This window comes from Malurus melanocephalus, unplaced genomic scaffold (assembly GCF_030028575.1).
Source record: "Malurus melanocephalus ecotype Western Australia unplaced genomic scaffold, MMel_1.1 scaffold_67, whole genome shotgun sequence".
Taxonomy (NCBI): Eukaryota; Metazoa; Chordata; class Aves; order Passeriformes; family Maluridae; genus Malurus; species Malurus melanocephalus.
Genome location: NW_026623299.1, coordinates 2,077,210 through 2,149,298, shown reverse-complemented (window position 1 = coordinate 2,149,298; position 72,089 = coordinate 2,077,210). Strand labels below are relative to the sequence as shown.

General features: G+C 38.8%; 3 protein-coding genes across 3 annotated transcripts in view; all 3 read left to right on the top strand.

Annotated features, from left to right (window-relative positions):
* The first annotated feature begins 19,903 nt into the window (after positions 1 to 19,903).
* On the top strand, positions 19,904 to 53,153 carry DARS1 (aspartyl-tRNA synthetase 1). The gene is made up of 16 exons (XM_057366567.1): positions 19,904 to 20,065; positions 21,042 to 21,099; positions 25,442 to 25,534; positions 30,453 to 30,555; positions 38,305 to 38,407; positions 39,666 to 39,746; positions 40,215 to 40,274; positions 44,926 to 45,037; positions 46,781 to 46,915; positions 48,049 to 48,196; positions 48,783 to 48,929; positions 49,949 to 49,991; positions 50,567 to 50,647; positions 51,106 to 51,217; positions 51,602 to 51,673; positions 52,492 to 53,153. The coding sequence occupies exons 1-16, from the start codon at positions 19,994 to 19,996 to the stop codon at positions 52,581 to 52,583; spliced, it is 1,512 nt and encodes a 503-aa protein (XP_057222550.1). The 5' UTR covers positions 19,904 to 19,993; the 3' UTR covers positions 52,584 to 53,153.
* Positions 53,154 to 57,148: 3,995 nt separating this feature from the next.
* On the top strand, positions 57,149 to 69,324 carry MCM6 (minichromosome maintenance complex component 6). Its single transcript, XM_057366566.1, has 17 exons — positions 57,149 to 57,311; positions 58,186 to 58,332; positions 58,891 to 59,001; positions 59,492 to 59,741; positions 60,405 to 60,570; positions 60,650 to 60,795; positions 61,666 to 61,816; positions 62,220 to 62,361; positions 62,670 to 62,811; positions 62,949 to 63,056; positions 63,634 to 63,789; positions 64,840 to 64,968; positions 65,835 to 65,996; positions 67,054 to 67,189; positions 67,459 to 67,626; positions 68,500 to 68,639; positions 69,142 to 69,324. Exons 1-17 carry the CDS (start codon positions 57,196 to 57,198, stop codon positions 69,253 to 69,255), a joined length of 2,484 nt encoding a protein of 827 aa, XP_057222549.1. The 5' UTR covers positions 57,149 to 57,195; the 3' UTR covers positions 69,256 to 69,324.
* Positions 69,325 to 71,867: 2,543 nt separating this feature from the next.
* Positions 71,868 to 72,089, top strand: part of LCT (lactase) — a 16,537-nt gene continuing 16,315 nt past the window's right edge. The window contains exon 1 of the mRNA XM_057366520.1: positions 71,868 to 72,089. This exon is cut by the window's right edge and continues 445 nt beyond it. Within this exon, the coding sequence (XP_057222503.1) occupies positions 71,868 to 72,089 (222 nt within the window).

Below are 72,089 nucleotides of genomic sequence, written 5' to 3'. Positions count from 1 at the left end.
GAARTTATGACAAGTTCAGCCTTGCAGGATAAATGTTCAGCTATAGGCTATGGAGGCAGAGCCTTCAGGAGCAGTCTCTAGCAGTCACTGTGGCCACAGATTTGGACCGTATCTAATGGAATCTGATGACAATTCCATACAAGCTGTATCKAAGGATATGGATCTCAAGCATACCACTTCTCACTGGGATTGCATGGTATGTGGCACTGTTAYTGACTCTGCACTTCTGGTGTGTGTGACTTCCCTCCCAAATGCAGGGGAATCACTTTGTGAAGGACAGTGAAAGATAGATGGGAAAAAAAAGTTGTTTCATAAATATGTTTCTACTAGCAATGCAGTATGACATAAATTATCAAGGCTGTCTAGGTATAGTTAATACTTTTAAAAGACAAAAAAAATTCAGTAGTTGCTTTAGTTCAGGCCTAAATAAGACCTCACACCCTAGAAAGTCCAGCTGTTATTTCACTTAAGTCATTTGTCTACTAAATGACATTACTTTTTCATACAAGCCTTGACTCATTTTAGGTTCTCTTATTTGCTGTTTCCAACAGTTGTAAATTAACAGATATCCCATGTTAAGTRTGTGGTTACTTTTTATGCACTAGAAGATAAGCTGTGACTTCATCTTTTACTGGCCTTTGAATACAATATTTTTTACTTGAATGCTTGGAGATCTTTGCTAACAAAGTAAGTCTACTGTCAGTGGTAACATGTTAATTCAAGTATTTGTATTACCAGAATTCCCAGGCCCTAATAACCATTACTTCCTGCATTCATAATAAAATCAGTGTGAGAAGGCTATGTTCTCACACATCAAACAAAACTTCAGGACAGCCCAGTTAAATGATTTGCCAACATACTATTTGATACAGCACTAGCACTTTTCTGAGTCTTTCTCAGTTATGCACAGAGCTGTTCAGGACACACCAGGTTAAATGCAAATCAGCACTGTTAAACTGTTTGATTTAAATTATTTGTTCCATGTTTTGAGATAACTTTAGCAATCTTAGAATAAGAGGTTGAACAATACAAAGCTTTTTTTTTTAAACAGGTTGCCAAATCTTAACATGTTTCTTTACAACAACATATGGTATAGTCATTGTTTAAAGGCAGGTTCTCAGCAGTGCACATCTTTCACTACAGGGATTGAAACTAGGGACCCATCTGCTCAGATCTATTAAATTCTCAATACAGTTTCAAACATTTGCTGAACTGATGACACTTTCAAATATGACAGGATTTTTATAACATAGGTGAATAACAGGAACATGGCTTCACTTTAAACAAAAACATCTTAAATTGTTGTCAGAGAAAAGAAGAAAGGGAATAAACAGCTGCAGTACTGAWTCACGTTAAATACAATGCCAGGGCTGTGTGATACAGGCTCCAAGTTATAAAGCTTTCTTTTTTCCTTTAAACTAAGGAATGTGCAAATGGTAATCACACTGGCTCAATAGAAAAGCACTTTATAGCACAACCAAAAACGTGGAGGTGATCTCTTTTATTAGGGCAACTAAAAATATAAAGAAGCAGTCTTTGAGAAATTTTATTTTAATTTGTTTTATCAGAGCTTGTGAGCAGTAAAAAGGAAAATCAAAGGGTTGCCCTGTGTGGTTCCTCTCAGTGAAATAATCAGCTTTGAAGTCATTCTTTGGATAACACAAGACACTGGGTTAAGTCAGGGGCACCTCCTCAGGATTTACTCCCATTTGACACAGCACTGCCAAACATATGTAAATTTTATACCAAACTAAATGTGAAAACATTTATTATACTAAAAACCTCTATGAACACTATGATTGTTCCCTAAATAACCACACGGCTGAGAAAAAAGACAGAGGAAAACACAGGAGAGTAAAATCAAGGATAATCTAGGAGGGAAAATGTAWAATGAAAGAAAACCTGAACGACTGATTCATCAGTATTCTTACACTGGGCCCTCCCCAGCTGGAGTAATATATCACTGTTCACCAARTCATCAGTTATGACAACTTAGACAACAAAGGATCTGTACCTATAGACAGAATAAATGAAATCAGATTTGTTGTCAATCTGATAGCCATCATATTTTGATAGTTATTTATGTTCATTTAAAGAAGGACATCCCTATTAATGATAATTAAAATGCCCACTATAAATGAAAATCAGTTTATTTCTTGCCTTATATGTTTTTTGTGTTAATTCACTGATTTTATTCTCTAACATAAGGGGGGAAAAAAGTAAAAATAGAATAGATAGTAGAAAGAAACAGAAAAACAAAACCAAAAAAACATATACAGTAAAACGTGAAAAAAATACATATCTCCTCACAGCAGAAGTATCTTGAATACAGGATTACTAACACACATACAAATTCAGACTTTCCCACAGAATTTTTAAACTGAATATGTTCTACTTTGTCCTACAGCTTTCCATAGCATCTTGCAACAGCAACCTGCATATAGTGGAATAGCACATTGATAAAAGCTAAGGCCTTGCCTAAACTCATTCAGCCAAGTAAGAACTTAAAAAAATTACTTAAAAAATTACTTWAAAAAAATTCAAAACCCTAAACTCTATCCATATGGACATTTTTATTCCAGAATAAAAACAACCAATAGTGACAATAACAAGAAAAAGTCAGAAATTGTTTTAATGGAGTTAATAWTTTTTCTCCTGTACAGAATCATGGATTCATAGAATGGCTTGGTTTGGAAGGGACCTTAGAGCTCATCTCGTTTCAAGCCCCTGMCCTGGGCTGGGACAYCTTCCACTAGACCAGATCACCCAGGGCCCCATTCASTTGAATGGRGGCCTTGAACACTCCCAGGGATGGGGCACCCACAGCCTCATTGGCTGTGCCAGGTGCTCACCACCATCAMAGGGAAGAATTTCTTCTGAATATCTAATCTAAAATCTACCCTCTTCCAGTTTAAATCCATTCCTCCTTGACCTATCTTTCCAATACCTTGTAAGAAGTCCCTCTCCRGCTCTCTTGCAGCCCCTTTATGTACGGGAAGGGGGTCTAAGGTCTTCCCAAAACCTTTTCTTCCCCATCTTTTCCCTCCAGCGTGTCCACCACACCACAGAGGYTGGTGTCATCAGCAGAAATTGCTGAGGATACACTCAGTCCCACTGCCCATGTTGAACAGCACCAGTCCTGATGCCAACCCTGAGGAACAGCACTCATCACTGGTCTCCATTTGGACACTGAGCTGTTGAGTGCAACTCYTCAAGTGCAACCAGCCAGCCAATTCCTTATCCACCGAGATGTCCACCCATCAAATCCATCTCTCTCCAGTTTAGAGACAAGGATGCTTTGTGGGACARTGTCCAGTTGAGCTTTGCACAAGTTCAGTAGATGACATGACTTACTCTGCCTTTATCCACCAAGACTGCAACCCTGCTGTAGAAGGTCAGMAAATTTGTCAGGYATAATTTGCCTTTAACAAAAAAAAAAACCCAAAAAACAAACACAGCTCCTCCTACACCATTCAGATAGCTCAATGAACACCACATCTTTTTGTTCATTGTTCATTTGACAGCACAGAACATTTGCAAAAGGTGTGAGTTTTTGATGCTGGTACAGTCACATTACAGTTTCTTTATGATACTTCCATACAATCTCATTATTAGCAAACTGTAGTTTTGCTTGATGCATATTTATTACCAGGTGACTTTTTATCATCGAAGTATACTCACTGGATGATTGTATTAAATTAATTGAAAAATTCTGCTTCTTGATAGAAAATACGATAGGGAAAATATATTGAAGATTATTATTTACATTTTTTATAATATTTTGCCACTGGCATATGATATAGCAGCTCAAATATGTTGTGGCTTTCCAGCAAAGTAATCTCAGACAAAACAGCACAAAACTCCTCAAACTAATCTAGGTGAAAGTTAAATGATATGTAGAAATAATACCATGCCAAAATGAAGACAATCATAAGTGGAAGTCAATAAAGAAAAGCTCTAGGTGTCAAATCATATTTGTGGAATCTATGGAAACCTCATCAAAGTGAACAAGATCTGTATCAAAAGCAGTTTTTGTGATGATCCAAGTGAAATTGAGTAAATGCACTTGGAAATGTCTCAACGAGACTAAATAGCTCAATGTGTGGCTCAGTGTGTCAAAGAGCAATTGACAGCACAGGCTTCAAATCAGGTACTGCAGCTGCCAKTTCAGAGCTTCAGATGCAGAACAGGATGACCAGAGGATGTTTCTGAAAGGCAGAGAAATTCACAATGGAACATAGGCTCTCAGTTTTGAATGCTGTCTCTAGATATCAAAGAAAAAAATTACTGATGCATAAAAAATACAGCAGTAAGTATTGCAACAAATCTAGTGCAATAATTTTTCATGCATTTTGATATGGATGGGAGTATGAAGATGGGTCAGACCACTGAAGAAACATTTTGTACAATAAAGATCATATCACAGTACCAAAAAATTTAGGATACTTTTAGTCCTCAGCCACAGACCCTTCATCTTTCGTAACATTCTACTTGTTGAGTGAAGATTTTAATGAAAACAGTATTTCAGAACTTCCTTCCTTTGTGAGTATATGTCCTCACCTTAACCTTATTTTAACATTGTTTTTTGTGTGGGTGTTTATTGTATTGCAGAGTATGGCAAATCTGATAAGAGAAAAGCAATGACYGAGCCCAGCATTATTGTATCAGAACAGCTGAAATAATTACATATCCTGGAAAACCTGGGAACTCCTGATCCTACTTTCAGACACAGAATGGATACACAGTTTTTGATTAAAGAAAATATCTTGCAGTCCAACACAAAGCTAAACTTCAGTTGTATTCTCTGATGAACAATCAACATGGCTCATTTCCTGGGCTTTGGGAGAAAAACTGTTTCTTGCACAACCCAGTGAACTGAGAATAATAGGAATGATATGCTTGATGACAGCAGCAACATAGAATCTAAAAAAATATCTCAGAAGACTGCACTTTTGAATTAAAGTATAAATGTCATAGGGAGAGCACAGAGGATGTTTGATCCCAAAAGATTTCTTTCTTTCAGTACTCTATAAGCTACAGCTGTAGCTGTCACAACCACCCTTTACTTGGATAGTTAATTCTCCCCATTCTAACTTGTTTCTCAAAAGATWCCAACAGTTATTAAAAGACAACAAAATGCAGTAATTTATGTCCTAGTTTCCAAAAGAAAAAAAAAGTCTTTATCTAGATTTTATTTTATTTTATTGTAACTTTTCATGCCTTGTGATGCAAAAAAAAAAAGTGTAATTGACTGGTTTTGTTACTTTATAGACATTATTTCTTAGATATAATGTAAATATTATTCCCAGTTCTTGGCRTATCTTTTTGAAAAGAGAGTTTCTTCTGCTGTCACCATAAAACCAATTATTTAATTKAGAAATGATCCATGCTGATTCTTCTATCTCAGTCTGTTAGTACCACTCCTGAAGTTCAAAAATGGTTAGCTGCTGAAAAACAGTGGCMTTCACACAACAGGGACAGTATGACAATAAATCCATATTCTTGGAGAGTATATTCAATTCCTAACACTTCAACAGTCTCAGGTACAATAACACCTGTCCAATTACTTTGAATTTATTAAGCACATTCACACTACTAGCTGGATTMCCATGAATACCTAGAGGAAAACCAAAGATTGGACAACTGAGYGTGAGCACAGCTCCTGGTAGCATGCACCATAGAAATAGTTCACTCTGAAAAATTAATTTAAAATTGCAATACATAGTTWTATGTAGGCACTTACAGCCCTTCCAAAGTTCTTACAATGACCAATCATACTAACATAYATTTTCTTAAACATTTACATTTTAAAAAGTAATCCTACCACCAAGAGATTACTGTTTAAGAGATACSCTTTACAGGCAATCCTTTTCAAAATTATTCCTGATGTATTCTCCTGTGTTTCTGGTAACTGTCAAAAATTGGCTTCATATCAAATGGAATATTGGTCTGATTTAATACAGCATTTCCTGTTTGAATATTTAACTAATTCCATTATTTTCTCCAGGGCTTGAGTTTTCACTGGGAAAGCATATTGCAAGAGCTCCAGTGAAGGCTGGTTTGATGCTCATTTCCTGAGTCTGATCTTGACTTCTGAGAGAATCAACCATTTAGTTCAGAGAGCTGTGAAGTCTTCAAGTGGTCAAGATGTCTGTCTTCAGAACTATTTACTTCACAACCCTCAGAGCAGAATTTAGCTGGATTCATTTGAAAGCTTGTTCCRCAAAAGCAAGGACTGCAAATTTCCASAYTGTTACCAAAGGAAATTTCTGACAATGTTTCTGCATGTAAAAATGAATACTCTGTATGTATATATGAAAGGAGAAAGAGACTTGGACAGCAAACAATACATTTAGYTCTATTGAAAACAGCAAGGCTCCTTAGGACTCAGCTCATTAATTTTCCCAGAGAGATATGCAATTGAAATTCAGTGAGAGTTAAACACTTGACTCCCTTAGGATCTTTAAAATCCCAGATGAAGTGATATTTAACTAATTCCCACACTAACAGGAGCCAGTCACTCGGCAGAACGCTGCAATCCAATTGTAGGTCACCAGAATAGGTTCGGTGCCCAGCACAGCATTTAAAGACGACACTAGAGAGCTCCCATGTCCTGTCCCTGGACGCACCGCCCGAGGGAAGGGGTGAAGTTGGACGAGCCTCTCACTACCTGCAGCAAGGTCGTGAACGCGCATTCAGCTTCCCACAAGCTTTTGTTTCTCAGAAGCTTGGRTATTCTACATATTAGAAACAATATATGCTTTGGGTGTGGCCATCCTCACACGTCCTATAAAATCAACAAAATTAGATCCCTCTCTCTGACTTGTATGAGATAAAATTAGACTTGTATGGAAAGATTTACTCTTGAATAGCAAGAGCTTTTCTCCTCTTTGCCTGTCTCATTCTTGGTATCCTGGCTTTGCTGCCAGAAATTTCTAAACTGGTGAGCTCATTCACCCCCTCCTCCTTCCTCTCCTCCTTTCTCTCCCTGCCCTGCCCGTCGGAGGGTTTCAATGGGCTCCTGCAGTCACTCGGGCGGACAGCATTCCGTTGCCAGGCAACTCCCTGAAAAGAAGCACATGCTGCTGCGGCGCAGACAGAGCGTGCCCGTCTGCTCCAGTGATGCTGTGGCCTAATTTCTACCTCTCTTGTGCTGGAYACAAAAGGGAACATCTCCAGAGTTGAGGGTTAGGGAGTACTGAATTATCTGCACTTTTTTTTGTTTGTTTTTCCCCGCTCTCCTGATCGGGTGCATCCCCTTCCATCTGAGGGCCCCCAGAAGTCATGCATGTCTAATCTGCATGCATGCGTTTGGGACTGCTCCCTGGGCTTGCAGAATACTGACAACTTTCTGTTAGCTTTTGGCTGAGCTAATAGTAMTTATGGAGATCTGTTAAGCTTCCCTGTAGCTCTCCCACAAGGGCAGTTTTGCATGTAAATTCTCAAGACCATTCATCTTTTCCTACCTGACTTTTTATTGCCTGGTTGTTTGGGTTTTTTTTTTAAAGGCCTCTTTAGGGAATGCAAGTTTAGCCTTTCTTATTTTCCCTCCATTCACCATGCTTTCCTGGGAACAAAGAACAGCAAACTAAGAAAGTCCTTTGGTTTTTCCCCAGACTGAAGAAAGATCATGCTTTATCCATGGATTTAGTTTTGGACTGCCTAATCTTCTCAAAAGGCAGGCCCATAAGTATTCAGATTTTGTGGTTTGAACTCAGCCCTGCAATCACAATCCTCCACTGTCTAATACAGGCAGCATAAACATGAAGTGAAAAACAGTAGTCAGATAAGAAGCAAGTTTCCTTACATCTACTGCTAACTTCCTAAATTTCCTGTTAGCATGCTTTTCATAGCAAGGTTGTTAATGCTAGTTGCCTTTTATCAGTCATAGTACCAATTCAGCAGCTCACTCAACCTGCAAGCAAATCAGAACCTCAGAGAGAAGCTGCACTGTATTCAGCCTGACAGAGCCTAATATTGCTCTGGTGCTCTGGGTATTCCAGCAATCCTCCCCTCACTTCTGGATCAAGTCTGAAGTCCCAGTTCTAATTTACAAATCCCTAATTTGGTCAGTGCACATCTACTTTAAGGGCAGCCAAGAACCCTTATCCACTGATCCCTGGAGTCAGCACAATACTACAAATTTCTTCCAGCATAGCTACATCAACACAACTGTGACAAAGCATAACCTCCAGMTGCCCCTGCTGCACCATTAAACGCCTGGTTTACCCTCCTTTATGCCACCAGGGCAGCACATCTGCCAGTTTAGTTTGTGCCTTCAGAAGTGTCCTGGAATTAAACAGGCAAAACCTAGTGACATGTGAAAACATGTAAATCACAGATGCCCTGTAACAGGTAAGGCCAGGGTCACTGTCACTGAACACACTATAAGAAAGACCCTGCAAGACACAGACGTACAATCTGTAGAAGAAAGGTTCCAGCACAAATGTTCMATTTTTCCCAATGGCACAGTACTTAGGTGATAGCAGACACTTTTCATTCCAGTGTACTTAATGTGTATAGTGCTGTGGATAAGATCCTGCCTTTTTTTTTTTTCTTTTTCATATCTCCTACACAAAAAATCAGAACTGTTCAACTGTGTGGCAGCAACAGTAAATTCAAATGCACTGGCAAAGTCTCATCCTTTTGGAGTAGMAGAGTCCTTTATTCAGTCCCTGAGAGTGTCACGTACTAGGAAATCACCACATTATTTACAAAATGTTTTAAGACCTTCTGGAAAGAAAGGTGCTATACACAGGCACAACAATAGCCAGTACTTGCATGAGTCACACATAGAATTTTCAGTATTACACAACTCTTCAAACATCCCTCTTCCCCAAACACACTGTATAAGATGAAACATGTGTGACTTTTCTCCCTCAAAAACACAACAGCAGTAAAGAAACAATGAAGTGTCTTAAGAGTACATTAAAAATTCACACTTGCATTTGAAGTCAATTTGAAGGGGAAAATAAGGTGCCAGAACTACTTCTGGCTATGGCAAAGCTAATGAAAAAACAATAATAATAAAAAATAATTAGGTGGTGCCTTGCCAAACAGGTAAAGAACTAAAGAATAAAAGCACAAGCCAATTTGCCATACAKACACCAACTTCTTACTTATTGTCCAGAGGCAGTCCATGTGTTTTTCTATGTATTTTTAGATCCTGCATCAATTCAAGATGATACTACAGCTTGGCCCAAAGCCAGAAAATGGCAAGTGAAATAATGTTCCAGTACATGCACTGTGAACACACAGCTGGCTTCAAAGGGAAATGGACTAATCCTACTTCATTTCCCTTCTTCAGTATGTGTTTAAAGAGCTTTGGTGCGCTGAAGGAAATCGAACAGAATTCATTAGTTCCCTTCTGATTCAGCTCATTGCTGCTGGAAAGGGAAACAAGTCGGAATTGCAGGATCCTACCCAATTTCCTTTTGGAGCAGACTTTAAGCAAATTCTGCTCGCAGTTGTACACACACAGATCTTCACTAATGATGAATATATTCAAATGCAATACCATTCCAAGCTGCCTAAACATATGAAGACTATGAAGGGAAGAAGAAAAATTCAATAATCTATTGGACAAAATTTTGGCTGAGAACATTCCTGAAAAAGAAATGCAGAAAATTGGGAGAACTTCTAGCAAGAGACAAAGGAGTAAGGAGACATAGAAAAACTCAGCTGAGGCTAGGAAAAGATCACAGTGAAGGRAAAAAGAAAAATTTACAAACACATCATATACATGTTCTGCTATCCAATGAAAAATTACAGCAAACTAAAACACTGACTCTAAAGCAAATCCTAGGGARTATTTTGATCCTGTTTGGAGCTGGTTTTGGAAATGAAGATATGAAGATAAATAATTTGCTCTGGATAAAAGTTTTTCTTCCCACTCATCATCACAGCTCTCAATTTCTGTCTTCAGTGTTCACGTCATATTTTGTGAGCCTCACAACATTATAAGAAGCAATGGGATTTCAAATTATTCCAGACTATATCCTGTTCAGTTTAAGGCCACTGCTTTTGAGACAACATGCCAGAACCAACCCTCTTCCAAAGCAAACCTACAATTAACCACCTAGGCAGAAAGTGGCTTATAACGAACAAAGCAGAACAGAAGAAAGCTACAGGGTTCATGATGGGACCATGGCTTCACTCAAGTCAAATAAGCACAACATGTAAAAATCACTTTTTTGTAACTGCAGTGAAGACAAAGAAGTATTATTGCTGTAATGAACTGTCTCTTAGGCTTGAATTGTGATACTTTAAATAGTGAGCAGCCCTATGAATTTGGCTTCCCCACTAATTACAAATCCATTAGCTTGAAGCAGTATACTGCAAAGAAAATGGGTCCTAGAGTTGAAATCGGACAAAAAGCCTTTAAATTATCAACACTCTCTCTCAGATAGACGTCTCCAAACTCCTTAGGTTTTAGCAGGTTTTATTGTCAGAAATTCTAGGAGTGTTTGGGGAGCTCTATGTGACAAATTAAAAATTTGATTCCTTACTAGTTAGCTGCAGAAATCCAGTACAGACACAATTTATATCCTGCACTAATAGCTTCTCAGCACAGGAAAATGAAGGACAATTAGAGAGCAAGTAATGGCTCAGTGATTCTGTAGAACACTGTACCACCTACAGAGCCAGTTAAAATGAGATTATTTTCCTTTGTGATTCTATGTCAACCTCAGTTTACAGCTTTAACTTTTATCATTAGACCACAATTTAGGATGTTATTCAACCCACTCTAGAAATGACATTTATAATTTACAAAGGTTGACAGCTTCATATAGACCCACTGGGATAGACACAGTAATAACAGACAATCTGTTATCTTTGCATGTACAACTCATTTTCTTGCTCCAAAAACAAAGGTTGAATGTCCTATCCCTCTTCAGCTGTAGTGAATAGAAGTCTTACAGGAAGAATCACCACTTGTGGATATCATCATAAATAAATAAATACTTGAAAYAAAGGCATTTCACAGCTCAAACATTCAAAATCAAGACCAGTTTATTAGGCACTTTCCTCATTTTTGTTGCTTAATCTGTTCTTAAAGTACACGACAGTAGATCATACAAAGGCAATTTTAGCTCCATCAATTCAGCCAGTATAACTRACTATATTTTTTTAATCCTTTCTTGTTTGCCRCATTTATGTYTSTGTTGTTATTATTATTATTYTTRTTTRCTAAGCCAATTACACAAAAGGTTTWCTTTTGCATTGCCTTTGCAAAATCAGCATTCTCTGTCTTCCCACCTGCTCAGTTTTGCTGTCTCTCATAAAGAGCCATYTCCTTTAGTTCATGCTGTGCATACATATGACTTGAAGTCCATTTAGTATCACCTCATGGTTTAAATTTCCCTCCAAACTGAGTAAATTGTTCTGGATGAAACTATATTCTAAATGTAACAAAGTCCTTAACAGAGATGAGAATTTYGTTTTCACTGTCAGAAATATTTCAGCTTGCAAAACACATTACAACAAAACCTTCCCTTGATTCCTAGTGTAAAGAGCYATGGGTTCCTTTTGTGAAAATAAAATTGAAGGGCAGAATGAGAAATGTAGTTCAATAACTCGCTCAGCCATAGAGACAGAGTTGCTATTTACAAACTGGAGTTAGTGTATGCAAGGAGAATTGGGGTCTTGGAGACATAACAGGAAATGAAAACTTCCTTTGATTTATATTAGAAATGTCTCTTAGACTTCATAAGGGAGGCAGCAAAATACTGAGGGACACAGATTAAATCCATTGGCAAGAGGTAGAACACGGTGACAGAGGAGCACCTGCCCCTACTGGCATTCCATGACAGGTACCAAATGATCATGTTTGTCTGCAAGCAGGATTTAATAAACTGTGGAGACTGGCACAGGCTGTCCAGTGGAGGAATGGAAGGGAAAGGAAAGCAATCAGGGAGCCAGGAGATATCAAGTCTTCCCACAGTGCAAACACTCGTGCAGACCACCCCGGCCACTGCACATTGTGTGAGCAACTCATCCTTCTACTTATCCACAATTAGGAAGGAAGGAACAGAGATTGTGGATACCACATGGCCTTACAGTGACCTTGGTAATGGCTTCTCTGGAAATACRTGATGGTTACTTCAAGACATAGATATATCCCCTGCATTCATCAACCAYACATCCTAGTGCCAATAGCATTTTTTAGACATCAGAAACTAAGAAGAGCTAGATGATTCCATGATAAGAGATTTGCTATCTACAAAGTTATTMTTACTTAGAAGCTCAAACAAACTTGTCAGTATTATCCAATCCCTTGATTCTTCAAAYATAAAATATCACAAATCACTAACAACATTCCCTCTAAACAATAGTCTCCTAAGCATGAGGTTCAGAATTCTAACATTGCTAAAAAAAACATTTCTCAATTAATTGCCAAATGTGTTTGCTTTAGTAATTGTGCCCAAACCAAGAAAAATGAGTCTTTCAACAGAAAATCCAGTAATTAAACTCTAAATGAAAACATAATGTATTAAGATTTTSTTTTTCTCTTCAGCTTTGGATTAAGCAGGTGCCTATTTACCAGGGATTTAGGAAAACTCAAAATAGAAYACAACTTATTGTTATGCATTAAAAAAGTGAACTCTATGTGACAATATCCTCACTTGCTTCACTATACCATTCAAAATACTGAATTCAGTGATGTCTATCTACTGAAMAATATGGAGGAATCAATCCACCACAACTATGAGAAAATGCTGGGTTTGACACTAACCAGTCCAGCTGGCTTCTTTGCTTTCTGAACAGCCTTTGTAGCTTCCTTGAGTTGTTTTCTAAGGTCTTCCTTYGGCTTGTCATGTTTACAGCACTAGGAGAGGAAGAAACAAAGCAATTTTAAAGCTTGTTGAGRAGTAGTTCATGTGCTATTAACGGTGACCTTCCCATCCCAATTCTATTTGTTCTTCTTTCTCTCCAAGGTTGGTAAAATCTTTCAATTTAAAATCTGAGCACTTTTCAACAGTCAGGTCTCTGAGAAAAGCATTGAAAGCTAAGTCCTGAAATGTCCTGATCTTCTGTAAAGCCAGATTCAAAGAAAGCAACAAAGTCACTCCTTAGCAGGTTGAAATCTACTGACGTAATAGAGTACAACACAACTCTGAACAGCTTTAACACTGGGTACAGAAAGTGTTAATCACAGCAGTGCTGTGAGCACGGTGCCAGTCTYCAGTTGCAGAAAACCCAAGTGCACATTAGGATAATTCAAACATGCCTTTGCAAACAGCCATACCCTACAAGCTATTGCCCACTGAGTTTTGCTCAACAGACAAGAGGAGAACGGAAGGAGAGCAGTGAAGAGTGTGTGTAGTGTGCAGGTCATACTGGTGTCCCCAGCACAGTACTAAGCTGAAAGTCTGCATGCAGGCTGCATATCCTTTAATCACACTAATTGCTCAGAGCTAAAAATTGGGATCATATTCTTCTTACCGTCTCTATAAGAAAATAAAATTGCACATATTGCCAGAACTCAGGATTGCATCACATAAAAAAAACCCTGACATATCAGGTTTGCAAAGTGAGGTGCTCAAAATGAAGGCCCGGATCTTACAGAGAGGTGATGATCCCACTGTGTAAASCTGCTGCATGAAAATTAGAGGAACTTGAATTTCTAGGTATTTAGACCATTCTGAAAATGTCATTTTAATTCTATAGAAACTAAATAACTTCAATCCCAAAAGTCACATTTATCAATCTGTTCTGATCAAATTTTATATTTATCCTATTTCTTACTGACATTGGGAGCYATCCATAAAGGACCACCAGTAGAGACATTTGAATGATAAAAGCTTGTTTTGCATTTTTCCCCAAAATGAAAATGACCATCCTTCCATTGTCCATAATAATGAAAAATGTCTATAAACTGGAAACAAATAAAAGCAAAAAAAAAAAAAATCTCCCAAAATGAAATGTCAGCAACTAAGAGAAATGTAGAAGAAAGAGTATGACCTTTAAAATTATTCAGAGTATATAAGTTATATAATATATAATAGATAATCACAATTTGCTGAATATCTTGTCAAAATCCTCTATCAAATAGAATTTGATTTTTCATATGGTGGTTAATGCAAAGGCTGAAGTCATACCTAATCCAAATCACAGCACTCTAGTTAAAGAAGTTATCTCAGCTTACAGAGGAGAGGTTTGGGGTGTTTGCCTAGTAGGTCTGAGAGAGAAAAGGTTGAACTCTAATGACACAGTGTGCAGAATGAACCACATTACCTTCTAGCTAAGCACAACTTTTAGAAAGATTTAGCAGTTTATCATCACTCTATGGTAATGATGACTTCTCAGACACAAAGAATTATGGATTTYAACAATGATTCATGCCAAACCCAAGTCTTAAAAGAAATCAGCTCAAAGCAGGTGCACTGAGCTGTCAGACCTTGAAATTTGTTTTGAAACCAACCACCTGTTAGTGTAATTGTGTAGCTGTTTTTCCTGGCTTATGGGATTTCAGTTCAGCTGTTGTTCTCATGCTAATGCTTATTTCCTCTAGGAATCAGTCTGTCCATTTACACCAACCTACAAACTTCTGTGTGACTGTCTTCCCAGTCTCAGCCAATTAATATATGCAGAAATGTCTGATGGAGTATCCTCGATCAATAATACACTTTGTTTACAAATAGTTCACMATTGTCATAGGAAAATGTCTCAAAAATAGCATTTTACATCCTCTGTGACACATTTGATCATTTAGATGACTCGCCTCTGCTTCTTGTTTGTTTCAGACAGCACTGAAATGGGCAGTCTCAAAGATCAGATTTAGTGTTGGTTCTTGACTCACATYGACTAATAACAGAGCACTGTTCCTGCTGCTGAAACCAAGTCTGAGTCAGGATTCCCATCAAAACSTTCGCTTTGTAAAGGTTTGTAACTTAAACAGAAGTTGACTCTGGGTTAGAGGTTAGGAACAATATAGAACACTTAGCTGACCAAATGTAAAAGAAAAAAAATCTGCCTACATGTGAGATTAAAGTGTAAAAATTATCATCACAAGGACAATGGCTTAAGGTGGATTTGGTAAATGAGAAATGTCGTGTAAGAAAGAACAATGTCCTTGTGCTTAAGGTCCCAGCCAGAACTGSAGTCCCTTTATGCTCCACTTTGCTGTTTTCAGCACCCTTTGGATACCAGCCACCCCAGAAAAAGAACTGGACACTTGGGTGAGAACAATAGCAGAGCTGTTCATGAAAAATCTCTTGTGCCAGYCAGTCCCAATCATCTGGCAGCTCCACACTGCCCTCCAGGGAGGACCATCATCAAAGTYACTGTGTTTCCCTCAGTTTCCCTCYKTCAGAAGAGAATTCCTTGTGAGTAAATACATAAAGCGAGTGAGAGAAATATAGCTGACATAAACATGAAAATGTGTAAATTTCATGACACAAAAAACAGTAAAAAATAAATTTAAAAGATTAAATATTCCGTGTGTTCTTATTCATGCACAGATAACTGCTATCCAAATGTCTTTTTCAAGCATCATATAAAGGAAACAAAAAACAATTTATGSATAGTAGCTCATAAATATATGCAGCACTGTATGTCCAATGCACACAGATATTTCATCATGTAAGACATGACTACTAGGTTTATGCATGATATGAAATGCGAGCTGTTTGCWGCTATTTAAAATAATTTTGGGACACAGAAACTGTTGACAAGATATATCCTATTTAAATGTATTGCCCATCCCTGGCTGCARGGCATGTTGTCTTGTGTTTATCAGAAGGAATATTTTCAAAATGCTTTGAGAAACTCAATTGTTATCATTGTCTTAACTTAAAAAGACTACACCTTTGTATAGAGTTCTGTCAAAAGAAATCCTGCTGCTTATCATAAGCACGTACTTCCCCAAAGTTCCTGTTTTTTTAGAAGTTTTATTAATTGCAAATGTTGTTTACTAGAGGAAAACCGTGACTGAAGCTCTAAAACAAAGAGAATAGTTGCAACTTTAATCCTTTCAATAAGCCTTTGTTTCCCATTGACTAAAAACTTCCTAAAGGAAGTAGAGCTGCGAAAATCCAGGAAGGGATTAGATTTGCCAAATTCTGTTCCTACTTGGATTTAGATGCAAAGGCTTTGTTACTCATTGTACACATGTTTCAGCAAAAAAAAAGAATGATCGACTACAAAAATGTATTTTTGCCAAGGTTGAAATTATTAATAGAAGAGCTTTCCCTGTCACAGAAGGCACACTATGAACTTACATAACTTACAAAATAAATAATATATTAATATTTTAGCTGCGGCTGCATTTTTTTTTCAGTGGCCTGTTTTTTCTTTTTGTTATCTAAGGCAAACTTGGATACTGCCCTGACAATCATACAAGAACCTAGATAAGAAAACAAATATGGAAAGGAAAAAAATCAAAAGCAATCTCTTAATTAAATTAAGCATGCTYTGCAGCATCCAAAATAGGAGAAATCTTCAAAATCCATTTCCATGACAACAAGTAATTGCACAAGGAAAAGTGTGCTATTGTGGCAATAAAGCTGAATTCCCTGAAGACCCTTCAGAGACACTAACAATTTGTTTTGTATTTTTTTTCCACATGCTCTTTTTATCTCTGTACCACTTCATGCTCTCTAGGTTTTAACTTGCCAAACAAGTATAGACCAGGTAAATATGTTCTGACTTACTMCATAGGGCAGAGGTCCTTTTAATTTCTTCTCCTAAAATAATATAAAAGCAATTCCWATCTCCTTTCCACCAACACAGTACATATTGCAACTTTTGATTTCCTGACCAATAGTACACTGAAAGATTAAAGAACATTTGAGCCACCATTTTTGTAAGATGCTATGTAAGGGCAGGTTATGGAAAGTGCTGACTACTTTCAGATTCTTGTGGTCTCAGGGTTAATGTTCAGCGCATCTAAGTAAAATCAACTCARTATTGTAACAAATGTCCAATGTTTGGCCAAGCTGAGTTGGAAAGGCTACATTGTTTCAGCAGCCATCATCAAGTGATGTGGTTTCGCATCACACCCAGCTCCGTGCTGCTGGCTCCCAGCATCCTGACACAGGCTGGGCCTCAGCYTCAGCCTGAGCAGCAGCAAATACCTCCAGATTCCTAACGAGACAAATTTATGGCTCTGCTGTGGAACCGCCCATGTAACATTTGTAACTTGAAACATATATAATCTTAGAATAGCTTTGGCTTGGGATATTAAAGGTTCTAATGACAAAGTTTCAATGATATGTTGGACATGATTATTCACCCTGTCTTAAACCTTTCTCTATGATTTTCCTTCATATAATAGAGATATGTGGTGTATATCCCCAAAATCACTGAAAATTATTTTGACAATATCCAATTGTAACAGGAGAAAGAAGTGAAGCGAAGACAAGAGATTTGTGCATTCCACTTTTCACCACAACAGTTGACAACCCCCTCCCTCCCCTGAAAATGGAAAAGCCAATTTTAATTTAAACTACAAACTGTTGACCAGGCCTCAGCTTGGCTTTGCAATTCACTATATGCCTGAGGGATAAATTATTTAGCATTAGCACATGGTATGTCATGTCTTGTTACTTAAGTGGAGTATGGCCTCCATCCAGCTGCACCCCCGGGGCCCCCCGATTGGCTGGGGGTGATGTCATTTCCATGTGCTAATCCTGGGCCAGGCCCCGGGGGACAGCGCTGGCCGCTCCCCGCCAGCCCCWCCGCCTCCCACCCGGGCCCGGCTCCGGCTCTGCCCCCACTTATCCCTCCCAGGTTCACCCAGGTACTGCCCCCATCGCGCGGCTTTCAATAGCGGTGCAGTGAAACAGAAGGTGCGGCAGATGAGCTGCATCGCCTGCACGTGGTGTTTTTGTGTTCTTCACAAAGGTTTGTAATAAATACAGTCAGATGGAGATGGGAAATAGATTTTTGCTGCAGGCCCAAGCTAAGTGGAGAATTTTGAGGGGTTTATTTAACCAAATACTAAACTATTCTTAATTAATTATTCTATTTTCAGTGCATTACAGATTTTTGCTTAAAAAAAAAAAAAAAAACATTTCTGCACTGCAAGACAAAGGGATCCTGGACAAATGACCTTGAATTCTGCAAAATGCTTCTTCTGGAAGTTTGGTAATGGAATAATTAGCCACAGTGGCCTTTAATGGCCATATTTTGTTTTCAGTTAACACCCTTATTATATTAAAAGGGTTTTTTTCTTCAGAACCACCTTCAGATTATTTGCCCCAGAGGAAAYACTCATGCTATTCACCACCCGAAGGCTCCCAGCATAGAAATAAGGGCTACAGGGCTGGTTTCTTTTGATTGAATTTCACAGCAAAGTCGGTGMAATGTCAAGTATTACAGAGCACTTYGTCGTGCAGATGGTACCGTCTGCTTTGCGGTGAGGAACAAGATTTGCATCTGTCTGTTAGTTCAGGTTCAGGATGAGCAGTGGTTCTACATGTCAGGTAACAAGAGACACAACTGACACATCTCTGTGAGAAATCCACGTGCTTTGTTACTGTTACATTAGCATTTAAGCAYAGTACACAATACCCCACCGTCAGAACTTCGTTTCTTGTGGTGAGGAATGAAAACTGACAGTGATTTGCCTTCTCTGTCACTGAATCTTAATTCTTTGCAACAGTGCATGAGACGAAAGGATTTTGTGAAAGCTGTGCGGTCTCAGGGTGAAGTGCTAATTCTCTGAGACAGAGGCAGAAGGGGAACTTTGCAAGGGGATTCCCACGAGAAGATGTCAAACCAGTGCAGTACAAAGTGCTGCAAAATAAACAACTGTAGGACAGGAAATGAAGAACTCTAATCGATACCGCACGAGGGATTAGTTAGTCAAATGTGAAAATTCAAAACTAGAATTTAAATCAGGACCGCTCTTTCTTGCCCTGCACAAAATAAACAATCTATGAATCTATAGATTCACCAGCTGCATCCAGCTTTGATTTCTGTCATTTCAAAGCTGGCACCTGCAGTCAGCCCTGGCTCAGAACCGTAGCATTGCTTCAGGCACCCAGCTGGAGGGAAACACCTGCATTTGCACTATTGCTCATCCTCCCAAAACTACCAGACCTACTTGTAGCTAACTAAAAAACAGCTAATTATAAACAGGGCGATGGGACAAGGGCTCAGAATTGCTACCAGGGAAACTGCACTGGGAAACCACGTTTGCCGAGATAGAAAAATGCATTTCAATTTGGCTTCACACTTATTAGCTGGCCACCTCACAGTCCAACACGTTTATTTATATGCATATAAGTGTCCTCAAGGCGGATGCCGAGAGGATGGTGCCAGACTCTTTTCAGCGGTGCTCAGCAGCAGGATGAGGAGCACTGGCYACAAACTGAAAGAAAATAAAGCTTCATCTCAACACAAGAACTTTACGTTGAGGGTGGCAGAGCACTGGAACCGCTGACCAGGGAGGTTGTGGAGTCTCTTGTCTCTGGAGACATTCTAAACCCACGCGGACACGTTCCTGTGTCACCTGCTCCTGGTGACCCTGCCTTGGAGGGAGGGTTGGACTGAGTGATCTCCAGAACTCCCTTTCAACCCTAATAATTCTGTGATTCTGTGATGTTACCTCGGGCCACAATGTGACGGACTGTAGAGCAGAGCGAGCGAGGACCAAACCCACCCTGCCTCAGCCCTGGCCAACCCAGCTCTGCTCAGCTCCACAGCATTCGCCTCAGCAGGGGTGGAGGCGCCGAGACTCGCCAGGACGGTGACAGCTTCCCCAAACAACGGCTTCTGAAAGGAGAATAGAGCGGACGAAATGCAGCCAGCCCCGCTGGCAGGGCGGGAAGGCGGCACCGCCCTCAGCCCGCCCTGAGGGCACTGCTGCGTGAGGGGGCAGCGCGTGCCGAGGCAGCTCTCGCGATACGCTCGGCCGGCAGCGGGCGGGGCCGGGGGAGGTGCTGCGCTCTCGCGAGAGTTGAGCGCGCGGAAGCGGCGCGGCGTGCGTGGTGCTGTGCCGTGAGGGGCTCTGAGGGGCCGTGAGGGCCGTGCCGGCTGCCGCAGGATGCCGAGCGCCGCCGGCCGCGGGCAGGGCCAGGACCGCCGCCCGGAGAACGAGGACTCTTCGGCGGCTGATGTGGGTCTTCGCTGGGAACGCGGCGGGCGCGCTGGCGTGGCTCCCCAGGGTGGGGGGGCTGGGCCCAGGCGGGGTTTGGCCGCACAGCTCGGCCTGTCTCCCCACCCCCCCTTCGCCGGGCCCAGCCTGGGATTCCCTGAAGCTCTCTGCTCCCCCAGAAACACCTGAGCTGCCCCTCCACAACAGCAGGAGGCTTCTGCAGGGGCTCCTGCTTGCCTGGCAGGTGCTTCTGCCTTGTACGTGAAGAATCATTAGTGCTGAAAAATTGTAGGCCAGTGTTTCTTGAAGGAGAAAAAAAAGACTAACAACTTGCAGCAGTTCATTTTGTTATAATGTAATTTTTGCTTATTGTTGCATCAGCAATAAGGAATTCCATGTATTGGTTTCCCCAAAGTTATAAATATGCCACGATTCATCAAAAGCAGACAAGCAAGACCCTCCCCAATAAAGTATTTAGTAGGAACTTCGGTTCATATATTGAATAGAATAAAATAAATAAACYAAGGGGTTTTTATTTGGAAATGCATGAGCTTATTTGAGAAGTGAGAATTGTGATACTTTTGGTGAAAATGCTGCCTTCCTCTGTGCCTTACCTGGCAGATTTTGTTAACAGTCAACCCCCATTGTGCTGTAACAATTACATGAGGTCCACTGGATTTCTCAGTGTGCCTGATTATGGGAAGGAAATATTTAATCTGCCTTCTTAAGTAGGACTTAATTCAGGAGTAGCCTATTTGTAGAGATAATCACGCAAACTTTCTGTGTAATGATCCTCATGYATGGTTGCTGTTGTTGGAATTACATGTTTCTTCCAGAGCACAATTGTCTTCTCTCTCTTGTGTTCCTCTTATGAGTCAAAAATGCAGGTTTTTTAATATAGCTAATTATTTTGTATTCCCTCAGTTAACTCTGTGATGATTTTGTTCAGGTTTTCTCTGTGTGCTTCTTTGATATATGTTTCTCACCTCCATTTTAGGATTATGCTAAGGAAAGATATGGAGTGTCATCAATGATACAATCCCAAGAGAAACCAGGTTAGTTGAAAAATGAAAAAAWTTTTTGCAAAAGAGAAGGGGCGGAAGAAAGTTATGTACTATATATTTTCAGTACTTGCTTGAGGAATCATTTACCAAAGTTTTTTGTTCAAATCCCGCTGCCATTTTCCCCTTTATTGGGATACATTTGGTGCTTGTGAGACATTTGCATTTGGAGTGCCGTGTCCAGCTTTGGGCTCTCCAGTGCAATGAAGACATTAACATTTTGGAGCCAGTCCAATGGAGAGCGACCAGGTCGCTCAGGGGCCTGGAGCACTGGATCTGAGAGTGCTGGACTTGTTCAGCCTGGAGAAGAAGAAGCTATGGGGTGATCTTTCAGTTTAAATCTACCTAATGGAAGGCTGTAGGAACAATAAAGCCAGGCTTTGAAGGTGTRTGGTAATTAGACTGGAGGCAATTAGGTATGAGTCAGAACAGGAAACTGAGATTAGTGAGAAGAAAAATAAAAAAGTGTGGTTGGATATTGGAGCTGGATTCCAGGTCAAGAGGAACCTCAATCTTTGCCCTTCCATGGATCATGCTTTACACAGCTTTGTGTCGGCTTTGTGTCTGTCCATCACTGCAGACTTTTCTTAAAATTATTAAATTATTATTATTTCTAATGTCCGGAATCCTGAGATGTGAGGTTTTTTCTGTGTTTGGAGTAAATTCTTTTGTGGCTTCTTGTAGAAGTGCTCTCAGTGTGAGTATGATATCTTGTCTSCTTATGCAGCTTTCATTTCTCTTAYATGTGAGYGSCATATCCATTAATATTGGATATTAATATTTATGGGTTTTATCCCACTCTGAATTCAGGAAATCCTAATTTTGTGTTGGTGAATTGGGATTCAGAAATCGTAGCAGCTAGAGAACAATCTCCCAGGCCAATATCCCAAGAAATATTAATCTTTATATTAAATTCAGTGGGTAAAATGGGAATGAGAGAAAGTAACAGACTGACTTCTTACTTCTTCATAGTGAAATGTAAAAAGGAACATTGTCTGTGATTGGATGATTTTTTTTTTCCTTTGAATGGTTGTTTTGGTTGATCCCCCTTTAGGAAGGGAAATGCAGAATGCAGGGAAGAGGAGCAGTCACAAAAGCAATCATAGGTTGACATCAGCTGAAGGGGGAGCATTATGTCCAGAATTGAATGGGACAAGAAAATCAGTAGAGACTCTATCAGCAGTCATTGTTGAATAAAATATATTCTATCTGCCAGAGAAAGGGAACTGGAGTTGAAATCACRTTGGAAGCAGCCCAGCTGCTGTGTTTCCTCTCCCAGATTCGGAACCCCATAGCAAACAACTGTGGGGGGGACCCAAGGTGCCAGATTGAGATGGTGGATCAAGTTCTGCTTTCAGGGAGAAATGCCCACTGCCTCATATTCAAAAGAAGCACTCTAAGGTACTGTGGAGGAAAAAAATACATTGAGAAGGAAAATGGTGAAAGTTACAGGAAATTACATGAAAAAATGCTGAGTACTGTATTTGCTTGTGTTGTCTCCTTRACTTTTGRACCTTGTTTAAAAAAGAAGAGTGTATGGACAATGTTGAGTAGGTTTTCCATTGGGCTTAAAATACAGTGTACAACACTTCTGCTCTTCTGTAGCTTTAGAAAGTGGTTATCCTAAACACCAGAATTAGGTAACAAGAAAACGAAATGCCTATAATAAAAAAGTGGAAGATTAGCCTAGTCTCTTCCTTGAGACTAACGCACTTTTATTTACAGATAAAGATTCAGTAGGTCCTGCCAAGGAGAGCTCTTGCCAAAGGATTCATAGGAGGGTGAGATCCTAATTTGTTACCAGTAGCTCCCCAGAGTGTTCTGCTTGCCTTGGATGTGTTGGAGCAGCTGCTGCTTGGGACAGGGAATATTGGGGAAGCACAAATAGGAGTGTTCCCATCTACCTGAAGTTACTAATTTTGTTTCTGAAGTCTCTGTGTGTACTCTGAAGTCTCTGTGAGTACCTTAATTGTCTAGAAGTGTTTACTGGCAAGAGGGAGAAAATGTAGATACAGCTTGGCATTTGTGAAAGAACAAGGAGGCAATAGTCTGAAGAGTATCGGAAGGACCTTAAATGTGAAAGCAAGAAGCTTCTTTTTTGCCAGGAAGAGGTAAAAATGAACTGAAAGGAATTCAGGTGAAATGCTATGCAAGGGTGCAGAGGAAAGATACAGTGTGTTGGTTGGASAAGAGGAAGAGTGACAAGGACAAATGATTGCTTACACCAACAAATAGGGCATCATCATACTGGCATTTTAGAAATAAGCGGGAAGGAAGAGGAGATTTGGGAAGTGTGGAAGAGGGAAACAATGTGGCAAAGTTGCTACMTCCAGCTCATTTCACTGGAGCACATTGACAAGAGCAGAGGCAATGGGCACAACTAGGAACACAGGAGGCTCTCTCTGAACAACAGGAAACTTTTTTTACTGTGAGGGTGAGCAAGGATTGGTACTGGTTGCCTAGGAAGAGTTTCCCTTCTTGGAAATATTAAWAAACCATCAGAACATGATCTTGGAYAKCTGGCTCTGTGTCACTCTGCTTGTGCATGGGATTGGGTGGTATGACCTCCACAGGCTTCTCCCAACCTCAGACGTGCTGTGATCCTGTAATCTGCTGTTCAAAGAAAGGGCTTTATGATGTCTCCTTGTGGATAGTGTTTATAACCCTTTTTATGAAAAGTGAAATAGTTTTAAATAATTTATACCATATAATAATTTTTGTGTTAAATGTATCTTGTTTACTGTTAGTGAAACATGAACCTTTAGGTATCCAAAAGACTTTTAAAAATAGTTATTTAATATAGATGGTTCCTGAAACACGAAGGACCCATGAAAAATGACACYTCATTCTGTCTTTATTCTTATGCCTAGAAAATGTTTTAAGTTTGTAACAATACAGTTTCAAGTTTAATGGATAATTTTAACAGTTTGAATTAGAAATTCTAAGGATTGTGGGTTGTGATGGTTCCTTGTTTCCTATAGTACTACACTGTTACAAGTTTGAATACCAGAAGTTGCTAGCAAATGATAACATCTTCATTTCACTTTCTCCCTTCCCCTGCACATGCATGCGCGCACACACACACTTTATGAATATATTTGAGTCAATTCCCTATCACATTTTTCTGTGCACTTCCATTCTGTTCTGGATTTGATGTATGTCTATGAAGAAGGAACTGCACTGCCCTGAGCATAAGCTAATAAAAGTTTTCAATTTCCTAAAATCYCCAATGCAGAATAATAGGCTTGCAGGGCAAGATGTGACTGGTATTCAGAGACAGAAGGAAGGCGTCCAGAACAGCAGATGGTAACCTGGGGTGGGCAAAAGGTTTTTTTTTTCCAAAACTTCAGAAAAGTTCTGGCAAGAAAAGTGTACAGTGGAAGAGTTATTTGGAAATGAGGGAGAAGTCTGTGAGGAAAGAATACAACAGAATCATACAAGGAATAGTGGCATCCACCCAGCATACAGGCAGTTCATAATGGTTGTATACAAATTTTAAAGTCCTGATTTTTTTAAAAATATTATCCTTGATTTTTTTCTTTACTGTCCAAAATCTGTCTTTTCCAAGCCATGCATTCCTGTTGTTACTTGGTTTCATAGCTACTTTGGATTTGAAKTGTTYTTTCTGWTCGATTCTGGCACTGAATAGTGATAGTAGTGCTTGATCAGGTTGTCAAACAGATTCTCATTAAATAAATATTATCTATTTTACACAGTAATACTCCTTTTGCTACAAAATGYTGTTGTTTTAATCAAAAGAAAAATTAAAATGCACATTTATATGTGGTTTCTTTCTGTTCTTCATTTTAAATAATAGTTATTTTACAGTTCTATTCATCCTACTTACGTAGGGKAGATACAGAGAATGGTCGTGTCACCTCTGAGCCTCTGTTTTGCTGAGTTCAACATGGCAGCTTCCACTCTGCATGGGTGCAGCAGGGCAGACATCCCTTAGGTAACAGCAATTCAGACTAATAAGTGCAGGTAGTACACTGAAGTGCTATCAAAACCAGTGCAGTCATGCTGGGCTCTGCCATCTGTGAACTACAGTGAGTCYTGCAATTGATAAAGTGCAATTTGACCCTGCTATATAAGCCAAAAATAAGCTTGAACCAGTTTAAAGCTACTTGATCAAGTACAAGTCACTAAGATAGGAAATGGGATCTGGTGTGTTTTCCATATGTCCGTTATGCTGTAGATATAAGAAATAATGTTTTGAATTTGTTGCCAATTTTATTAATAGCAATGGTCATATATTTGTAGCTTAAAGTGAAAAATGTTTTGCTTAAAAAAAAAACCAAACTTGTTTTAAAAGGTGTATTTTTCTGTAATTCAGATAGAGTTTTGGTTCGCATCAAAGACTTGACATTAGAGAAGGCTGATGAAGAGGTTTGGGTTCGTGGCAGAATTCACACCAGCAGAGCTAAAGGTGAGAGGTTTCCAGGGTTTTTAGTTTCATATCCTGAATGTTTATTTTGGTTTCATGTGCTRTGTCCTATGTCTTGAATTCAAGAAAACTTTGTCACTTGGTTACTCAGGGTTGCCTCAGTGTTACTTTGACTGGTTATTTTCTCATTTTCTACCTCTCTTTTKCCCAAGAGGAAAAAGAAGATTTTTGTATTTAGCTATGTGGAAATCGGGTAATACTATTACATTGTAGTAAAAGTGAATTTGTGTTYTACTGTACTGCTAAATAATATAGGAATAATCATAAATAATAATGATTTAAAAATGTAATCATTCTCCTTTGAGTGTTAATAGTTATGAGACAAATCAGTTCTAAGCTTCTACAGTAAAACTTACTTGTATTATGAATGTATCAGTTGTCAGACAGGTCACACTTACTCTGCTTCATATGAGTATTTTCACCACACCTATTCTTTGACAGGAAACAAAAATCTGTGTTAAAATTTCAGAATTCTTATTTTTGATTACCAGYATCTAATCATATCAATTTGAACTTTAAATAAGAGGCATCATCTTTCTTTAGCTAGACAAAGGGAGAATCCTTTCCTGGGTTGTCAGCAGTGTGGGCTGTCACACTTGGCTGTCTGACAGCCATATTTCTTCATTGGAATCAGAAGTCTCCAGAGGACTGGAGAACAGGTTGCCATATGCAAACTTCAATAGGCTTTGGCCTTTGCAGTTGACATCAGATGCTGACAACTGTTGTACTGGTTTCAGTTATGTTTGGCAACCCTGTAGATATAAATAACTTGTCTTTCCAAGAACTGAAAAAAAAAGAGCATAAAGAAATTATTTTCGCAAACGCAACTTAACAGTAGTCTTAAAATTGGGAATGATGCAAATTAGGAGCAAGAATCCAGTACACAATATCATCAAAGATACCAGATTCATTTCTCTTTTTGAGTATTTTTTTTAAATATCCCTCTTAATGAGTAGTGTCTGTGCTGCAGTCAGTTAAAATAAGGAGYTGCATATAAATGTGTACGTATGGTGCACATTTTAATTGGTATTAGAATCTTTAAACTTAAGCAGTCYTCTGTGATTTCATCAGTAGTTTTGTAATAGGAATGGAAATCTCTCAATTATTTAAAGAAATTGTCAACTCCAAAAGCTGTGAAACCCTTGGTCATTGCARCATGAAGTTGTTCAGACAGGAGACAGTCCATCTGATTTAAATGTTACCATTGTTACTATCAGTATACAAATAAGAGTATCCTTTCAACTTTTTTTTTGCAATTGTAGGAAGAGTTCAGGCTGCTAACAGAATTCAGGATATTAGAGGCAGGTGTCTATGCAGACTTTGAAAGCAGTGTAAAGTTCGATGGTTGTTGATTGYTGTCTCTGTATTATGTTGGTATATGGTATATTGCATGATTTATGCATTTACTTCAAACACAGTAACATCTCTGTAACACGGCAGTATTARTTTAAAAGAAGCTGTTGTCATCCTTCACCTTTGACCTTAGTGAAGACTATTTTGTTTTTGTTGAAATAATACTACTTATTTTCAAAACCCTTTAACCTGAAAAATGAAAGCAAGGAGTTGATCATGAGCATGAATGTGCTGAATTTATTGATGGTGTCTCTTGTTCCCTCTTGGTGTGACAACRGAGAACAATTCTGACATTCAGGGAGTGCTGCTAGGGAATGCCATATGCTTGTTTACTTAAGCTTTGGGGGAAGAACCTTACAAGAAAAGCAAATGTTTAAGAGTAAAGAGTAATATTAGCCTTTCCCACACACAACATGGCACTATTCCTACCAATGTGGAAAGGAAAGCCTTGCAGGAAACAGGAAAATCTTTCACAAAAATAAGCTTTAGTTTTTCTCGGAAACTTGAGTTTGACTCCTAAATAAGCAACGTAGCCTTTATTTAACCCTGACTGGTTCTGACCAATAAACCAAAAAAATTAATGGGAACAACTGCAGATTCCAGCTGTCTCATAYAGCAAGTCACTCATGGGGTATAATGGAAATTAACTGAAGGATATGTAAAGAATGGGGTGTTGAGAACTTCTGTGGGTTGTACTGAATTAAAGTGCACAGGGCCCTGTGGTTTGTGTCGTAGATTGAATAAATGTTATTTCTGGCCTTATTTGAAAGCCAGCCTAATCTACTGATCACATTTATCATTGAAAAGACCTTGGGAAATTGGTGTAGGTTTGGTCAGGMAGCTGGGATTTGTGCAGTATGTTAGACCTGAACTAGATTTTGGGTTATGAATGCAAAGGTCTATGAAACATCTGAAAATAAAAATTCCACCAAGAGCAATTTAAATAATGAGCCAAATTTTATAATAAACTATGTAAAGTCTTCTGTTTGCTGGCAAATATATGTAACCATCATTGTGTTAATTAATAGGACCAAATTTTTTTACTCTTAATGCACGTTACTTCCWTACATCCTTTTATTTCATAAGGTGTGGTTTGGTACTTTTTTCCAAGTCAGACACTGGGTTACTGGTTGGTCTATGTGCTTACTTTTGATRGAATTCTGCATTTGGTGTCTTYTCTTATTCGTTCASTGCCTAAACCTTCTATGCATTATAMTGTGTCAATTGTTTTTAACCAGATTTCTTTTGAAACTTTTCATCCTTTTAGACATTCTTGTGGGACATGGTATTGGTAGAAACTTAAAGTAGTTTACTGGAGGAGATCCCATAATCCAAATTTTTTTCTCACTCAGATGCTTCCTTTTTCCCATCTTTTGATTTGGAAAGGCTTCTAAACATGAGCTAGATTTGATTATGGCTGGTCTTTTTGATACTTTATTTTGAATGTCCTCAGYTCTCTCAGGAAAAGTTCTCTTCCCTCTTTTAATCTTTGTGACTGATATTTTAATCAGTCCTGTGAGTGAGGTCTTTTTGATCACTTATCTTCTGTGTGATTAGAAGTGGTTGTGTTCTGCAAAACATCCTCTTCTTTCATGAAAACAGCTACTGTTACTCATGGCAAACACATTTGAGTCCTTTTATAATGCAGATATTGATCAGACTTCCATCATTTGGGATTGAGTACAACCGCCAGACTTTTGGATGAGGATCTGAGCAAGCTGGTCTTGGTGAAGATGTCCCTGCTCATTGCAGGGGGGCTGGACTGGATGGCCTTTAAAGGTCTCCTCCAACCCAAACTATTCCATGATAGCAGATCCCTCCATTATTTCATTATCTGATAGTTGAGTGACATCATAGCTGTGTTCAGCTGTGCATTTTKTATTTGAACACCTAGTACATCATTGCTGAAACTTAGATAATATTGTGAAATTGTTTGTGACTGAAATAATGGAGACAAATATTATCTCCTAGGAAATACTRTATCCAACCACAATTGATATGGAAATATTGAGATGTCAGAGATGTGAGCTATGGCTCCCTTATCTAAATTAGCATAWCATATCCTATGGAAAAATTGTGCTTTGTTTGTTGGCTTGCTGGATCTGAAACACAGCCTGTATTTTTCTAATTTAAATCCATTGTTGAATGTTTGCCTGCAARAAATACGTGCATCTGTACCATATTGGATATTGCAGCCTCTGGAATACAGAAATAGTTGTACTCTGTTTTCTGAAAATATGTAATTAATTTTTTTACTTTTTTTTGTTTGTTGTAGGAAAAGATCAGTTATTTTCAATAATGATAATTAATATTTAATATTTTGTGTTAGTTTTGCGTGTTTGCTTTTGTTTCCATGAAATTGTGTGTCAAGAGTGCTTCATTTAGCTTCTGATACTGCTTAAATTGTCTGTAGCTATGTGTCAGGAATGGTAACTGCATAATTACAGATGAAAACTATAACTGGCTTTTCAGTGTCAGTTTTCAAGTTAGGTATATGTTGGTTTATTGAGTTAAAGTCAACAACAGGGAAGTAGCTGTCTGTCACAAAACTTCTGGCTMCTTCCTATTCTCACTGTTTCAATGGAAATGTTACAATGTTCTGAGTCAGAACTTGGAGTTAAAGTGATGCATTTATCAGATACTGGTACAACAGTGAARTGTTTGTGGTTAATTTCTCTCTCTAGAAAGAAGCATTTAAAACCACCATATTTCCTTAAAATTAAGTTAAGGAATGAATGATCATTAGAGATGTGAGAAAAATTAGGAAATGCTTCTAACTGTCAGCTAAACAGATTGGAAAGAGCTTTGTTGACATGGAAATATCCATTTTAAAAGTCAACAAAATGCACTATGTTCTTTGTACATTATTATTAATTCTATTAACTTCTTTTTCCCTAAGCTGTTCATGAATAAATTGCTCTTACAGGAATTTTTAATTGGGTCTTTCAGGTTCTTGTCATTCATTAGAATCAATACTCCTTTTGTTCCCCTTCATTCTGAATGTGTGGTGTATTATAGAATGAACATTGTTGGTTTAGTCCTTGTGGTGCAAAATCAAGCCTATTTCTCTCAGAGCAGCTTTGTAAAACGAAGCTACAGCTTTGATTTGAGAAGATGAGAAAAAGCTTCTTTAAAAATAATTTAGGCTTGAARTGGTTGTGAGCAGAGAAACAAGGAAAAGTATGATATATTTCTTGCAGTTGGAGAAAAAGTTACTTTAAAAGTTGTGATTTGTTGCTTTTCTTTTGTCTTACTATTGTTTATCTCAGAAGGCCTATTGTTATTTTTAGAAAATGTGCATTCACATGTTTATRGATTAAGGCACAATTATTTGATTTGTCTCAATGTGTGTGTGTTTGTGTGTGTGTGTACATGTACAGGTGAGGAGTTTGAAGCAGCTTTTTGGAGGGAGGGCAGCGATGAATGAGTGAGACACACTCTATTAAAAGTTCTGTTTATATTTAAGTAGTAAAGAATTTTTTCTCATTCACAAAGACCTCGAGTAACTTGTCCTTAATACACCTGCGTTGTTTCTCTTTGTATTCAGGGAAGCAGTGTTTCTTAGTCCTGCGTCAGCAGCAGTTTAATATCCAGGCTCTTGTGGCTGTGGGACAGCATGCAAGCAAGCAGATGGTAAAGTTTGCTGCCAAGTAAGTAAGCAATTATATCCTGTTGTCAGAGTAAACAATGGTGGGAACCAGGACTCCCAGGGGTTGGGACCATTTTCACACATTAACATCAATGCTTCGTTTGTTTTAAAATGTAGTTATTTAAATTGTCAGCTCTCTATTGCGTTGAATACATTATACTGACAAAAGATAAAATAGAGAACAGGCTTGAAATTCATTCTGAACTGCTGAAGCAGCATTCTCTTGCCATAGACAACCTACATTTTCTTCCAAGCTGGCTAACAAAAAGTCTGGCAAGCTGAGCTTAGTGGGACACTTCATTTGGTGTGTGATGCTGCTGTGTGTCTGCACATGTTCAGGGTTTTTCTTCTACCAGACATGCAGTGTAATAATACATTTTTTGCTTAGAACTGATGTGAAGARCTCCCATACTGCAAGGGGCTTACTGAGTTGAAGAAATTAAAAGTAGCTTCTGTGCACTGGGTTAGTCTCATCTACACCTTATTTTTGCCAYTACAATGTTTAATGAGGGATATAAATTTAATGTTAAAAAATTTGGCAGGGATAATAGTTAGACTTTCCAATTGAAAGAGTGTTTGTTGCAGCAATTTTAATAATTCAGTTATTTGATTTCTTTTGTTCCTAAAGATAAAAAATTACCTTTCCCTTCTACTTGCCTCAAGATTGTGCTTTCAGGCTGTCCTATAATAAATATGCTTGTGTGACAAATGTGCTTTATAGTAGAGCTTTTAATCATGTGTATCTACTTGTTCACAAATAGAAATGTGGATCAATTCTGTGCAGTTTATTGGGTGCAGAATATGTTTAACATGTGGCACTTGAGTCCTTTCTGTGCAGTTCTTGGCACTACTCTCATGCCTGGGAAGGGAGCCCCCACTAATTAGCTGCAAAAGTGCTCCAGCCTTCAACCTTCAATATGTCAGGGAGGGGAAGGATTCATTATAGTAGAGACTTCCAGAAGCCAAGTTAAGAAGGTTGGGATAATRCTTCTGCTGATGGGGTTCAAGGCAACGGGAAAACAGAACCAGCAGTGTTTGTTGTTTGGCGGTGCTCAGTGCTGGCAGTGCCAGTGTGAAACATGCTGTTTACAGGTGTTTATGAGCCAAAGTGAAGTGTTCTGTTTCTTCATGAAATGATTTGTTCTCTCCAGTGCTTGGAATCTTTGAAAAGAATTMAGTGTATAATGTACTTGTTCCCTAATTCATCTGCCTCTAAACTCCCAACAGTCTGCCTGTACTCYCTCGAGAAACTTGTGCTACAGAACAGTGCAACAACTCTTAGAGTTGTGATGTACACTCTTCTATTCTCCAGTTCTCTCCAATATCTCTCTTTTTCAGTCTTCTTGCTTTCCTCCACAGCTGAATTTTTTATATTTCATGATTGGGAGATCTTAGTGGTTAGGAGCTCATGAGAGGGAAGCTGGTCTTCACTCTTTTTTTTCCATATGCTGACTGCCACTTATAAATCTTCTGTGATGTTTTTTTGTGATTCGCTAATCGTTTTTTACTCAATTAGTTTTCCGCCAGATTAGTGATTTAAAGTAGRTCATGGAGGTCCAATGCTAACAAGGAATGGTAAACAGTGGAAGAGGCTACCTGGAAAGAGTAAGAGGGTAAAGCTCCTTTCTCTTCTGGCAGCAGTGAGCTGTTAAATCAGGCAGAATCTCATCCTTAGATTCTTCCCAACTCCCTGTCATCACCCCACTTTTCTTGATGAGACAGGCTTGAATTCCTCAGAGTAGCCAGACTGATGATGTTTCTATTGTGCTTTGGCTTTTCATTCTGCTCCTTTTCTGGGATATTATTGCTGCTGAATCGTGGTATTCAGCCTCCCTTATTTTATAGCATTCATGTTTTCCTCATTATTTGTGCTTCTGAAACACTTACATGCTCATCATCCTGTTCTTTGAATGGTGTAATTTTGTATTTTACAGTGTTATGGATTTTCTTTTTGGAGTTTGCTTTTRGTGTTTTTAACACCAGTAGTACAGTCATCTCAGGATTCCTTCCCACCAACAAACCTATTTTATTAATATCCTGCYATGCTCTCACTTTTTCCAGCATTTCATCTCCCACAATTCTGTCTGATGTTGCCWTTGCAGCTGCCTCTTGTGCTTCAGAGGCTGCTGCTGTTCCCTGACTCGTGAGTGCACATGGGGTCACTGTGTCAGCAGCACCTGAAGCAGAGTCCCAGTACGTGCCTGTCCTCAGTCACTTCCCTGCCAGTTTTCACCTGCTCTGGAATTATCCCATTATTTCTAGCAGATGAGGCTGGGCTTAGATGTCTAAAAATAACTATCCTGTTTCCCTTCCTTTCTCAGTGTCTTTTTTTTCATCTCATTTCCTACACGTTAAATGAGGAAATACACATTTATTGAAGAAAACATTTAACTTAAATTAAATGTTTAAGTGTTTTCACTGATAGTATGTAAACCATATTTTCCACATGCAGATTTCTCTTATTTTCATACTGTGTCCATAACTTTCTGWAAAATAGTTTGTGAAGTTCTGGATCTTTATTTTTGATGAGAGTTGATTAAATAATGAGCTTTTTTGTACAAATTTTCATAAATGATAAACAAACTAGTTCCTCTTTTGAATATTGGCACATAGAAACCAAGAACTTTCATAATGTTCTGTGGTCAGTGACATTCATATAGTAATTACCTCTATTATCATAACAGTGTGAGTTCTTTTTAGTGAGATACTTTATAGTGGTTAATTGAGGCTTACAAAGAAATTTCTGTGAGTTTACCATGGAAAGTTTCTAGTTGGACTTGCAAAACAAACAAAAATAGCACAGAGCCATTTGAGAAACTGGATTGGCAGCTGTGGAATTGTTCATATGTCTTTTATCAGAAAAAAAAAACAAAACAATTCAGCCTGGTCCTGCAAGGGATGCTGTATAAGATAAAGAGTTGACATTTTCAGACAGCAGAGGTTCCATCTGGTGCATTTAGTAGTTTATCAACCTGCCTTTTTTTCTRTCTAGCATTGGGTGTGGCTGGTTTTGGTTTTCTTTCTCTTTTTCTATCTCAGCATTGGGCCTTTCCCGCCACCCAACTGCCAGAGTCACATGAAATGATGGAACAGTTAACTGGGAGAGGTCGGTAACAGATTCTAATTTAGCTGCTCAAAAATTYGCCCTTGCACAGGAAGTAACTTGATGGTTCTTTGTAGTAGGCTAGAGAGTAAAAATGCARCAAAGAGATTAAAAATGGAGGGAGAAAAAAGAGGTAACCTCTATGAAAATAATTCACAATCTGGAAAGATGTATGTAAGTTCTTTAGCAAGATAAATTGGTATACCARGAAGACTGTTGGATATTGCAGAGTATTTTCTTTATCCATTTYTGTTTAATTTTTATATCAGAGGACTATAAGWAAGTGTCAAATTGCAGCTAAGTTTGCTGGTGACACAGAAATTGGGCTGGTAAACAGGGACAGTGTATAGTATCCAGGGTTCATTTTGAATCATCTCATCAATGCTCTTCAGTGTGAAGTTGTACCTTTGTGGTCAGTTTTTTTGTGTGTTAAGGATTAATAAGTAGAAAAGTAGAGAGAGAAATGTGAGATGGTGATAGATAACTGACTTGACAGAAGCCCATGCAGTTCTCTTACTTATTATGCTAGGAATCCCTTGAATTTTGGAAAAGAGGAATAAAATGCCCTTAATGTAATATGTGCCTATTATTAAGCATTTCTGGAATATTTTGTCCACTTTTGTTGACTTTGTGTCTGAATATGTGTCACATTGGAAAAGGTTGATGGGGAAGTTGCAAGATTAAATGATACATGGTCAGGCAAATCTGCCCTCTATGATTCTAAGAAAAACTGTGTTCTATGCTAGAGAAATKAGTGAGTAATTTAAATCCCAGTCTTATGGTGCCTCTGCAAAAAGATTTTGTGGGGGGGTTCTTTACATTGCAGATACAAAGGTATGACAGGATGCAATGACCAGAAGATGAAGTGAGGGGAATTTAGAAGGGAAATAAAGTGTATTTTTTTTTCAGTGAAAATTATTACAAATGCATTGTGGATTTTGTTACTTACAATCTTTAAAAGCAGGTTGGCATCTTTTTTCCCCAGAAGATACCTGGGTTTAACTAAGTTTTAGAATGTTTTAATAGGAAACTGATCATTATATTTTTAGAATGAAGGGAATAAGAATAGGTCTTTACCTGGCCTTCTTGTACACAATTTCCYTTCGGGGGTTTTGTGGATACTTGCAATAGTTGTGCAGAGAGGAATCAGTTGCCCTTACTATGTACAAAATGTTTATACTCTTAACTAACAAAGTATACTCATTTTTTGAAAGTAAACCATTGCCTTCACTTTCACTGATGTTCAGATAAATGATAATTGATTATTATGTATTATGACAATTATTTAGTATTTTTAATTTAATAATGTATTGCTATAATTTGTGCAGTCTGCTTACAGAAAGATGTTGAAGAAAAAGAATAAGAAAATGCCAGAATAAGTATAGAGGCTGTAAAAGAAGTAAAACATTTTGTATTTGAAGTCTATAAATTAGCAAGTTTGTTCCAATTCTTCAGACTTTTGACCAATAAAATGTAGATTGTGATTCAATTTGGAAGGTCAGCATAGGGCTTAGCTTGCAACACGAAACTGTTGATCAAAGATGTTGTCATAAAGGCTGCAAGAATGCAATCCTGTGGTTAAAAGAGAAAGTCTTGGCTAAYAGACCTACAGCTAATTAAGAGGGACATAAGGCATCTAGTGGACACTTTAGTAATTATAATCTTGGTTTTTTAAACGTTACTTATAAAGTAGTTTGCCATAGAGCAAATTCTTTGTTGTCAGACATGAATTTACATACTAAAATAGTTTCTTTTTGAATTAAACAATGTGAAAATGTCATCTGTCTTAATGCCTCATGTGTGCTAATTTAGTTTCTAGTCCCTGGTAATATTAATTCGAGGTAGAAATGTTGTTGTCCTTAATGGAAATTGTGGTATTTTGGCATGTTTTTCTGCTCTGCATGTTCACTTTTTTTGGTGTTTGGGGGTTTTTTGTTACCCAGGGGAATTTTATCAAAAATCACCTAGATGATTTATTCCTGCTGCTGTGGAAAATGCTTTGCTGTGGTTACTGGCATTTCATTAAAACATCTTGTTTCTTGTTGTAACTTGAACTGAAAATGCCATTTCAGTMACATCCTTGGAATTACCTGTTGTGATCAAAGCAACACATTTCAGGTTTCTGTAGTTTACCTGCAGTGTTAGGGACTTCAGACACTTCCAGCTCTAGCTCTTGCTGGTCATGGTTCAAACATAACTCAAAACACAAGTTTTTATTTCCATACCAGATGAAATACGGAGTTTGGATGAGCAAAAGCACATTTTCAAATTATCAAATGGAAGTTCAGAGGAGATGATGRATGTTTACAAATACAAAGATGGTCWCWTGCAGTAGGAGYCTTCCCGGTGCTTTTGTGTGCCCAGGCAATTACTTGTGTATTTGGTTATGGGGACCTACACAGTTAGGAACTCAGTTGAARTACATCTTAAAATTATGGCAAATCTAATGACTAAGGAACATTATGGTTTTGAATATGTTCCAGATCAAGAAACATGTTTTAATTGCAACTCCAGTATAGAGATAGAGAAATTAATTTTATCATACATGCAAAGTTTTAAAGTCRTTGTGCAAGTTTGCAGAGCAGTATTGCAGTTAGAGTGATGTAAAAGTCAGTTTCTTCCTGTATTTTTAACATGATATCATTTTACATCTCTTGAATTCCTTGCATGTTCTGATCAGAGCTCTGTACAGACTTCACAAACAGTTCTCATCCATGGGATCACTAATCTGACTATCATACAACACGTTTATATTTAACTATTATTTTCTTTTTCACAGCACAAAGAATTTCTTTCCATAAGTTAAAAACATTATTTGCTATTATTAATGAGAGGGTTTTTATTCAGCAGATTAGAAACTGGTATTTTCAGTGAAGACATTGCTATCYATGTCATTAGTGGTGTTTTCTGCACATTTGCCAAAATGTTGACATGGAAAAGGAAGCGGGAAAAACAGATAGAGGAGAACTGTTTAGGGAAAAAATGTTCATATAAAAGCAAAACTAATTCTTTTAACATGAATGCATTTGAAAAGCAAAGGGAATTTATGGTTACACATAATGCTGGTTTAGCATCATATAGTCTCATATATGATCATATTCTCTTGCATTCAAAGTTCTGTTTTGGTTCTACAGTATTTTTAAGGAGTTTTAAACAGAATAATTTGTAAGAGAATTTATTGGGAAGCACTTGGTGTCATTTCAATTATCCTTTCTCAAATTWGTTGCCTATGCTAAAATAGTGGAGATCAAGGCTCACCCATAACTAAATGGATTCTCTTTTAAAGCCTGCTCTCARCCTCTGCTTTGTACAAATTTAGTCATGATTTGAGCGACTGTAGCTTTTTTAAAGTGTAAATGTACCAGAAGAATACACTGTTCACAAATTTAATGCAGTATATGGAATTACCTAATGGTTAAGCAAGTCAAGCATATGAAGCACCCTGGTCTGTATTAACTTTAGCACAGCTAATAAGTTCTATCACCTGGAAGTATTGCCATCAAAAAAATAGTGTATTCATGCAAAATACTCAAATTGGCTTTTTTTTAGTTAATTAGAATTTACTTATAGTGCCACCATTAGGTTTTGAGAATTTTGATGGTTGAGTTTTCCACTGTTACTTTAATATCGTCAGATTTTTCAAGATTTTACTCCAAGTAAAAAAAGTGTTGGCTCTTTGCTTTGTTGGTTTCAGCAGTGGCCAGCTTGTCTGATGACATCCTCATTCACTTCTTATTATTTGCAATTAAATTGTGGGCCTGATACTTTCCTGCTGTCGTAAGGGCTTAGGTGGTCAAGTGATGTATATAAAGTGCTTTTCAGCTTTCTCAAGAAGGCCTCAGAAGTGAAAGATGAATTGTAACATTAGTTTTCCTGAAAAAAAAAGGAATATTTTTAGATATTTGGCCTCTTAAAAGTCAGCTAACAGAGACAGTGAGGATGAGATTATGTGTAGAAAAGTGCTGGTTTAAAGTCCAGTACCTCAAATGTGTACATAAAAAACACTCATACAAGTTCTTTTCTCATCTCTGTCTTTTGAGGATTTGTTGTTGTTTGCTTATAGCACACATACTTTATATCATATCTTTGGAAGACTTTCAGGATGGTGTGTGGTATTTTAATGTACTATTAGTGACTGTTAGTGCAGAGCAATTAGGATGTCCCCTGTCACAGAGAAATTACTTAGGAGCATCTTGCGTCTTTCAGTAACAAGTCATGTAGTTTAAACAAACTGAATCACTTTTGATTTTCCCCTTCAKTTCTAGGACTTCCCTCCAATTTGTTGTTCTGCTGGTGAAGACACATCTTGCAGATAATTGCATCAGCTGACATATGTTAGAGTGTCTGTGGCCTAGAAAAGAGCTCTGCCACTTGTCAGTTTATGTATAAACACACACACACACACAGAATGGACAAGCACTGAGCTTAATCATAATTCTTTCCCTCACAAGTCTTCCATCGCAGTTTGAATTTATGGTGTCTGGGGATATTTCAGCCAAGTCCTTATTACTCCGTTTTTATATATAAAAATAACTTGAAATCCTTAGCTCTGTTGTGTTGTTCAGCACTCCATMCARTGCATGAATATCCTGGTGCTGCACTGTGCAATGGAACTTACTGAGCMTTCTGTCCTCTCTTTATTGCCAGCATCACCAAAGAGAGCATTGTGGACATACAAGGTGTTGTGAGAAAGGCATATCAGAAAATTGGAAGTTGTACGCAGCAAGACGTTGAGCTTCACGTTCAAAGGGTAAATTTTTGAGCAAATGGAGCACTGGTTAATTGTTTGATAGATCATCTGTTCAGACTGTCTGTCTACATATATAAACTTTGTCAGTAAGGAGTCCCATGCCAGACAAATAAACTACAAATTTCAGTGTATCAGATGTAAAAATTAAACATTTCTGGGTTTAAGATGTTTGGAGTTTATATTTTTCTATTTTTATCTGCCATTTGAATTACAGTCAAGTAAAATAAAGTATCTCACCAGAACAATTTGGCTAGGAAAGCTTGTAATTCTAGTTTTTGATTCTTAACTGCAGCAGATACTGGAATAAAAAAGTCTGCTTCTTTTTAAGTGCAAGTCAGAAGTTTCTTCTTTATCAGAATTACAATCTTCCCCTCAGTACAATGGAATGGAATACATAATTCTGACAGAAATAAACTCTCACTGGCTTAACAGTATGGAAGCTTTTGTAATCTAAAGTTCCTGGAGCTTGTGCTATAGGGGTGGAGGAAGTGTAACTTTATAATTTGTTTAAATAGAAAGCATATTTAAACCTTTATGTAATATCCTTTTTTTTTCTAAAGGTTTTTAACTAATCTGTATGCCTACAATACAGCTGAAACCCTGTTGCCTCAGTAGTAGAGCACAATGGTTATTATAGCAGTGAGATAAATTTTAGCTAACAGCATTGGGGAAAATCTGCAGATTTTGAAGAAACATGTTCTAATATGTGTGCAGATTATCCTATGCTTGATTTTTCTGAAAGAACATCAAATTCACTGCTCCTGTAGGAGCAATACTAGACCATAAGGCACAGCAAGGTGGTTTTTGCTGATTGAATTTTAGGTATCTCGTAAAATTTTGAATCTGAAATAGCTCTTTCAGCTATATTCAGGTGATAAGTAAATAATACGTTAACAAGGAGAGAAAAGGATGATCTTGCTGGATTCAGAACCTAAAACTCAGTGAAKTCTGGTAGATTCAGAGCTGGTGTACGTTCCAAAAGGCTTGTCCCTYAGGCTGTATGGACCTGCTCAATTTGCTGCTTTCCAGAAAAAAACAAAAAGATACTTTAAATCTTTCAAGAGGAAAGCAAGAGCTAAGCATTTCAGTATTGTCATGAGAATGCACCATGTATGTCAATTACTGGAATAAAATCACAGCCTTAAACTGAGCAGCCTATGCAAACACTGTTTCAAGTCTATGCTAGAAATACCCTTTTGTAAATCACACCTCCTTTTGAGCAGAGCCTTGTGCTATTTCTGTTCTCTCTCRATTTCAGATCTATGTGATCAGCTCAGCTGAACCCCGACTGCCCTTACAGCTGGATGATGCTGTTCGACCAGAGGTGGAAGGAGAGGAGGTGAAAACTTTGCATCCTCAAATGCCTTTTATTGTCTTTGTAGTGAACAAAAGCACRAAARCCAAGCAACTTCCTTAATGCGGTGWTTCTGGGGGTTTGTTAGGCTTGCATTTTACTTCCTTTGTGCTATCCAGAACTGTGTTTGACATTTCTGTAGCTTTGATGTCTGATGAACTGCAGTAGAAGGTCAAAACCAGAGGGTTTCCAATCCTGTGTGTGTGTCTGCTGCATCCTCATGGTTGGGTTCTGCCTGTGACCTCTACAGGAAGTTACACCTTAAACTTTGCTATACTGCTGGTTTGCTGTATGTTCTTTCTAGAATGATCTAGAAGTTCTGCTGAACATAGAAGTAACCTTTGGCTTTTAGTCAGAGGGTGTCTTTCTCCATTGATTTTATTTTGTTGAAGTTTTGGTTTTGTTTATTTTTTGGATATGTGTGAATACATGTATTTTTGCACAACTGTTTAGGATGGAAGAGCTACTGTAAACCAAGACACAAGACTGGACAACAGAATCATTGATCTAAGGGTAAGGAACATGCAGTGTTGCTGGCTAGCCTGCAAGAATTTATTCTTCATATTTCTAATCCATTAAGCAATTAAAAGTCCTGGATGGATTTGATGGAATTGTATTGTGGTCCAAGAGAAAAATAAACATGTTCTTCTGGTTTTGTATGGTATTGTAAAAGCGCAGGATTTTTGAATCCTAAATGTCTGCCTTTATTGACATTAATTAAAGAATATATATTAATAGTTCAGAGGCAAACACTGATGATTTGGCACATGGCCTTGTACATCTGGGCTTTTTACCTGCAAAAGTCGAAGGTGACTGAATAGGGATAATTTAGAGGCAACATTTTTTCTCAGATGTAGTTTTTGTTATCCAAAACCTGTGAAAAGCTTGCATTTGAAGTATGAGATGGAAGTTCTAAGTTTTAATGTGCAGTTGAGGTGCTGTAATGCATGTCTTGTCAGTGAAATTGTACCAGGCCACAATACCAGCCAGAATGTGCCAGTCTCATTCTCTGTTTCTTTTTTCTGAAACACCTTTCTTTATCTAGGTCATAGAGACCCAACCTCTTGAATTCACAGACCTCCCAAATATTTACTCTTTCTGATCAGCAGCAAAACAATCTCTAGTAAATTAATTACAGCACTTTGATTCTTTTTTAATGAAACGACAGCTAACACTAACTGTGTAAGTAACTAACCATTCTTATTGACATGAGGCATCCTGACCTTTTCTCATTTGAGGCTCTCCACAAGAAAATTTTCAACAACATTTCAACAAAATTCCTGAGGAGAACTGGAAAACATAATGTGTTTTCCAAAACCATTGTTCCTATAGCTTTTCCTTCTAGGAAAACCAAATCATGGGCAGCAGGAAAAAAATGTTAACAGAGTAGTTCTAACAGAAATGCTATGATGATCTGTTCCTACAAGTGTGGGAGGAAGTCCAGCCACAGATAAATCTATCTCATTCTGGTTTCCTCAGTGCCCCAGTTTTTAAGGAAGAAGGAGGTCACTGAAATCAAAAATAGAGATATTGTTATTTTGAGAAAGATTCAACAAACTAAATTCATAGGACTTGGTTAGGCTCAGATTTAAAAAAAGWCCTTCATATGCAACTAAAATTATTTTTATCCATTTAAATGCAGTATTTAAAGTAGTTAGTTAATTGTAAGTAATAATTACAAAGAAGTTAATTAGGTAGGGCCAAGTGATGATAAAGTGGAACTGTGAAACTCAGTTATTGCATGACTGAAAAAAATCGGATTTCCAAAAATAGCATCACTCCATCCATCTATGGTGTGTACCAAGGAAGGTTTGATTATGATGCAGTACAAGGAGTGTAATTAGAAAAAAACAATAAGGAAATTACATTAGTGGAGATGAAAGATGCAAAGTATGTTGCAAAGATTGCAAGACTTCCACTCTTGTGTATGTATGAAATAGACTGAGTATTACAGTGAATTATTGACAGTCTTGTTCTTTTTTGGCTGACAAAGATCTCTCAGAAGTGTCTGGTAGTTGGGTRTCTGTAAGGTTAGAGGTGGGAGGTATTTAAATACCAAGATGCCAAGCTACTTCTGTAGTTGTTATTGTGATGTATGGAGAGAAAGTGGTGTTTATTTGGGGCTGAGGGGTTTTGAAAATTGTTTCCAAGGAGTGATGAGTGGGGAAGAATTAATCTGTTCCTGATGGATTAACTCACAAAATACAGATAACAAACTTGGAAGAGAAAAGTGGGGGTTTTAGAGAAAAGAGAGCTGGAAAGAAGGAAAGTCCTTGTATAGGTTAGATTTTCTTTTACATAACCACAGGTGACTGTGAGGAAACCACTGTTGACCTAAGTGTYTATTTTTCACAATGGCTTAAGGAAGGTCAAACCACATCTCTGATCACAGAGATGTTTGAGTAACCATTCAGTTATCGAAACAGTTAAAAAGGGCAAAGTGACTGGGTTTTCAAATTTCTGTACAATTAACTTTGCAGACTGAGTTAGAACATTAACACTGTTAACTGCAACAGCATTAAATGTCATATTTGTTTCTCTTTCTGCTTAATTCTGGAAGGAATATATACTGTCTTTGCCATGGTCTCAGATGAGATAGTTTGTCAATATGTATGTGGAAGAGTTCATATTGGAGCAAACACTAMAGGAAAATAATGTCATGGCAAATTTTTTTTAAGGCAAAGGTAAAAATCAATTCATTTTGACAGTTGTCACTGTTTGTAGTTTGCTATACCTAAGTGTGGAAGCTCAAACTGTGACTGTTACTTACCATTGTACCAGACATGTTGCTATATATATGAGCATCTCAGTTACTGAATTATTTTCTTCAAATGAATTTGTTCTCTTTTTGTTCTGAACATCACACCAGTGCAAAGAATGTTACTAAATCTAGAAAGATTTTTCTGTTTTTAAAATATTTGGAATTGGTAGTGGCACATAAAATTTTTGAGGTCATTGATTTGGCTCCACTACATATTGTCAGATGCAGTTCTTTAGGAGCTTATCTCAGATGTCTTGTTGGTCTGTTTAATTCTTACAAGGAGGCTGCAGTATCACAAATTCTCCACAGTTACCCATGTTGGCAGTCTCTGAATGAATGGACACTGAAACTCAGCCMCTTTTGGTGAAAGAAGAGTGGTCTTGTCAGAGCTAATTTGAGGTATGGAGAATTGCTTGGGAATGTTCTTGGGCTGTAGTTAAATAAAAGCTTCAGATGTCCAGTTCTGTGAATTTGGCTGCTTTCATAAATACTGTTTCTAAGCCTAATTTATCATTGTAGATGTCTTAGGAAGACAGAATCCTTGCCCTGYATCCTTAAAAAAGACAGGAGGAGTTACTGCCTGATGAACCTTTGTTACTGCAGAGCTGTGTTAGGTGTTGACTRGCTGTGTGTCTGTGCAGTTTTAGGTCAGACCATGTAATTGCTTTCAGATTACGTTAGCAACCAGTTTTCTTCTTCCTGAGGCTGTTTGATTTACTACTACATTCTCACCTTCTCTGGAATGAAACTGGTGTTGGTTCATACCAAGGGTAGAAGAGGCATTGATACTATCCTTCTTTAAGTAATTGTTACACATAGTCTCTCTCAGCAATTTTAGATGTGTCTGGTTCCTCAAAGGCTTTATTGGAGGACTCAAATGTGACTGTTGTCAGCTCTTTCACTTTTCAAGTAGGAGATGGTTAAGGAAAAAAAATCATCCTTGTGCTTGGATGTAACACTGCCAAATTATGCTCATAACTCAGGCAGAGTCTTACTTATTTCTGATTCTGGGAGACCAAAGTGAAAAACTTTTAGGGTACTTTTGTAACTGTTGCTCAAAACCTCATTTCCTTCGTTTCGAACATGTGGAGTAGTGGCTGTGGTCTATCAGACGTGTGGTTTATTAGACAGTGAAAACTGCTATTATTTACTAGTCTCAACCACTAACCCGCCTGAAATATTTCATTGGTCAGCTAAAATGGCAAATAATTCCTAACAGCTACAGATCTGCAGTATTACTGCAGTTTTCTCTTTGGCTTTGTCAGTGAAGGGATATCTGTCTTGCAGAGATGATGGATATGGGTTTATTTCACCGTTTCCACTGCCTGTCTGTCTAACTTCGGCTGCTTATATAATTTGTTTTGGTTGGGGGTTTTTTGTTTTGTGGTTTGGTAAGAGTCACGTGAAAAAGCCCACAAGGCCTTTCTTACCCTAACTGAAAAGTTTGGTGGTGTTCAGAAAGAGAAGTAAACAGTGCTGTGACGCAGGTTGTCATACAGAACTGTTCTCTTGGTCGTTGGCAGGAACTCGTTGRTCTCTTTATACCCTTTCAGGTTGCTCGCAGTCAGGTTTGTGATGCTGAAGGCACAAAATCAGATATGGGTTCAGTGCTGACGTCTTGCAGACTTTGCAGCAATCGCTAAGGTGGTTGTTTTATTCTTCATGCCAAAAGTGCTACAGCAATGTTTAGTGTAGATATTTGCTAACCAGATAAATAGCTCAGTTGTGTCACGTGYACAAACAAAAAGAAAATGATCGATTCAGCTAAATCTACGTCTGTTTTCAGCTAAATGTACTTGTTAAGTAAACAAGAAAGAAAGAACTGCAGTTCACATGAACAGGTGTTATAAGGACTAGTTAAATGTTGGGAGTCTAGACCTTGGGTTTTGGATGTTTTTGTGGCAGTGTTGTACATGGTTAACAAGTGGCTCTGCTTTTACATGAAAAGCATTGTATTTAGTGGCTTTTAACAGACAGACATTTCTACCTTATGTAAGTTATTAATGGCTTTGCTTTTATTATGCACTGTGTGTTCTGTAGCCATTTTAGTTCARTGTGCTGAATGCTTTTTAATAGATTTAGTGCTTTTATTCAATTTCTTACTATAAAACCTTTAGTTGCAGAAGCACATCTCATAAATCACTTATTTTTTTAAAATGTAGGATTGACCTTAGTGCCTCATTTGTAACTGAATATGCTCTAAATTGAAATTAATAATTACTCTTGTTTCCTTTGCTGTTTTCTTTTGTGTAATAAACAATTACTGATTTGCACCTTTCTCTGTTTAAACAGATAAAATATTCAGGTATTCCCGAGGGACGAGATTCATCCTTCCAGCTATCCACAAGAAGTAATAGAGTCAGAAAAAACTAACTTAGGTTTCATTATTTTATCTTCTTACAGACGTCCACTAGTCAAGCAGTCTTCTGCCTTCAGTCTGGTATTTGTCAGCTTTTCCGAGAAACTCTTATTCGCAAGGGATTTGTGGAAATTCAGACTCCCAAAATCATTTCAGGTATTGTATATGTGATCCAGCAGCTTCAGGCGTSCTTCTTTTACAGTTGCTCAGTGTACCTATCTGACAAAATTTTATTAAGTTTTTATTTAAAAAACATAATGTTTTCTTTCTRGCTTAGTTGCAACATTGCAAAATTGTAGCAGGTGTTGAGTTGTTCTTTACTTTTCTCCTGACTTGAGCTGCTAAAAATGTCAAGAAAAATATTATATATACCTGATTTATGTACTTTGCAATGCATATGAAGTTTTAATTCTGATCATATGCATTATTCTTCAAATTAGTGTTCTCAGTGTTGAACACTGCTTGTTCCATTCTCAGTATAAAAAAACCTCTTAATTTAGATTAAAAGCAAATTCCATCATAAAGRTGTTGCAACAAACATTGTGTAAAATATGATGCCATTATATGGCACAATATATCACTTCTTYAGCAATGAGAATGTGGCAAAATAGAGGGTGGTAGACCTTTTTCTCTTTGGAAATGTGGAATAACAGCTTCACCCTTAAAGWCTGGAAATGCTTCTAGTGCTTTTTGTTTGCTGTATTTTCAAAAGTCCAGTGGTTTGGTGTACTGATGGAGGTTTTGTTCCCATCTTACTGGTGTTCTTTGAGGTTTTGTTGATGCCACTAAGATACATGGCATGGAACATTAGAGCAGAAGATGTGTGTTATTGCAGRTACATTCATTGAGTGCAAATGTTTTGCTTGCTGAATTTTATGCTTCTGTATTATATTTTGGAAGACAGCTTTTGATTCAGATAAAAAAATCAGCTTTTTAACAAAATGWGTACAAGCAACTATTCTTTCAGCATGGAAAGTGTCATTGAACTAGAAGATTGGATGATTTTTTCCTATGTAGACAGTTGTATGGTATGAAGTACTAAAAGGCTTCCAAGTAATTTATTTACATAGGAAAATTTGAGGAAATGTGTTGTTCTTACTGTGTGGTGTACCATTGAAAGCGAGCAAGCATCCTATTGTTTGTATACATATTTTCTAAAATTAACCAAGTCCATGCAATCCTTATTAATCTTCAAATTTAAATATCATAACTGTTGTAAAATTTGAGAGTTTAAAAGTTACCTGTGTTAGGCCTCTGTATCTGCTCACACCACTGGGAATTGGCAAGGTAAAGTGGCACCATTTTGGTAGGTGCTTTGCAGTAAGGGATACCAATGCACGTGATCTTTCCTGTGCTCTCAAGGTAGCTGTCCAGGAAACCTCCCTCAAACTGAGAAAAAGCTTTATACCTTTACCTCATGCCCTCAGGTAAATCTGGTTTTGGCTGGGAGAGATAGTAATGCCTTCAATTAGAGAGGATGGTCCTGGCAAAACAGGATATGCACTTTGATCTCATGCTCTGCAGTTATACCCCAGCACAGATTGGTTTCCACAGAAATGTGGGGTTGCAGGCAGATGTGTTGGTACAGACGTGTATTCTATGCTGTTCTCACTCTAAGGTGAAGGCCAGCTGGAACAGTAAAATTTTAAACTACCCCAGCTAAATTTGCAGATTTGCAAGACAAGGTGTTACAGTCCTAAGCTACAAAATTTACCTTGGCAAGAATGGATGCAAATATATCTTTTTCCTGTAATGTGCTTTGAAGGAAAATCTCTTTCTAATYTCTAWATGTAAGACCAATAAYCTGTCATTCTAYRTCTGATTTATWTTTTAYRTTTTTATTTTAATAATTGCTTAATTTTATTTTAATAATTCCTTATAAAAGCTCTTGCTTTCCAGCTGCCAGTGAAGGAGGAGCCAATGTGTTTACTGTATCCTACTTCAAAACCAGTGCCTACCTGGCTCAGTCCCCACAGCTGTACAAGCAGATGTGCATATGTGCTGACTTTGAAAAGGTTTTCTGCGTTGGGCCAGGTAACAGAAGCTTTGCTTTATGCAATGTGTGAAGTGTGCCCTGGTGGCTTTTAGCAGATGTGGTATAAGATAACACACACACACACACACACACACACTCAGAGAAAAGCTTTGAATGGTTTCACTTGATGTAGTTTCACTTGGTAAACCAAATTTCAGTTGAGGCAACTGATGACAGTAAAGTAGACAGAGAAGTTGCCGTAACAGAACTAAAATGCTGGAGTAAGGGTGGAACACTCTTCTCCAATGCCTGCTGTTCTGTGAGGAGAAAGAATAGAATTGCATTGGACATTGATAGTGTGATGAAGTTTGTAAAATATGGGACATCACTGTGATAACTGAAGCCATAATTTCCTGTTCCCATACCCAATAGTTGCATTTCATTGCCCAGTACTAACCAGTTAAAATAGTCAAGCTGGATTTGAGATTGCATTTTAACATAGATTCATTCCTTGATTTTGTACATGTAACAACATTATTTTGAACATGCTTACATTTAACTGGGCTGTCAGTAATAAAAAAAATTAATAAWTTCCAGTCCCATGCCCTCTTTCTCCAAAGCTGATAGGACATGGCCTTTTTGGGTGGTAATACTACAGTTTTCTTCTGTGACCTCAAATGGTTTAAAGATCTATAACCTGTAAATGCTGGTAAACAAGTCAATAACAGAGTATAAAACAAAAAAAAAAATTCCAAGTAATGCAGAAGATCTTCAATTTCTTGTTAATCACTAACAGATGAGTCATGGTTTATAGGAAGACATGTTTATGTTAGACTCGTACACCCATCCCAGAAGACACACACGTGTACAAGTCCATTTCCTCTGAATAAGGCAGTTTTCAAATCTGAAAGTTCTCGTGTGCTTGCARGCTTGTCTGTTTTTCCCCTTGTGGCTGTTGGTCTAACCAGAGATTCTGCCTCTCTATGGTTGTGTCTGTCTTGTATCCTTTGAGCACCACAGCTGCAGTAATGCTGTCACTGTTACAAGTGATACTCTGAGGCTGCTAGTTTTCCTTTGTGTCTTTCAATGAGAATTTTCATGTGTATCTTATCCAAATGCTGATGGTAATTGTTATTTTTCCAACTGGAATGATAATTTCAGGTCAATTAGAATTTGTTGTTTAATTTTACAGTATTTAGGGCTGAGGACTCCAATACACACAGACACCTGACTGARTTTGTTGGTCTGGATATTGAAATGGCTTTTAATTATCACTACCATGAAGTGGTAGATGAGATTGCAGACACCTTGGTGCAGATATTCAAGGGACTTCAGGAAAGGTAATAAGAACATTTCCTTCTTCAAATAAGCAATTTTTCTATTTCAAAAATTATTTTCATACTTACCATATAAGAAAATTTTCTTGAATAAAAATTATTGTACCGGCCTGCATTTGTTCCATGATAATAGCAAGGATTATTTTCCATTATTCATTGTCTAACTCATGAAAAAACCAGGCTAGAAGTGCAGGAGGTGGTTTCCATTTGCTTTCAGCTTAGGCTGTCTTGCCAGCAGAAATGCAAATCTTCATCTGTCCAGAAGGAAATTTCTTGTTTATATTTGAATGTTACTCAAATCAAAAAAGAACCCAGTTAAATATTACAAATCAAAGGGATGATTTCTCTTTACTGTGAAAATTTGACCTAGTCAATTATTTTTTACAAAAGGAATTAAATAGAAGCAATAGTAAATATTGAAGTAGGTGCATTAACTTTGTTGAAACAATTCATTRCAGAATTTCTCCAGAGTGGTTTTAATACAGTTTTTATGTTGCAAGAGGGACCTCTTGTGGCAAAATTTACAAAACTGTTGGGTCCAAGTTCTTGACTTTTGTATTTGGCTTCTGTTCTGTTTCTTTGTCTGTAGGTTCCAAACTGAAATTCAGACAGTGAGCAAACAGTTCCCRTGTGAGCCATTTAAGTTTTTGGAGCCAACTCTGAGGCTGGAATATCGTGAAGGCGTGGCCATGCTTCGAGAGGCTGGTGTGGAGATGGGTGATGAGGAGGATCTGAGGTAYTTGGCACTACACAACTGTGTCAGAGTCTTGGGAAGGGGTAGTAAACTGATTCGTAGTAAAGTGGTGGTAGTAAAATGTCAGTTTTGTACTGTGCACCTGACAGCCTCAATAAGGACCCACAGCTTTTACAGGAATAAACAGTACTTCTGTCCAGGTCTCTTGACAAGTAAATGAGTGGATACAAAATTAGTCCTTTATTTTAATGTAGACTGTAGATACAAACTCTGAAATCTGAAAGCAAATAGTTGACAACACAAAGTAAGAGTAGCTTGAACCTTCTAAGGAAAAGAAGTGCTTGTCCAGTAATTGCAGAATGTCTCCTTCATGAGACTTATGTCTTTGAATAGGATGAAACAAAAAGATTCTGTAGACTTAAGGCATTTCTTTAAAATAATACCTTTCTTCCTTCCACTTCTCCACTTCTTCAAGTGATTAAGCAATCTGGATGCATTCTCACTGATTTACTGAGAGATGGTTTAATTAGCTGTTTATACACAAACTTTTCTAAAGACACTTAATGAAKTAAAACATTTTTGTTCTTCCCCATAATATATTCAGCACCATTAGGGTAGTGTGTGATTTTACAGCTTCAACCCTAATGAAGTTTCAACCCTAAGAGTCTGATGGAGGAAAATAATTTCCTGAGCAACTACTCATGGTGTTTCTCACTTACTGTGCCATACACAAGATGTATGGCCATAGGAAATAGAGTACACAGTTCTTTAATAATCAGAACGTGGTGATTAGGAAGAAGTTATGTTAAGAGCAAGAACACATTTATGTACTAGTTAATTTAAGGGATTTCTAGGGCCAATGGGAAATATTTAGAAACAAATAAATATACTTTATTTCTGCTGTTTCTRTGTGCACAACCCAAAACAGTCAGAAAGAAGTACTAGATTTTCTAAGGATCAGGGTGCAGCAGATCTACARCTTGTAATCTTTTGGGCTTTATGAAGTATATAATCAGTACAAGTTTAAATCACTTCATTTTAATGATGRTAATCGTTTTCAGCACACCTAATGAGAAGCTCCTGGGACGCCTGGTAAAGGAAAAGGTAAGAATTATTTTAGTATAAATGAATTTGTCATTGAGTGTGAAACCTGATGTTGTGGAGTAGTTGGGTTGGTGTAAATACCTACACGTAAACAGTACCTCAGAAGATGTTGTGAAGAGTTGGTGATTACCATAAGCATTTTTTAATTGTCTGACTGCATTCCCACTTTGGTGCTTTGTATTTAATGTATTGTCATTAATAAGCAGTTTCAAACCATTTTCTCTATCATTTATTATACTGAGGACACCAAACAAGCTAGTATGTTCCAAAGCCAGTTATTAGCATAATTTTAGGGAAAAAGCATATCTATAGGAGAAGATGAGATCTTTGGGAGAAAAACAAGTACCTGTTACTACAGCAACCYATCTTACTGCTCAACATTTGTTAGCTTACACTAGAAGTAGTATTGAAAAACTGAGAATGTACCACTTTTATCCGTAAATTAATATTGTGGGAAGTTACTGGGAAATTTTTTTGATTTAATTTCAAAGATTCACTGGTACTGTCTTCCTTTTGTATTTTGTTCTTTAAGTAGTTTTCTCCTGTACTAACTGTTCTAAATTACCTTCTTTCAGTACGACACGGACTTCTATATTCTTGACAAATACCCTCTTGCTGTGAGGCCTTTTTATACAATGCCAGATCCAGCCAACCCTGTAAGTAAAATTCCTGTTGTCAATGATTTCTTTCCTTTTTGATTTTTTTTTGAGTTTAAATTATTCCACGTAGGGAACTTGACAGTACTAATAAAGTGTATTGATACGGCCTTAGAATCATGGAATGGTTTAGGTTGGAAGGGATCTTAAAGATCATTTAGTTCCAGCCTTGCTATAATTAAAACTGTGATAACAAGATCAGGTCAGGCTTACATGACTTGTCAAATGTTTTCAGTTACTCTTCAMTGGTGAAAACATACCAGAAAGAAATCAGCAAAAACTGGGAGAGCTTTATGAAGAGATCTCCATGGTCAAGCACYGCTGCCATCACTGATAAGTGGCAAAAACATTCTTCCAGGGCAGCAGACACTTTAGCAGAAAATACGCTTTTTTTACAACTCTTGCTATCATCAGTGAAAGTTATTGAGAAGGAAATAAACTCYTCTTTGTGTTTGCAGAAAACCTCTAACTCATATGATATGTTTATGAGAGGGGAGGAGATCTTGTCTGGAGCTCAGCGAATTCACGACCCCCAGCTGCTGACAGAAAGAGCCAAGCATCACGGAATCGGTAACAAGGCAATTTAAAAGAACATAAGTCATGGTTGGATTTGTGTCCTTTAGAGGAAGAATTTGRGGCAGAATTTGTTWYAWGAGTGRTGAAATCACAGTACTGTCTCAATATTAATCCATCTAATTCTGTTTAACCATCTAGAATAGGGTTATTAAGAAACTGGTGAGTCTCCCAGCAACACCTTGTTGAACAGTTCTTTGCAAAATTACATAACAAAACTATTATAGTCATAATTTTTAGACCTGAACAATTTATGTGTTCAATGAGTAAAACCCCAGTTAGTTTGTACATTTTTTGTTATATCTGTAGTCCTGCAGTCACTTGTATGTTTGATTTGGGGTTCATTAAGCAGGTGAGAAACAGRTATTTTTTTCTTTCTAGATTTGGAGAAAATAAAGGCTTATATTGACTCMTTTCGGTTTGGTGCACCTCCACACGCAGGTGGTGGAATAGGTAAGTATCTGTATTTTAGTTTGGTTTGTGTTAGGCTGAGCTTAGGTTATACTGCTCAGTCCCAAGCAGAGTTCAGTATGAAATTCAGAATAGTGGCCTTGTTAGGTAAATTTGTGAGGCTCTCCATCCTGGAGAATTTGAGGAGAGAAGCACAAATGTGAATATCATCATAAATAGACAAGATATTAATGGCACCATCTGACAAATTTAAAAGCAGGTGATCACAAGAAAAAGTGTCACCTCATTAACCAGGCACATCACTTTCAAATTCGACCTATGAGRAACATTGAAGGAAGCAAGAAAATGGTGTATTATGTATGGATTTATYAAAGCCACTGCTATAACAGCAGCCACTAGTCTCTGCCTATTTGATGAAGCTGTTTTGCAGTGAGGAAAAGAAGTGATTGCCTCTTCCTCTGCTTGGGAGCACGCAACATTTGCAGGTCATCCAAAATAATTTGGGCCAGTCAGAACTGACATCAAGGAAGCTGAAGCTGCATCATTTCTTCAGAGTAGATGGTGATAAAGTASCAGCCAAACAGGAGATGCCATGAGAATTAACACTGGGTTCAAGCTGTTGGAGGTGGAAAACTTAACATAGGAGGTGTATGGAAAACAATTGAGCATCTGGGTTCCACCCCATCATGGCTGGGGTGCTTATATAGCCTCATGGATTAGGATGTGCCTTCAGGATGGGAACACCTAATGCTGTGCTCTCACTGCTGTGTGAGGCTGGCTCAGGTGGGAAGTACCTGCAGCTCCTTAAGGGTTTTGAACACAAGACTGACTGTGCTGATGGCTRTTTTCATTTACTGTAGGGCTGGAGAGAGTAACCATGCTGTACCTGGGGCTGCACAATGTCCGTCAGACCTCCATGTTCCCGAGGGATCCCAAACGTCTGACACCCTGACCGAAGCTGCTCTGGGAGTTGGGGGTGCTCTGTCCTGCAAATAGGATCTGACTGCAGGCATAGCCCCTGCTGCTGATGAACGTGTGTGATTGATTTGAGCATTATGATATGCAATTAAAAGCAAAATTCTCCTTCATAAAGTGCCACAGTAATTTTTTTTTATCCTTAGTTGTTTATTTAAAGGAAAATATTTTAACAGATCAGGACTCTTTGTATTGGCAACTGCATGTTTCTAATGGGAAAATGGGATACTTTGAATTAGTATTTTGGTGTCACACTAAATTGTATCATTTTTCTAAACATTTTAATAAATTATGCAATAACCATTTTGCATTTTTAACTTATGCCAGCAAGATTGAATRTTCTAAAGTACTGACTCCAAGATAAAGTGACTGGATTTTTAAAGTGCAATTTAAAAATCTGGAGAGACCAGACGGCTGTTGATTTACATGAGTGTCAGGTAGGGAAGCAGGTGAGAAGAACATTCTTAACAAGAAATCTTCATATGAAGTTACTGAATTAGGTTGAAATAAAGCTCTCAAAGTAAATTAGATACAAATCTCTCTGGTTTTTTGCTTTGTATCCTCACAGGATAATAATGAATTAATAAGGAGTTTCTTGTTTGGGTTTTTTTTTTTTCTGATGTAATAATCTGTCTGAAGTTTTAATTTATTTTCTTTCTATCTTTTTCTCCCCATTTTTTTTAAAGTTGTATAAAAGCTGTAGGCCTATTTTTTATTTTACATTACTGTTTGAGAATGGTTGCAAGTTTACACATGCTCATGGAATACACAAGGGATATACAATATTCTCAGAAAATAAATGGATGGTGAGAGCAGGTCATATGTTTTCCTGTGTGACCMAGCCTCCAGGATAACAAATCAAGGATTTCATGCATCTATTACCAAGGAAAAAAAGACCCAAATTATGTAAGCCAACTTATTTCAGGGTTTTCTTTTAATGTATAAAGTCTGTGAACAGCTCAGCTTTGTACTCTTAGAGAAATTATGTGTTTCTGTAAATTGAAGAACTTCTGAAATTCTTTCTAGACATACTTTTTCTCAAATTAATCACTTATTTAAACCTCCTCAATTTGCAGCAGTGCACAGTGCTACTTCTTATCATCCTTCTCCTCCCAACCCAGAGGATGTTCCCTATATTTGGAGAAGTACCAATGTACCTGAAACTTCCTTTTGTGGACTGCACCTGAGAGTTGGTTTTCAAATTTAAAACATTTTTGTAAGTTGCACCCAAAGAGCAAAGGATTAAATTCTTGGGTGCCTCAATGGTTGCTCTAGTATTCATACRTATTTGTAATTCCTGACTTAATTTTTGTTTAACATTTTATGTGATCAAGCTTTCAGCATGAGGTAAGGTTTGGATGGTCTGTGTTACTGTTGCTACCTTGATTTTTAAATGTCAAAGAAGTCACATATTGGTTATGCTACAGAAAGGTCAGTGAGGCTGTGTATAAATTGTGTAGAGTTTCACAAAAGGGCAAATCATCTTTGCAGCTGCCATTGAACAAGACTTAATTTTAATGTCTTATGACAAGAGTTCTCCATTAGAAAACAATCATACTAAAGGTCASTCAGGTAAAGTACTGGAAATGTAGAAGTTAAACTTTGTTTAGAAGTCACACAATTCAAGGAATAACACTTTGCAGCTTTGCTTGTGGGTCTGTTGTAATTAATGCACTGTGGAATCTTCCCCGAATTATTAACTTGAAAATCTTACACTCGACTCAGGTGTACTTTGCAAAGCTAAGTGGATTATAAACACAGGTCATTGTCACAGACTTATTACTGATGAATCCAAGTTTCAAAACATTTGTTTATTTAGCTAAGCCAATGGGAATKAATTTAGTTATTTTTCTTCATACAGAACTGGTAACATGTTCCACTTTGGATGCGCATTCTTCTAACCAGGAACAAAATTATTGACTTAATTTCCTGTCCACAAAAAAAAAAAATACTCTGGGTCCTGGGTGCTGTTTCTTGCTCTAGATTTGGCAGCAAGTTTTGTGCGTACATTGCTGTAAAAACTGTGCTTACACCAATTCTGTTAGGAGCTGTTAAGGTCATGCTGTAGCTTGATTTATTCACAGTAACTGCACAAGAACAAGAATTCAGATGGAGGCCCATCTTTGAATTCCTTTGTAYGCAGAATCCTTTCATGCAGCCTTTCTTAGCTAACAGAAAATAATTATGATCATAAATCAAAATGCAAATTGCATTTGTCCTGAATGTCATCTTAATAGGATACTTTAGTGGGAGCTGCACAATGCTAGAACTTAGTTTTAAAAACCATGCAAATAATAATTCCAGACTTTTATGGTGTTTTGATAGGCAGCAACTCTGGTGTAATAGTTCTGGAAAAGTAAAACCTGTATTGTCCTTTATTTCCAGTAACTTGCAGGAAGTTTAGCAGTCTACGTGGAGTCGTCATTGCTGCTGCCTCTCCACCAGGTAAAGTGGTTTACGTGTTCTTTCATGATATACTGATGGTAGTTACAGTAGTGCTATTTTTTAAACTAAGGAACTCTTTATACAGTGTTGGTGAGGAATAGCCAGGGAGTCTGCTCAAAAAACTCCACAAAGCTTCAGTCTGTTTCTGAAGTTTAACTGCATCATCTTCCTGTGAAAACCCATCTGTGTTCACTGAGCTGTCTGAATCTGCCCAGTGGGAAAGAGAACTCCGGCTGTTCTTTTGGCAGCCAAGTGCRGGACTGGCTCCCCATGGCTGCCCACACCTGCTGGGGTAGCCCTGCTGGGCAACACCACACAGCTGCTTGCACCCTGCCCRGTGGGCCAGGGCAGGAGGAAGGGAAAAGCAGGAAAACTTTGTGCTTTCACCCTGTGCTGTCAATTCCAGGCATATTGGACACCATTCCATGCRAAAGCAAGGGATGGAGAATGCCTTGACAATATCCATTGTGGAGCACCATATGGCTGCCTTGGACTCAGGTTCATATTGGGGTTCCAGAAACTTCCCCAAACAGATTTTAATTATTTACTATTTCTTCTTTGGGCAATAGTAGATTTTTTTTTTCTAGAGAGAGATTATCTAGGATGAATAATTTCTTTTAAAACAGGCCTCACAACCAACTTGTGCACATTTTTGCTAGTATGATCTCACAAAACATGGAATTTACTCAYCACAAATGTTTTAAAAACTACTAAGTTAGTTGTACTAGTTTCCTATTTTCTTTTGCAATTAAGTCTCTGTTCAGTGTATGGCAAGTCACTRTTACATGAGCTAACACTGCTTTGGGAGGTTGCTGCTGTTGGCACTACTGAAAGGGTTTCAGAATGAAAAAGAGCCCTTAGCTGCTTTAATTACAGCAAAATTCCCAGTTTAGGCAGAGATTAATGACTTTGCAGGTGGCAGAGCAATTCTAAGCAATTTTTCATAGATGTTGAAGCRGTTCCTGCTGGCAGGCGCCGTGTGCCAGCAGCTGCCATTCGGGAATGGCTGTCAGCCATGGCACCGCTTGGCAAATGTTCTGTTCCACCATCCTACAACAGTGCCAGTGAGGAGCCAGGTGTCCAAACTGCCCTGACCCTCACCTGCTGAGCTTACACCCTTTCCACCTGGACCAGTTCTTTAGAAGCCAGACCTRCATTATGGTGTGAGTCTCCTCAGCAAGCAGCTGCCCAAGTGCCTCCTGCACACAGTGTGAGGATTCCCTGGCTCAAGGACTCCTCAGCAGTGCGCTGGCCACACCGGAGGAGTTTTAACTCATACCTTGGCTGATTTCTTTTTGGGAAAGCAGTGCCCTGTGGGAAGCTGCCCACAGCTGACACCTCCAGGCCTCTGGTTCTGGCATCCYTGGTATAAYGACGTGGAACTGTTGGAGCAAGTCTAGAGGAGGGYCACAAAGGTGGTAAAAGGAGTGGAGCACCTCCCCTACAAAGACAGGCTGAGAAAAGTGGGGTTGGTCAGCCYGGAGAAGGTTGTGTGGAGATCTCGTAGCAACCTTCCAGTATYTGAAGGGACTACAAGGAAGACAGAGAGGGACTCTGTCAAGAACTGTAGTGATAGGACAAGGGGAATGGAGACAAACTGAAAAAGGGAAGATTTAAATGAGATATTAGGAAGACCTTCTTTACTGTGAGTGTGGTGATACACTGGAACTGGTTTCTCAGGGAGGTTGTGGATTCCTAATCCCAGGGCTCAAGATCAAGTTGAATGTAAGGCCCTGAGCAACATGGTCTAGTGGGAGGTGTCCCTCACATGGCAGGTGGGTTTGGACTAGATGATCTTTAAGGTCCCTTACAATCCCTGAACATTCTATGACAGTTTCTCTGTGGGACGCGCTGCTCKGGCGCAGCTCTAAGCCCTGTGCAGCACTGAGCAGCGGACAAACCCACCAGCCTGACCCGCTCCCGGCCCCTGACAGCGCAGGGCCCGGCGCTTCCCCCACCGCCGCCTCAGAGCCCGCCCACAGCCCCGGCCGCCCCTCGCCTTTGGCGCGAAAACGGCCGGCGGGGGCGGGGTTCTACGGGACGTCGGCCGCTGATTGGCCGGCGTGGCGGGCGTGCGGCCCACGTGGTGCGCGGCGTGGCGCGAATAACTGAGGGGCCGGTCCGGGGCAGCGGCAGCGACCGGGATGGATCTGGCAGTGGCGGCGGTGGCGGGGGTCGCGGGCGCGGCCTCGCAGCACCAGCAGATCCGCGATGAGGTGGCCGAGAAGTGCCAGAAGTTGTTCCTGGACTTCCTAGAGGAGTGAGTGCCGGGGGCCGGGCCCGGCGATGGTGGGGCAGGGCCGGCAGCGGGTGGCGGGCCGGCAGCGCCTCACACAGGGGCCGCCATTTGGTGAGATTMTGTCGGGGCCTGGCGCCCCTTCCCCTTGGCGTTCTGTCGGAATAGCTCTGCTGTGGTCTGAGGCTCTGCCGGGAGGAACCTGTAGGAAGGCGGCATGATACTCTCTCTTCGGAGGCAAAACCCTTCTTAGAGAGTTTTCGCGGGAACGTTGCCTACAGAASTTGTKGATGCCCCATCCCTRGAGGTTTGTTCAAGGCCRGGGTGGATGAGGCTTTGAGCAGCCTGGTYTAGTGGAAGGTGTCCCTRCCCATGACAGGGGCTTGAAAACAAGATGGTCTTAAAATTCCTTCTAAACCAAAGCATTCTATGTTTATATTATTTGTAGGTGTATTTGGCTAATTTTAGCACAGTTTTGTCACAGCCTTGTTGAAAACCCTTTCCACGGCTCAGGTGTTACATGTCAATACATCTGGCTCCCTGCGTTTTGGCTCCTGAGAGGCCCATCCGCATCAAATAAGGAAGCTATTAACATAACCCAGAGGAAACAAAACCTTGTTTGCTGGTGCACAGCCATTGTTAAACTATAAATAAAAATTAGTGTGGCGCTGAGGCARCCCTCCTGCTGTATGAAGTGCAAACTCAGTGTGTCTGTGATGGGGTGTTATTGGAACAAATGTTGCAAGGAAGTGGGAGAGGAAAAGGGCTTTGCAAGGGACTGTGGGATTGGGATGCCTTTATGTCTCTGATCCTTTTCTCTGACATCTCTCCTGAATTCAGAAGTATTCAGTTGCGGCCTGGTGTGTGAATGTGAAACGTTTTCCTGAATCACTTTCAGGTTCCAGAACAGTGATGGGGAGGTCAAGTACTTGCGTGATGCTGAAGAACTGATCCGGCCAGAGCGGAAYACGTTGATCGTCAGCTTTGCAGATTTGGAGCAGTTCAATCAGCAACTCTCTACCACTGTTCAGGAGGAGTTTTACAGGTAAAGTGTTTTTTTTCAGGTAAAGCTGAGCTCTGCTGYAGTCTCAGTCCCATAATGTCTTGCTTGCTATGTAAAAAAATGAGAGGCTTATCTTCTTTCTGCATCCTGAAAACACTTATACTTAAGATTTTATTTTTACTGGCTAAAAGCATTTATCAGCAGATTCCTCTCTGGAAACCATGAGTTAACTAGATCATTGCAGTTATTGTGGTAAAAAAGTAGGTGGTCAGTATGAAAATACAGAATAAACTCTAAAATTTCATGCTATTTAAAGATTTTAYTGGGTCCCTCACTTATTTTGAAGATAGGTTTCTTAATATAAGCATAAAAATGTCATAAAATGAGACTTTTAAAAGTCTGTTATCAAATAATAATGCAAATAACATTATTATGCAGTGATCTCTCATTTAGCTTATTTAGATCGTCTTTTTTGTGCTACATATTGTGGCATTAAAAGCCAGAACCTGGAAGTCTGATACAAGCCTTTGATGTAATCTAAAGCAGAAAAAGTATTTTGATAACTTCTGTAAAATTTGAACCTTTTCTTCCATATTTCAGGGTTTATCCATACCTGTGTCGAGCCACAAAGACTTTTGCCAGAGACCATGGAAATGTTCCTGCAAACAAGGACTTTTATGTTGCATTCCAGGACCTGCCTACCAGACACAAGTAAGATGATCATTAGTTCCAGAAACTTGTGYTGTTCTACTACTAGACAAAAACATGTCAAAGCATGCCAAAATTGTTTTGGTTATTTAGTGTGAAATGYGCAGTTGGCTGRTACARTTGTGGTGAASTTTCCTGATCTTGTGCAGGATATTYTTTGAARTGGGTTTTYATTTGTGAGCCAWACTCAGATACTTAGATTTATCATATTTCACAAATAAATGTAACTTCTCTAGTTTTAAAAAACAATGTAGTGTATGATGCTTTTTAAGTACCAGTGGTGTAAACTTTTACATTGGTTTGACTTTTAGCATTAATCTGAAATTTTATGTAAAATTGTGAGATGAGAATATATTGTAGTAAGTTTGTTTCTTTTGTCTGTTACAGCAGTTCTTTAGTCAGCAACAGAGTGACTCTATATTGTATCTTGGGACCGTGGGCCTGGAGTTATTAACTCAGTAATTTAATGCTTGGGAATTTCTGTTCTAAACAGAATTCGAGARCTGACTTCAGCAAAAATTGGCTCCCTGCTGCGCATCAGTGGGCAGGTGGTTCGTACCCACCCCGTCCATCCAGAGCTGGTCAGTGGAACMTTCCTGTGCCTCGACTGCCAGACAGTGGTCAAAGATGTGGAACAGCAATTCAAATACACYCAGCCAAACATCTGCAGAAACCCAGTCTGTGCCAACAGAAGGAGATTCCTGCTGGACACAAACAAATCAAGATTTGTTGATTTCCAAAAGGTACTGTGGGGATGTTGGGGGGTTATGACAACCAATGATGTTCCTGTGGTAGTTGGAAGATGTCATTTGTGCTGCTACACTTTGAAGACAGTTAATTTTTGTACTTGTTTGTGGAAGACTTATGTTTAAGAATGCAAAGTTTTAAATAATATCAAACCAGTTTTGTTGTGTGACATTTAGTTTTAAATAATATCAAACCAGTTTTGTTGTGTGACATTTATTGTCTAAGTAATCCACTAAAACCCCACATATTCAAGCCAGAGTTAGTCTCATGTTGCCAGCATGTCATGTGTAGCTGTTTTGTACAAGAATAAAAAGAGGTGCTTATTGGTATCTGCAGCATTTTGCTCTTCCAGGTTGATTTACTCTCCCAAATCCTCAGCACTTTACATCCCACAATTATACTTCATGCAAGCCATGATAACCAAAATTTGCTTTTTGCAATTGTCACTGTGGCCCCTGTACATTCTCTTAAGCTGCTCCAAGGCTCCTTAGATGCTGATTAATGAAGGGATTTTTGCTTTTTTTTTCTGTGTTGTAAGAGGGATTGCTATGGATGGCAGCAATAAGATGCTGTTTAATACATCTGTTAGCAGTGTAGCTTTTGAAGCAGTACCATATCTGGTGCCATTTGCTCAGTGTTTAACCCTTTCTCCCTGCCAGGTCCGCATTCAGGAGACGCAGGGCGAGCTGCCCCGTGGCAGCATTCCTCGGAGCGTGGAGGTGATCCTGCGTGCAGAGGCCGTGGAATCTGCTCAGGCAGGTGACAAATGTGACTTCACCGGCTCACTGATTGTCGTGCCTGATGTGTCCCAGCTCTCCACACCAGGTTGGTTGCTGTTCTCATGACTGAGGTGTTCTTCCTGCCCATTTGGGAGCTGCTGTCCTGAYTCCCATTTTACCGGCAGGGTTGCGCGCAGAAACCAGCTCCCGGGTGACAGGGGCAGAGGGCTAYGAAACCGAAGGCATCCGGGGACTGCGCGCCCTTGGGGTCCGAGAGCTCTCCTACAAGCTCGTCTTTCTGGCTTGTTATGTTGCACCAACAAATCCACGGGTGAGTCTGGAGAGAAAAGAGATTTAAAGGTGTTGGTGATTTCTGCTTGGTATGGTTTTCCCTAAAATTAGGGAGCAGGAATGGGTAAAGCTTCAAATGTGTGTGTGTGCCACCTTTGTGTGTGCATTTGGATGTCTTTATATTCTGATTGAATTTACATAGCAAGGTTCTTGGTTTTGTTCCTAATATTTTTCACAGATGTGATTATTTGCCAGTGTTACAATTTGGTCTAAATTGGCCCATGTCTTTCCATTCAGTTTCCTCCACTTCTGCAGCATTTCCTTTTTCTTCCTGGAAATCCCCTTGCTGTTTTGTCAAAGGATAAACAGGGATATTTCTTGTTTCCTCTGGTTTATCACATGACATCTTAGGATATTACTGCAACACAATTAGTAATGCTGATTATGTCTGGGTTTTGGCATGGTGTGACACTGTAATCTATCATTCTACTAACAGCTTCACCATCACAAAGGATAAAACAGCATCTGTTACTTTCTGGGAGTAGAAGTTTCTGGCCCCATCTCAGACTAGCAAAAGACCATTGAAGTTCCATTTGATGTAAGAATGCTTACAAAGGCAATTTTAGTCAAAGGAAGCCATATAGGTTTATTCTTTTTTTAATCTCTGTACAAGCAACTCACTTGGGATTTTCTTGCTAACTGAAGTAGCACMATTGATTTTGCCTGCTAGGAAATTGGCTATTGGTTTTTAAAGGTATGAGGTGATGAGCTTACTTAGCCTAAGGGCAGCTTTTCAGAATGTGTTCCTCCCATCCAGCTTTCCAAGTGAGTTTTTGTAACGTGTCTGCAGTTTTCACTTTCATTAGTGACCCTATTATTACTTCTATTACTGTTTTATTTCCTTATTTAGTTTGGTGGAAAAGAGCTCCGAGATGAAGAACAGACCGCTGAGAGCATTAAAAACCAAATGTCTGTGAAAGAGTGGGAAAAGGTTTTTGAAATGAGCCAAGATAAGAACCTTTACCATAATCTGTGCACCAGCCTCTTCCCCACCATCCATGGTAAGAATCCATTTGTGGCCTCAGAGCGGGAAGATTTCACTTCCCTCTCYGTGTAAATATTAATTCCTTTTGCTGTCTCTGTAGTGCCATCTTGGGAAAGGTTAAAAGCCCTTTGCCAGCTACCACCAACTCTYTTCCTCAGCACTGGTTGTGGTAGAAAAAGAGAATCTATTTCTTGAGTACTTTTGGTGTTTAATCATTATGGCCTGCAGGCCCGTTCTAAAGGGTTGGGTTTGATATCAGCTGTTCTGCTACTGTACCCTACAGGTTTTGGTGAATGTTTAGCACATAGGTGGATTCTGAGTGGATGTGCACAAATCCAARAGAGTGGATGAACAATTTTTAAGTAGGAAAAACATGGTGTTTTCTTTGGATATTTAGTTTAACGTGTTTTCTGGGGCAGGTAAYGATGAAGTGAAACGTGGGGTCCTGCTGATGCTGTTTGGAGGAGTTCCCAAGACCACTTCAGAAGGCACTTCATTGCGTGGGGACATCAACGTTTGTGTTGTTGGTGATCCAAGTACAGCCAAGAGTCAGTTTCTAAAGTAAGATTACAACCCAGTATTCAAATATTGTCCAGTGTGACTAGAGCTRTAAATGTGTACTCTGCCTCTTTCTGTGTTCAACAGAGGAAAGGGAAGTAAAATATTTGAGAATATTTCCCAGAGATTGTTTGAATATGGTTGAAGTATTTGAACAGGGCTGAARCAAACTCATTGTATGAATTCTCAAATGTTTTCAAAATATTGAGTATTAAAATACAAATATTGAGTATTAAAAATACAAATTAATTGCACATTTTAAAGTTTCAGAAACAGATGAAATACTGAGGGTTTATTACTTCTTTCCACAGGCATGTGGATGAGTTCAGTCCCCGTGCTGTSTACACCAGTGGCAAAGCCTCCAGYGCTGCAGGTCTGACAGCAGCTGTGGTGAAAGATGAGGAGTCCCACGAATTTGTCATTGAAGCTGGAGCACTGATGCTGGCAGATAACGTGAGTCTGGGAAGGAGAGAGGTTCCTGCATCCCTAGTGTGGGTTTGATTAATGACAGAGAGCCCCAGATTGTCTTAATGATGCTTTCTTTTCCCAAAAGTGATTGTATATGGATCACTTTTTTCATTCTGCTGCAGGGGGTTTGTTGCATTGATGAATTTGACAAGATGGACGTGCGGGATCAAGTGGCCATTCATGAAGCAATGGAACAGCAGACAATATCCATTACTAAAGCTGGAGTGAAGGTAGCTTGCACTACTTTGTTTGGTCTGTAGCATCACCTGTCTGTTACRTGTTCAGATGTAGCTTCACCTGCCAGACTTTCATGTCAGCTCTGCAGCTGCCTCACTGTGGCAGGACAGAGGTCACTTGCTGCAAAGTTTTTGTGCCACATACCCAAAAAGGTCAGAAATATTACTGAAATTTAAAAAGATATGGTAGTGGAAGGGAAACAGAAAATGGGAAAAATCTAACCTTGAAGTAAACTCCAAAAAATTACAGATTTGTGTGTGTTTGTAGAAGTGTGTGTTTGCACTGCTAAAAACAGGATGTTGTGAAAAGCAGTGTGAAGGCCTTGTTTCAGTATTGCTGGCAAGAGTTTGGTGATGTTAAAATACTGATCATCAAACTGTCTTGGAGTAGAGACCTGGTTATGAAGGACTTGTTAGTAGAGTTTGGTTGATTTTTAGGAGTGATTGTTGCAATACTTCCATTGAACTCCATCTAAAAGATTTTATGCTGACCCATTAGGATTGCAATGAGTTTGTTTAGGAAGTTGTCACAGATACAATTTTTTTAAATTTATTTTTTTCCCATTGYCAGGCTACTCTGAATGCCAGGACCTCCATTTTGGCTGCAGCAAACCCAGTTGGTGGCCGCTATGACAGATCCAAGTCGCTGAAACAGAATATAAACCTGTCAGCTCCCATCATGTCCCGCTTTGATCTCTTCTTCATCCTTGTGGATGAGTGTAATGAGGTAATTTTAAGGAACTGTAGAAAAGTTTGTGCCAGAAAAGAACCCTCGAGGTCTCTAAYCTTGCACTCAAACAGATCATTGGGAACAGTTTGGCAAGACTTGACCTGSTCAGTTTTGAGTATCTYCAAGGRTAGATATTCTGYAGTCKCTCCAGGCCCCTGCMAAGTTTGACAACTCTAATRTGTTCAAAARTAATATCTTTTATATCTAATCAGAATTTCTTATGGTTCAGTTCATGTGGGTTGCCACTTGTCCAAGAACTATTTGGTTCCATCACATCTATACTGGCCAGTGAAGCAGTTGCTTTCCTTTGAAGCTGAACAGACCTGGCCCTTTCGACCTCTCATATATCATCTACTCCTGCCCTCTGACCATCTTGGTGGCCTTCTGTAATTTTAGGTGAAGCAAATCTCATGAGAGTGTCTTGCCTGTGCTTTTCTGCTCTGTCTGCACAGCTAAAAGCTGGCAGTACAAATTTGAACATGCTCTGCTGAATACAAGGACACTGCGTTTTCATCCTGCAGTGGTTTGACCTGCAAACTTAACACCATTAGTCATTTTTACAAATGGCTGGTCACTAAGGCTGAGACTGCTGCCACCTGTCTCTGTGGCATTTGCCTTGGGAACGCATGAGATGCAGAGATTAATGTTGGTTCAGCCACTGTTCTGCTCAGAGTGATTATCTAATTGAGAAGGGACTGGTGAGAGAGACAGAGTAGGCTGAATAGGAAGAAAGCAGTTCCCACGCTGCAAAGTGCTGCTTTATGCCTGTTCTCTGGCTAACTTGTAACCCAGGAGAGTTCCAAGAGGTTATAAATCCAAAAACTGCCTTTTATCCCTACTCTGCTGTGTTTCCTTGTATTAAAAACCCCCAGGGCATTCTCCTGGACCTTCTGGCAGTGAGTTTGGCTTCTGGAAAGACAAGCTCTGCCATGAGGATCACAAGTGAGCGAGGGGAATGGCAAGGAAGAATAGAACTGTTGTTTGAGCTGTTGTTCTGCTGCTTGGCTGATGCTGTGTAAGTGATCTGACAGAGCCCCAATATCCCAGGTGACAGATTACGCCATTGCCAGGCGAATCGTGGATCTGCATGCCAGAGTGGAGGAGTCGGTTGATCGTGTCTATTCCTTGGATGATATCCGAAGGTATCTGCTGTTTGCAAGACAGTTCAAACCAAAGGTAATTTGRTTTTCTGTGTAAGTTGTTCTGTCTGAGGAGGTCCAAAGGAACACTTACTCTGCAGTAGGCTTTTCTCCAGCAAATGCCAAGACACTTTGGGGTAGTGTTCTCTCCAGGAAGGAGACATAAACCCAGTTATTATCTGGAAATGGCATATTTTGGAGCCTGGTACTCTTAAACTCCAGAAACCCAGCCAGCCCTGAGACTGTTGTAAATAGTGGCAGTTCTTAACCTTTGTGTATAACAATTGAGGGGTCATTTCATAGCTTTCTCATACCTCACAGGGATGAGTTATTCAACATGGCTGCTGCAGAGTTTTTTGTTTTTTATTGACTTACTGCTTAATCAGTTTGTGTCTTTATTTTAAAAGACTGTTGTGCATCAATATTTCTTTGATTTTTGGTAAAATGCAGAATATGGGGAAAAATGGTCTAACTACAGATTTTTTTTTKGYRTCTATCCGARTAGCAGCTTGGTTGAGCTGTRTGTTAGAATTTTGTAAACAGAAACAGTGTGTGTTAGAAGTCTGTAAACAGAACAGTCTAATAGGACAAACATGAATTACTCCTGGAAACGAGTCAGTGGAACAGGAAAATAGAAATTACAAAAAAAGTCTGCTGTAAAATAATGCAGCTATGAACTTATTGTAATATCATTGTCATTAGTAAGTGTAATTATTACAACATAATTTCAACATAATGTGATTGTCATTATACTTATGTAGAGTATGTGTATAGCATAAAGTATTTCAGAGAAAAGCAGTAGCTAGTACAGAAGAGGCTGGGAACTGCCCATCTAATGCAAGAAGAAAAAGCTTTAATACCCTGACCACTGGAACTACTGYCCCATTGTTTGATGCCACACAGATATCCAAGGAGTCCGAGGACTTTATAGTGGAGCAGTACAAACGGCTGCGGCAGCGCGATGGCTCCGGAGTGGCCAAGTCATCCTGGAGGATCACAGTGAGGCAGCTGGAGAGCATGATCCGCCTGTCTGAGGCCATGGCCAGGATGCACTGCTGTGATGAGGTACCAGGGGCTTGAGGGGTGTTTGTGGAAATGTTTGTGGAAATGTGTGGGAGTTCTGCATTTGCTGTTTGACTGTGATATTTGACATAGTCCTGTGGGTGAGGAGGAGAGCTTGGGTCATGGTCATAGTCAGTCTGAATTTGTATGCCAGAAACACTGTTTTTAAGGGATGACTTGTAAAACTGAGGTCAGCTGGTCCAAACTGAGAACTTGCATGATTTTGTGTTACAGTTGTTTCAGTGCTCTCAGCTTCCTACCCATCAAATCATGACAAACAGTCACCTACTACTGTCAGCCAGGGCTCTTGGCAGTCTCCTRATCTTTCATAGTTTGTAATCTCTTCCATTTGTAATCTAAAAAGCCAAAGTTCATCAAAGTGTCTGGAAACTCCCCAAGAGTACCTGTATGTGTGATCTGAGCTCCCACTCACATCAACCAGTGCTGAAAAGCACATTGTGTTCTGTCTGTAACTGTAGTGTGATTACTGCCCTGCTCTAAAACCCAGCAGGCTTTTTTGAAATGTTGATTAGAGGCTCTGTGACACATGCAGTGATGAAACCTTGCTCACTGGTTGTGTAAGAAAGACACCCATTGGGTTCTTTTAAATTAAATTCAGCTTATAAAGAAACGGAGCTTTTAGCATGTGGCTCAGCTACAAATGATTTTTCCAGTTTTTGCTTTTCAGTTCTGGAGGAGAGTATCATTAATTGCATCTCTCTTTCTTTCATATTGTCTCTGTTCAGACCCATTTCTTTCACGTTTCTTGCTCCACTGATCTTTCTCCCAAATGTTCTTGGCTTAGTAAAAATTTTATCAACTCCACATGATTGCTAAACCCTGAAAGATTAATCAGGCTGCTTTTCTCTCCATAACCTTGCATGACCTTGGAATCCTTGTAGTGGGATATAATTTAACTTGCACAGTCTGCACTGCTTAGGAATAATCAGGAGAGATGTGTAGAAAAACCCTTTTAGCCAGAGATGAATTTCTGGAGCTGTTGGAAAACTAGAAGAGCCACTGTGCCTATTTAATACATGTTTTTTCAAATATCCCTCAGGTTCACCCAAAGCATGTGAAGGAAGCTTTCAGGCTTTTAAATAAGTCCATCATTAGAGTTGAGACTCCTGACATCAATTTATACCAAGAGGATGAACAGCAAATGGAGGAACAAGAGGAGCAAGATGGAGTCAATGGTAAATTACTTAGAGGGATATTTTTTCAAAGGGGAAAGTCCTTAGAACTTTTACAGTTTACCTTGTTGGAGCATGTGCTTCTCTTCAGTTTCTTACCTGTTTCTCATCTAATGAGCTCTTGCAGTCTGGGCTCCTGTTCTTGATTGTCTTGCTGCTTCAGCCTCCTTCACCAGCTCCCCTGGACAGTCAATGCAATGCTTTTCAGTGGCTCAGAGTATTAAATAGCTAAAAGATGTTCCAGCCTTAAACCTGGGCATGTGTCCAAACAGGTGAGGCAGAAGCTCCAGCTGGAGTCAACGGTCTGGTGAATGGAATAAATGGCCATTCTGAGGATGTGAACAARGACGCTGCACCCAAAGCTTCTCTCAGGCTGGGCTTCTCCGAGTACCGACGGATTTCTAACCTGCTGGTGCTGCACCTCAGGAAAGCAGAGGAAGGTGAGAATTTGTTTATTCAAAAGAAGGCAGACCCTGAGTTGGTGCAGTTGTTACTGCATCTCTTGCTGTGGCACATGGGATTTTCATTTGTGTTGAGACAACAAACTTGTCAGATCAGGTGTGGACCCTGTGCTCATGTAACAATGCTACATCTGGTGATGTAAATATGACTTCTTGGACTTTCTAGCTCTGTTATTTTAGTCATTTGTCAAAACCCATTAAGCTGAGGAGTCAACAGGGCGGAGGCAGAAGAGGATTTGTAGCACACAATGGTGTAACCAAGCTAGAAGAGTCTGCARCMGTGAATGGAGCAAGAGCTTTAATGYATGCCAGCARCCACAGCCTGTCTTAACCAAATRGCTGSATTAGTTCTTCAGAAGCTGAAATATTTCAGTTGCAATGAAGCTACTCCTGTAATGAAATGCAGCAGTTATCTCATATCAGATACTAAAGCTGCAAAACTTTTGGAAGTGTGTGGAGATGTCTGTTTAAATGCTGAGTACACATAGGATGACTCCTCTGGCTTTGTGTGACTGGTCTTTCTTTAGCTCTTACTTAAAGGAGAGGTGTGCAAGCCCTTGCTATTGTTTTCTCTTGAAGCTAAAGTCTTGTGGCATTTGGAAGCCCCTTGGTTGCAAAGAACTGAAAGCTTCCATTCTCAATCTAATTATCTCTATCTAAACCATGGCATAACACCCTCCTGTGAAAAATGTGGTGCTTTAAGAAAAAAACCTGAAGTCTAATGTTTCCTGAAGATCTTAAAAAGCATGTTTCTCTCTTTASCATTGTAAATGTTAATATAGAAATMTTTTCTTTTATGGTTTRAGTGGTATTTTACTGCTGCTGTGTTTAWGCAAATTATTTTCTTTGCAGAAGAGGATGATGCTGCATTAAAGAGGAGTGAGCTTATTAATTGGTATCTAAAGGAAATCGAATCTGAAATYGAATCTGAAGAAGAGCTAATAAACAAAAAGAAGATCATAGAGAGGGTCATYCACCGACTTACACATTATGTATGTATAGAGATGTCTGATGCAGTATAAATGCCTTTGTTTAATGTCCATTAAAATAATTATATGAAAAAAACATTGATATAAATTAAATATGTGTATAAGTTAAAGGGAAAGTRTTATGTCACTTGGTGGTATATTTCTATATTTCTATAGTATTAGTTACACATTAGGATACAGAAATACAATTAACGCTTGTATTCAATGGATAGCCTTAAGTCAGAGGGGTGCTAGGACATTTTGGARGAAAAAGTATGAAAATATAAACTACTTGTCAGTTTTAAACCACTGAAGTGGAAAGCATTAGGCAGAAAATTTCCCAGAAAGCAGACAACATAAAAGAGATTTCCACTGAATGCAATTGTTAAGAATCTGTTAGAGGGATTTCACAATTAAAAGGGTTAAGTAATTAATAAGAGGTCCTACCAGTATAAAAAGATGCCTTTCGAAGAGTACAAACAAAACTCTCTGCCTTTGTTTTAACACAAATCTTTGTCTGTTGCAGGACCACATTCTGATAGAACTGTCCCAGTCAGGGCTGAGAGGATCCAAAGAAGAGGAGACTTTTGATGAGGATCCATACCTGGTTGTCAACCCAAACTATCTGCTGGAAGACTGAGGGCTGMGAGCTGGATTGTAGAGCTGACTGGTTACAAGTTGGAAAATGCATTCTTTCTTGCAGGRATTGATGTATGGCTGATTCCTTAAATGCCTATGGATGTGCCAGGGTGTGGTCAGTAATATGTGATTGATCATTTACACTGAGCATACCTGGAAAGGTTTTAAAGACATCACACATTTATATATTARCTTCATTATTATCTCTGAATTTCAGTGCCATCATCTGGAKRCAGAGGAGAATCATCCAATAGCTTKTTTWCATTATCAAGCTATGTAGATGTTTCTGTTTTAAATAAGGTTCATTTTACATTGTTGTTCTGTTGCATTTTTAGACATTTTATGCTATAGGTTTTAATGTTTTTCTTATKAACATAAATAAAAGCTCATTAAATATTTAGAGATGTTTGGGGCTGGATTTGTTGCTACTTACGTGTGGGATTGCTGTTTTCTATGCCTGTACTTTGAGGCTGAAAAAAATAGTGATCTTAATGTGTAATGTCTTAAGAAAGATCAGATTTYCTGGATGACAGATACTCTTTTTTAAGAAGTTTTTTGACTTAGACAATGAGAAACTGATTGCTTCTCTTTCTTTTTAGATGGATTAAAGATGTGCAGGCTCCCATTGCATATGTAAAGTAGAAAATTGCAAATATCTAAGCCCAAAGAAAGACTTTAAGTCAGCAGGGCAGAAACCCCAACTTTGACCAATGTCTTGACTTGTAAGTGAATTGAAAACTGCTACCATTTTTGAGGGATTTTTAAGACTATATTTGTAAACTTGTTTGTAGATTTCTCTATAAGAAAACTTGCTTTGAATGTCTGTTGTTACCCTGTAAACTATGGGATTATTAAATAATTATTAAGAATTAAAAACACCTGAATATTTGTCTTGTTAACTTGATACCAGTACCTAAGAAACATTTGTAATAGCATGAAAAATATCAAAGTTACATATTTTAAGTAGAAATAGAGTAAAATAACTGTTTCTGAAGGAGGTTCAGAAATGGAGCTGGTTTGTAAGACAGTATTCTTTTTGCTGTTAGTCCCTCCCAGCTTTGGAGAGATACACCTTGGTCTAACTAAGCATATAATTAAAGATAACAGTTCTATTTAAGGAGTGGAGAGAATCATAAATATTTGTCATCAACAACACTATCCCATCACTGGGCAATAATTCCAACTGYAGTCACTTCACTCATTTCTTTCATAAACCACTTTTTGGCAAATGCTGTATTTCATTAAAAACAGCCACCCAACCTGCAACAACACTTTCGTGTATTCTATATGGTTCCTTTAATTTTGAAGTAAGGATAGTAAGATGTTTAACCTTCATTATGTGTTTCCCTCTCCCCTCCTTTCAATCTTTGTTTGAAAATAAATATTCTTCATGTAGGAGAAAGTATTTTTTTCTGCTTCTTTCCCCAGTTCTGTAGGCTGCAAGAGGTTTTTCTTTAAGTTAATGCAGCTCTACTCAAAAATCAGCGCCAGGTGGTGCTGTGAAGTTACTGTTCAAACTTGCTTTTCAGACATCAGAGTGGAGGGACCTTGTTCAGAACAGTCAGCAAAACGTTACAGACAAGCTCTTTAAGGCTTCCTGAAAAAAAATCATCTGGGAATCAAACAGGGTCAAAGTACACAGATTACAATCCCTGTTTAAATTTTAAATAACAGCAAATGTCAAGAGATGTCTTCTGCTGTAGCTTAAAAATTTTATTGCTGGACACTGCCAACAACTTGCCCAAATGATTTCAGGTGTGCTTTAGACAAAATCTGGTTATTGAAGGAAATGAACACTGAGATGGACCTGAGATTTCACTGTAGCTACGTAGAATTTTGTGTTTAGTTGGTTTACAAATGTTCTGAGCTTTTCTGTTTTGCTGTATTGGAATGTAGAGGAGCTGAGTTACCTGTTCCCTGCAGCAGTTCGGGTGGGTCACCTGAATGTGTCCACCCTGCTGGGAGAGCAGTGTTTTCAGAGCTGATGGAGGGAGTACTTTGGAAAGCTGTGAAATGATACTGAAATTTCTGGATGTTATTAGGCAGGAGGAAGCACATTCTTGCTGCCTGAATTCATGTAATAGTCACCTTTCCAGCTGCATGAGGTGCCACATCTCAGATTTCCTTTATCTCCCAGAATGAGAGCACAAATGTGCCTTAGGGCCCTGCATACCCTGAGCTGTGATGGACCCAGCTCCAGCAATGCAGATAAACTGCTTTTGTTGTTTTCTGCATCCAGAGCTGTGCTGGGATTCTTCTAAAGTTGAAAAAGGCCRAAAGGAGAGGGAAAGTTTATCTACTTATTTCATTTTCCTCTAAAGTGGAGGCAATTCATCAAATTATAATTGATATTCAAACCTAAAGGGAAGTGTGAGCATCTCAGAAGATGTTTTCACAAGACCTTTCTCCAGCTGATGGACAGTGKTTTTTTTCTGTTAACCCATTTATTTGTTTATCTACTGGTTGAAAGTCATGGTTTGTTATTCCAGTGTCAGCTAATTCTGGGAGCATTTATCTATGTAATTTCACTTAAATGATAGATAATTTCAGTTAAATATTACTTGTACTGTCATATAAGTAGTGTGGATAACTCTTTCTGAAGCAGGTTCAGAAATGGATCTGCTTTGTAAGACCATCATCCTCTCTCTGTTGGTTTCTCTCAGCCTTGGGCTCGATGCAGAATTTGCTCAGAATTTCATCAGCATTGCTGGGCCTCTGCCCAGTGAGCTGGCAGAGAGATTGGGTCTGCAGGAGCAGATCCTGCCCGAGGACCACCAGGGCCCTGCTGTGGCTAAAGCACAGAGTCACCTGTGCCAGCCAGATCTGCTGGCTTCC